General features: G+C 41.5%; 1 protein-coding gene across 1 annotated transcript; it reads left to right on the top strand.

Moving 5' to 3' along the window:
* The first annotated feature begins 64,530 nt into the window (after positions 1 to 64,530).
* LOC113279490 (40S ribosomal protein S26-like) lies at positions 64,531 to 65,482 on the top strand. Its single transcript, XM_026528184.1, has 5 exons — positions 64,531 to 64,650; positions 64,768 to 64,843; positions 64,966 to 65,050; positions 65,161 to 65,291; positions 65,468 to 65,482. Exons 2-5 carry the CDS (start codon positions 64,784 to 64,786, stop codon positions 65,480 to 65,482), a joined length of 291 nt encoding a protein of 96 aa, XP_026383969.1. The 5' UTR covers positions 64,531 to 64,650; positions 64,768 to 64,783.
* Positions 65,483 to 72,089: the final 6,607 nt, after the last annotated feature.

Below are 72,089 nucleotides of genomic sequence, written 5' to 3'. Positions count from 1 at the left end.
CTTGTGAGGTGAATAATAATGTAGGTTGCACTTGGGGTTTCAAAAGTCCGGATTTTGAGGATAGCCAGACTTTTGTCTAAGTTGTTATCGATTTCCATCGCCTGGATATATCGTTTGGCTTATCATTCGTTTAGATCGTAAATCAGGAAATCAATAAATAGGCTTAATATGTGGGAGACAGATTTGGTTTAAAGTGTTCAATATAGTTGAAACAACACTTAGATGGTGTGAGACCGTCTAAGGGAATCAATTGGGCAGAGTCCTGATGGGATTCAAGAGGCGTAAGAAGCGCGACAATTCTAAGCTAGGCCCGGCTAATAATATTGTTTTAAGCTTTTTACAGGAAATACAAACAATTCTGAGTGCCGACAAGATAAATCGCTAAATGAAACTAATTTGCTTTACGACTGACTGGCCTGGTATTTTTATGTACCAGGAGCACTGACTGCTACTCACGGCATAGCATGGAGCAAAGTATTTTCTTGATGTCATCAAGCACTGGAAACCAAGAGATAAGTGGGCCTTATTTTATCAAGGTGGTGAAAGTGGCAAGTGGAATTATGTAATGGCTAAAGAAATTCAAGAGCAAAGGAAACTTGGATAAATCTCCACCACATCTTCTTAATGGTATGTATATTCCTTTCTTAACAAAGTGAAGAAATTTGAGAATCAATGTTGGTTAAAAGCTATATATTTCTGCTGTTGATAACTGAGAGATTGCATCTGGTGGTTCGTTGAATGGGGTTTTCCTAAGAAATGAAATTGCAGCAACGGAAGACAATGTTGGTGTTGGATTTTGTCTTCAAGTCAAGATAAGAAGTCTTATCTACTACTAGCCAATGGTTGTGGATTATGTTATGGAGTCTCCGCAATTGATGATGACAAGTTTGGTCTAAATAGTGACGAGTTTATTAGCTCGGTTTTTGCGATGTGAACGAAGATGAAAACAAGTTTTGCTTCCAATTGTTGGTGCTTAGAAGGGAAAAGAAAAGTGGTGTTGTTGGTTATCCGGTCATGGAGCAGAGGAGTTGATGTGGTTGAAAGAGGATGAGTACGATTGCCATATTTTCTGCTAGCTGTGGCCGAGACTAGAGACAGAAACTATGGAGATGGCGTTGGTTTGTTGTGGGGAGAAGGTTGCAGTCAGTTGTGGTTGCATACAGTTGGTAGACGAGAATGGAGATGGAACTGAGCTTCTACTCGAACTGAAGGTGCTTTGCAACTAGCTAGGGTCATTCTCATTTGTGGTAGATGTGTGTTGTGGCCGGTATTGCTGGGTACGAATTTGGAAGAAGATGGGTAATTGAAATGTGACCGGTGGTGATTGTATTGGGCCCGTTGGGAAGTTTAACTGCTAGGCTAATTTTACTTCTCGCAAGACCTATATATAATTGAGAAGAGAAGCAGACTCGGGATGAAGTAGGAGTGCGGCTACGCAGCCGTTTGACAGGAAATATGGTTTGCAATTGGTGTTTCTGTTTCTATGATTAGCTTGATTTAAATTTGTATATGGCTTTTGAGAAATCCATGGCTAGCTAGAGCCATGTTAGGGTTTAGATAGAAGCCAATTTATGTATATGAACTCTACTACGATATTTCTAATAATGATTTGATTGAATAATAATTTCTATTCATATAGCTTGACGTTTAATCGTTTATGTGATTTTCTTAATTATTTATGCTTTTCAATTGATATTTCGTGCTTTGGTTAAATTCCTTGACGTGATATGCTTTAGGATTGATATGTAATGCTTTAGAATCACTACTCAAGAAGCGAAGGAAGTTACATCGGAGAAACTAAATTTTAGAATTTAATATACCATCTTCCGAGACATGAGATTGATTTCGAAATTTGTCTTGAATAATAAATAGAGATTAGTAGAGTTTTATATGATCGAACTGGTGGAAATTGAAAACCCTAATAACCCACTCGTATGTTGTTTATTGTTAAGAATATTTTACTTTCATTTTATTTCGAATTTCTGGAAAATCGTTAAAACACCATCTTGTCAATTATTTATTTTTGATATTAGTTAGTAGTAGTATTTTCACACTCCTCGTGGGAATGACCTATACTTTCCATTGTATATTAGTGAGACACTGTGCACTTGCAGTATTTTATTGTGGGTTTTTTAGTCCACCAAACTTTTGGCGCCGCTGACGGGGAGTGGTTGCAAAATACCCTCTAGTTGATATCTTTTATTTGTTTTTTATTTTTTACATAACTTATTTTTATTTTTTTTTGTACATAATTTGTTTTTATTTTTCTTTTAAATTTCTTTTAGTTCTTTTTACACAGTTTTTTGATTATTTTTTTTAGGTACCTTAGTCTGAAGTGTTGCGATTGATACCAGTAGCGGGAGAAAAGAAAGTAACTATGCACTCGCAAACCTTTTGTAAGAGCCACTTGGAAGATCCATTGGAGGTTTTCTTAGCTCATTTTGGGTATGGTTTTGATGATGATAGTGTAATTTGTGAAGTCAATGCCTTGTTAGACTCCACACCGTTGCTAGACACTAATAAATGGAAGCCCAAAGTAGAACCTCTAGTTTTGCCCGAGTCTCGACTAGTTTCATCAGTCGAGATGGCTCCGACCTTGACCCATAAACCATTTGATCGCTTTCATCTTGATGATATTAATAATGAGACCATTGTGGATGAAAAATAGGTCTATTAGTCATGATATTATTTCTCTATTGAGCCCTTGTTTCGCGGATGAATTTGAGTCCATATCAGCCGTGGAAGTTATTTCAGCTGATTTAGAACCTGATTTAGAGCGTGTTCCACAAATAGAAACTGTCAAACAATATGAATATGTTGCTTATGGGGGTGATTTACTTATCCCGGCCATGCATTACTATATGATTTTGCTTCATGGGAGTCAACCTATCATATTTTTTTTCCTTAATTCATCTTTTACTTTTGTTTGTTTACTTTTTGCACATCATATCATGAATTTCCCATCTTAATTTCTACTTTTGTTTGTCTATTTGAGCATATGGATTTTTTTTTGTCTATTTGAGCATATAGATTTTTGTAGGTTTTCATCAAAAAAAAAATGCATGTTATGACCAGCTGTTGAGCGGGTCTTAAAAAAAATTGCATGACATGACCAGCTGTTGAACGGGTCTTTCTGATTATATGTCTCGTTGTTTAGCAGATATCTCTTGATCCACTGTTTAGTAGATCTGTCTCGCTGTTTAGCATAATTTCTTTATCCACTGTGTAGTCGATTCATCTCGCTGTTTAGTAGACATATCTCCATATCCAGCTGTAAAGCGGATATATTTTTTTGTTTTGCTCGGGTCTAACAAAATATAAGTGTGGGGGAATTTGATAAGCACGTAAATGTGACAAATTTATACCCATAACTAAATTAGCTAGGCCTCAATTTTCGGCTAATAATATTGTTTTAAGCTTTTTACAAAAAATACAAACAATTATGACTGCCGAAAAGATAAATAGCTAAATGAAGCTAATTTGCTTTACGGCTAACTGGCCTGGTATTTTTATGTATCAGCATCACTTACTGCTACTCGCACCGTCACATGGAGCAAAGTATTTTCTTGATGCCCAATACATAATTGGACCTTATTTTATTAAGGTGGTGAAAGTGGCACGTGGCATATGTAATGGCTAAAGAAATTCAAGAGCAAATGAAAAGTGGATAAATCTCCACCACATCTTCTTTATGGGATGTATATTCCTTTCTTAAAAGAGAGAATAAATTTGAGAATCAACGTTGGTTAAAACTATATATTACTCCAAGCAGTTGCCGCTTACATTTTATATAGCTTTTTTCTACATCTACCGGTGGGGATTGAGATTTGTATTTCATTGGCAAGATGGAGACATCACCTAGAAATTGATGACCAGAGAGATTTGTTATTTCTCCATCCGTATAGTATGGTATGGTGTTTCTGCTATTGATAACTGAGAGCTGTGCAGTTGGTGGTTCGTTGGATGGGTTTTCCTAAGAAATTAAATAGCAGCAACGGAAGACACTGGTGGTGTTAGATTTTGTCTTCCAGTCAAGATAAGAAGGCTTATCTACTACTAGCCAATGGTTGTGGATTATGTTATGGAGTCTCGACAATTGATGATGACAAGTTTGGTCGAAATAGTGACGAGTTTATTAGCTCCGTTCTTGCGATGTGAACGAAGATGGAAATAAGTTTTTCTTCCAACTGTTGGTGCTTAGAAGGAAAAAGGAAAGTGGTGTTGTTGGTTAGCCGGTCAGGGAGTAGAAAGGAGTTGTTGTGGTTGAACGAGAATGAGTTTGATTGCCAGATTTCCTACTAGATGTGGCCGAGACTAGAGACAGAAACTATGGAGATGGTGCTGGTTTGTTATTGGGAGAAAGTTGCAGTCAGTTGTGGTTGCATACAGTTGGTAGACGAGAATGGATATGGAACTGAGCTTCTACTCGCACTAAAGGTGCTTTGCAACTAGATGGGGTCATTCTCATTCGTGGTAGATGTGTGTTGTGGCCGGAATTGCTGGGGTACGAATTTGGAAGAAGATGAGTAATTGAAATGTGGCAGGTAGTGATTGGATTGGGCCCATTGGGTAGTTTAACTACTTGGCTAATTTTACTTCTCGCAAGACCTACATATAATTTAGAAGAGAAGCAAACTCGGGATGAAGGAGGAGTGCGGCTACACAGCCGTTTGACAGGAAATAGGGTGCAATTGGTGTTTCTGTTCCCTTGATTAGCTTGATTTAAATTTGTTTATGGATTTTGAGAAAGTCATGGCTAGCTAGAGCCATGTTAGGGTTTAGATAGAAGACAATTTATTTATATGAACTCTACGACGATATTTCTAATAATGATTTGAATGAATAGTAATTTCTCTTCATATAACATGGTGTTTAATCGTTTATGTGATTTTCTTGATTATTTATGCTTTTCACTTGATATTTTGTGCTTTGGTTAAATCCCTTGACGTGATATGCTTTAGGATTGATATGTTATGCTTTAAAATCACTACCCATGAAGCGAAGGACGTTATAGCGGAGAAACTAAATTTTAGAATATAATATACCATCTTCCGAGACATGAGATTGATTTCAAAATTTGTCCTGAGTAATAAATATAGATTAGTAGAGTTTTATATAATTGAATTGGTGAAAATCGAAAACCCTAATAACCCACTCCTATTTTGTTTATTATTAAGAATATTTTACTTTCATTTTGTTTCGAATTTCTGAAAAATCGTTAAAACATCATCTTGTCAATTATTTATTTTTGATATTAGTTAGTAGTAGTATTTTCACACTCCTCGTGCGAACGACCTGTACTTGCCATTGTCTACTAGTTAGACATTGTGCACTTGCAGTATTTTATTGTAGGTTTTTGAGCCTACCAACTGTACCTCAATCAGTGGGAGACAGAGTTTGTGCTCAACTACATTCCAGACCGAAATTAATTGGTAGTAGGCTAGTGTCTGTAGCGTCTTAATACAGTTTGATGTTCAATTTGGACTAGGTCCCGGGTTTTTCTGCATTTGCGGTTTCCTCGTTAACAAAACTTCTGGTATCATGTGTTTATTTCTTTTTTCGCATTATATTGTGTATCTGTATAATTGAAATATCACAGGTTTTGCGTTGATCAACCACAATAGCTAGGTCCAACCTTGTTAGTTGGAAAAGACTTGTTTGATCCTTGGACATTAGTCTTTGGTACCGTCCAAGAACTTTATTTGTAGTTAGGTTCACAGATTCAATTCTGTAAATGTTCTAACAACAAGAAAGAGAGAGATATAACTCTAGGCGGTTTCCTTGATTGAGTTTTTACTCTCGGAGTTGTGTTGAGTTTGTCAATACATATTTCCCAAGAAAAAGTTGGTCGTGTATTTTGGTACCCCCGGCGTTTTCAGTTGGTATCAGAACAGGAAAACACGTTAATACCTAACAAGTTTGTGTTTGAAAGCAGTCTGACTATATGGACAGAGACGAAATCTCTAAAAACGTAGCACCAGTTCAGAATCGTTCAGACACGTTTCCAGAGATCGTTCACATGAGAAAACTGTCACATCTTGTACATCATCTAAAACTGTGGATAACTGAGTAGCACGCCTAGAAAAACAACTGGATGAGCTTTCTCACGAAAGTATTTCTGACATTGATAAAGATGTTGATAAGGAAGTCTCACAACATTAAGTTTTTTGACCATCTCTTAAAAGGAAAAAGATCGACATTGTGTCTCACTCCATTTTTGACTTCTCTCTGCCTAGAAAACAATAAACTGAGAAAGATCGTTAGAGGTTATGATTGTGATTATCACTCAATACAATCCCTTCTTAAGGATCGCGAGGAAGAAGAACATTCAAGGAACCTAGAATGTGAAAGACTTCGTAATAATCTCATTGTATTGGAAGAAAAACTTGCAAGGAAGGATGCAATGTTTAATTGTAAACAGATTTGTTCTAAAGATAGAGAAAGTGTTTTTCTCGCTCGAGAAAAATAGCTAGAGACTGGTTTAACTGTTGCTAATGATAACATCATGTTATTGGAAGAAAACTTGAAAAAGTTTCTTGCTAGTTCAAAAAAATCATCCACTGTGTTAGGAGAAAGTAAAAATCATCGTTACTCATGAGGATTGGGCTATAAGGGAATAGATGCTCCAAATATTAGCAATCATGTCAAAATTATCAAAACTAGTACTTCCTTTCTACCAAAAGTTTTCACTAAATACGAAATACCTAAGTCAGCAGATGTCTGAAGAGAAAATATCAACCTCCGAAAACAACACACGAGGTTCCAGATATTAACACTATTTATAAGTGCTACTATTGCGCAAAAACGGTCACCTGCCAAAGGAATGTCGTTTTCGCATAAAGGATGAAAACTTCATGATGTACTTGTTTGGCATCTCAAGAAGTGGTCAAACCTAAAACATATCACAAGATTAATAATCTTGACACTAATGGTTTCCAACGTTCAACTTTTAGGAAAGAAAATCAGTGTTGTGAACCGATTTTTGTGTATGAATGTTCTACAGAGCCTTTTCACAATTGTATTGATTTTCAAAAGTTTAACCTGGTAGAGACGAAAACAAGATCTGATGTTCCATGTTGGATAAAGTCTAACGTGAATACTTCCCAAAGAAGTATTGAAAAAATCAATGGGAAGAAGAGAATACCGAAGGAATCCGTCCCAAAAGCTCATAGTAAACCTGTTTTGAACCTTCGCACTAAGGTTGAACATACAATTTCTGAGCTCCGAAAACATATTAGTAAAATCAAGAACTTCAGGAAGGCTAGCTGCAAGCTGAATATCGGTAAGATTCCTACATCCTCTTCCCTTAAAGATGAAAATCATTTATTTACTAAAATAGGTGCAAACCATGGGAATTTCCCAAGGAATCATGCTAATCATGATGGGAATTTTACTAATGCCTACTATAACATACTTTGATTATGGAAAAACGTGCCACCTTCTGAATCATGAAAAAGAGGAGCACAATTTTTTCAAGAGCGAGTCTTCTTGATACATGATGGTTTGGTACTATGTATTGTGTACTCCATTTTAAAAAATTTCTAGTTGTTTTTCATCTTTATTTTTGCCAATTCAACTATCTCTTGTGCTCTGCATTGTTATCCGTGTAGCTAAGAATAAGGTTTATTGAAATTGTCCGATTAAGTGAGTCCGGACACAACACTTGTGCTCGCGGTCCCATGAGCTTTAACTTCCGAAACTTACCCAGTTCTTAAGTCAAAGCCTCTTCAAGAAGATTCTAAAACGAATCTCTCTTCCTCTGGGGTTTTAGACATAGAAACTTTGATATATATATATATATATATATATATATATATATATATATATATATATATATATATATATATATATAAGAGTTTCTCTTCTTGTATTATACTCAAAGGTGCTTGAATAAATCACGAACGTTCACGAAACATGGATGTTTCGAAGGTTGCTAATAGCATAAAGGAAGATAACAAGAGAAAAGAGAATGATGGTTGTTCAGGTATTGTTGAGTTCTGTGATAATCCTGTTAAAATAACGTGTTACTTTGCTCAAGAACACTCAAGATCGAGACCGGTTCAGATGTCTCGAGATTTGGTTGGAAACATTATGAGTGAGTTCAAAGTAGTCTTTGAACAACTGTCTGCTGCCAAAAAGGATCTCGTGCATCTCATTTTTGAACTGGGAAAATCCTTTGAAGACCTCGTCTCTCTCAAAATGAAAGTTGCAGACTCCATATGATTTTATTGTATATCTAGGAAACTTCTTTTGAGAATTTTTATTCTTGAGAAGGATGACTAGGTTTGGTATAGCAAAACTTGTGATTACACATTACTATTTCCAACGTTGTTCATCTTGCATGTTTTCAGATTTATTTATTTAAATTCTAGAGTTGTTGGAAGATGAACTTGCAGTATGTAATCATTATTAGTTTAATTATTGCAAAAATTCTTATGAACTATTTGTGCCTTTACGTTCTCGTGAATCGAGTTAATATTTCATATATGCTCAGAAGTTAAATCTATTATGTTTTTATAAACGGAAAATAGAACAAACTCTTTGATATTTTTCTCGCAGTATTGATCTTTTTGTGATCACACTTTTGTGTTTTGTTGCTTGACATACTCCGTAAGATACTCTTATGTTGAGCAAAATCGAGTAAAATTGTCTCGTTGTTCGTAACCGGCCTTGAGATCAATTTATGTCGATACTATGGATACAAATCCTTGTGATTTGTTAATGTCCAAAATCCTTCTTTTTCACGGAAGTAAGGTCACTCATGTTATTCTCTTGGGATTGACGTTTTATGGGGGAGAGTTCTTAAATGAACTTGTGCTTAATTGTTATATCTTAGTGCAGAGTGTGGCTGTGGAATTATAAAGGGGATGCTTGTATCTTTTTAATCTTATAGGATGAGCGCTAAGTATTTATTACTGTGTGAAATCATCTAAAACAAGTTGATATGAGGAGTTACATTTTAACTATGTTATTATGTAGTATCTCCATCTTCCTTAAAGATTGAGAAATCTTTTGGTTGTATTCATCACGATCACGCGATTTTCGTACCTTTGTTAATTTTATTGACAAAAAGGGGGAGAATTATTTAGTAGTTTCATATTACATACATACGGTTTATGGATCATGATGTAGGGGGGGTGAATCATTTAAGCAATAGGTTTACTTATTAAATAAAAGATGTAAGTATTGATTAAGGGGGAGAAACATATCACCATAGTATTACTTCAGAGTTGAGATACAATTTGAACTTTGGAGAGAAGATAATAATACTATGTTTCTGTTTAACAACGTTTGAGAATATCTCTTTTCAAAAAGTTGTTATCGCTATGGAATCGGTTCTTCAACGACAACGATGCTGAGTTGAACACGGTCAGAATCATTACAACTTGAAATAACGAAGAGTTCAAGGAGAGTTGGAGAAACCAATGAAATCAAGAAGACATGGTGGATCGAGAAGTTTTTTTAAAACTTTATTTTTGTTATCCATATATATTAAATAGTTTTCTCACTAAAATTGACAAAGGGGGAGATTGTTAGAGCATTGCTCGGTCGAACTCACAAGTGTTTCTATATCAAGCTTGTTGTCAAATTTAGAATAGTGGAGTTGACAAACGAACCAGTCATCATTTGCGTTCTACCGTTTGAAGGCGAAGATCAACCGAAGCATTTGGAGAACTTCATCAACAAAAGGTAAGTGAAGACTGAACCACCTATTTATCAAGTTATATTCAGTTTTCTATCATGAGACGATTGTGGCATAACTAATTAGACTAACTTCCATAGACAAGAATTTCGACTCGAGAACTAATTATTTAGTTTACGAATTTCTCGAAATATAATGACTAAGCTTAATGAACATTTGTTCATACTTGATCAAATTCGGTGGAGAACAATTTATTGTTCAGAACCAAATCATGATTCAAGTTTATCATTTGAAAATAACCTGGAACAGTGATATGTGCCATTGATGATATTCAGGAATGTTTCGAATATATTTAGAGAAATATAGAACTACTATATTCAGAATTTGTCTGAAGCCGTATTACATGTATTCGTCCACGTAGCGGAGTAGCTATATATCGACTTTCATATTTGTGTAATATGCATACTCGTATGTACATCATGGGAAAATCTGTTTGTTCCGTGATTCGGATAGGTATGTATGTTCGTATACAAACCATTGTGGAACTTTGGTAAGTGAACCGGATTAAAATAATCAAACCGGTATGTGAGACAAAACAGTTCTATGTTTTAAAACCATTTTAGTACCCAAACCGGTACGTAAACTGAACGTTCTGTGAACTCTGGAACCGGCAAGGGTCCAAAGTTTGCAAACCGGTACGTGAACTAAGAAGTTTTGTAGACTCTGAAACTTTGAATTAGTTCAAAGTTTGCAAACCGGTATGTTAACTGAAAAGTTCTGTAACAGTCTAGAACTCACTAATTGCATAACTGTGCAAACCGGTTTATGAACTGAGTAGTTCTGCTGACTCCGGAACTCGGTCATTGCATGTAAGTTTGGAAACCGGTCCACGTACTATGACTCAGCCGATTCACGACAGTTCAAGTACTTGTACTATGTACATTTACAAGCTATGTCGATTATGATTAAATTGCGATTAAATTATTTCCTTGAAGTAATTTGCATTTAATCAATTCTCTAATCAACATTAGACTCATTTGATCACATAATTGTGACTCAATATTAATGTCTTATGAACATGAAAATGAGTGTTAAGTTTTTAAGTTCAAATAGGCTAGTTTCGTCTTACCATATTGAACATAGTTTTTATACACGGTTCGGTTACGGTTTACCTAACCATAGTGTTATCTTGTATATGTGAATAAAATTCTCATCTAACGTTGAATATTGATTGCTTGGTTCCAAAGCTATCTTAGCTTAAACCTAAAGCAACCCAGGCTTTGAGTCTATATAAGGGTAACTCTTGGAAACTGGAATCTTTGAATACTGACACTACTTTTTGGTGTGTCCTAGTTGTATCTAGAGTTGTCCTCTCCGGAAACCCTTTTAAGGGTTTAACGACTACAAAGACTTCACTGGGATTCGTGAAACCAGGTCATGTTATCTTTTATCTTGATAACTTGAGTATCCTGATCTTGATTGTTTGTAGAACCTTGCTCCATCAATCAAGATAGATAGTAATCAACAAAGTCTCTTCGTCTCATACTCTGTTGATTCCGAAAGTTTTATACTTGTGAGGTGAATAATAATCTAGGCTGCACTTTGGGTTGCATAAGTACGGTTTTTGAGGATAGCCAGACTTTTGTCGAAGTTGCTATCGATTTCCATCACCTGGATCTATCATTTGATCTGATCATCCGTTTAGATCGTAAATATGGAAACCAATAAATAGGCTTAATCTGTGGTAGACAGATTTTGCTTAAAATCTTCAATTGAGTTGAAGCAAGTCTTAGTTAGTGTGAGACCGTCTAAGGGAATCAATTGCGCAGAGTGCTGCTGGGATTCAAGAGGCGTAAGGAACGCGACTGTAACTGAATCAGTGGGAGACTGAGTTCGGTCTTAACTGAAAAAGCGGGCACCCAATATTTTGCTTAGCAATCTGTATGGACTAACTCCAATATATTTCCAAGAGAATCAACTAGACAGTCATACTAAATCTTAAGAAAAATATATCAAAGAGTTATATATCTATTTCTCAATTCAATCCACAATCAAACAAATAGGAATTTGCGAGCCCGATTGAATATAAGAAAGGGGAGAGGATCCCTTAACTTAAGTTTTTGACTTAAGTTTTAACTTAATTTTATAACCGTCGATGAATTTAAATCTAACCGTATAAATTATCAGCCCTACCATCCTAAAATTGTTGATATAGCTCGGCTCAAGCCAAGCCAAGCCGAGGTTTACTTGTTGGTAGCGTTCTAATTGCAGTGGAGAAGGAAAAGATGCAGTAGTGATTCAGTTTAATCTCTTGTCTTAAATTGGCGATTATACGTGCAATTGAGTTGATTAATATATTTCTTAAAATGTTTGGTTTTAACTTTGGAAATTCACGTCTTCGATGCCTTTCGGTAGATGTTAGTTTTAGATTTTATGTTGAATTACCAGTACTAGGTTATGTATGATCTCAACATATAATTTTTATGTACGAAATTGCTTTCGACATCTTTGGTTGTGCGGATTAGTTTGCCGATACAGAAGAGCTGGATAGATTAAGTGCAATATAGAAGGATTAACTTAATCTGGATTATAAAGCCAATGATTTCAGAATGACAACAATTTGCTTTTTGAAATTGAAATTTATTACTTAGGTAATACATAGACACTATGTCATTTGATTTGGTATCGTTTCAAACTAATTTTCAGCCGACTGTAATTTTGTTACTCTTATATTCCCTCCGTTACTTTTTAATAGGCCAGTTTCTATAAATAAATATTTCAAAAAAATAGGCCAGTTTTCTAATTGGGAAAGTCAAATGTTACTTTAATTTTCTGGGACCATTTTTCTTTTAACTTCTTTTGATGACAAGTGTTATGTGGACCATTTCACTTATTTCTTTGGATGACAAGTGTCATGGGGACCATTTCACTTCACTTCTTTTATTGACAAGTGTCTAGAGGACCACTTTCAATAATTAGTTCTCTTAATTTTCTTAATTTTCTCAAAAAAAGAAATTGGCCTATTAAAAAGTAACCGAGGGAGTAGTTTGGAAAAATTTGGTGTCTATATCACTTGATAGATCATGTCTTATAGTTTGAATTCAATTCTAAAAATCTTAACTCCCTGGGTATCTTTAACTCGATAGATCATGGCTTATATTAAGATTTCGTTTCATAGTCCATGTTTGTACTTAACTTTAGATCAACTGATTTTGAATTTTCATCCTGAAATTTTTTCAATGTTCGTTCTAATAAGCATCGAAGATCGAAATACTTTCTGATATTATTTTTACGAGAACCAAAGCTTTTGAAAGATATTGTGGTAATCAATCAAGTATCGTCACGGCTCAATGCCCAGAAATTTAACATATTAGGGCTAAATATTGAACCATTGGATGTAACCAAATAAATGGCCACCAAATTAAGTAAAAATTCAAGTCAAAAACTTAAGTTAGGGGATCCGATCCCTATAAGAAATAACTTGGACGGTATCAAAAACCAATATCCAAGTGTCAATCAATTTAATCAACAACCAAATGTTGGATTCACAATTGATTGAACTTACGCACAACCTGTGATGTTTCAATTATATAAACAAATATAATGCGTAAAAGAAATAACACAGACACCAGAAGTTTTGTTAACGAGGATACCGAAAATGCAGAAAAACCCCGGAACCTAGTCCAGATTTGAACACCACACTGTATTAAGCCGCTACAGACACTAGCCTACTCCAAGTTAACTTCAGACTGGAATGTAGTTGAGCCCTGTTGATGGTGGTTTTTAGCTTAGGGTTAAAATCGTAAAACCTCGGTCTGACATGACGTCACTCTGTAAGGAAACGAAGCTGTGAGTACCAATGTATCCACTAGCACATTTATTGAGCCGTTCAATATGTCTACGTGAAATTTACCCAGGGTACCTTTTTTTATATACATGCTATGTTCCGCGGCAGAACCCATAGTATTGACTGGCATCATCTCCGCACATGCCAGCCACATCACCGTGACAATGGCATGCCATGCCAGCCACGTCTCCGCGCTGAAGGCATGCCAACCATGCCAGCCGCACCACCGTGCCAATGGCATTCCATGCCAGCCACGTCTCCGCTCCAAAGGCATGCCAACCATGCCAGCCGCACTACCGTGCCAATGACATTTCGTGCCAGCCACGTCTCCGCGCCAAAGGCATGCCAACCATGCCAGCCGCACCACCGTGCCAATGGCATGCCATGCCAGCCACGTCTCCGCGCCAAAGGCATGCCAACCATGCCAGCCTCACCACCGTGCCAATGGCATGCCATACCATCCACGTCTCTGCGGCAAAGGCATGCCAACCATGCCAGCTGCAACACCGTGCCAATGGCATGCCATGCCAGCCACGTCTCCGAGCCAAAGGCATGTCAACCATGCCAGCCGCACCACCGTGCCAATGGCATGCCATGCCAGCCACGTCTCCGCGCTAAAGGCATGCCAACCATGCCAGCCGCACAACCGTGCCAATGACATGCCATGTCAGCCACGTCTCGGCGCCAAAGGCATTCCAACCATGCCAGTTGCACCACCGTTCCAATGGCATGCCAGCCATGCCAGCCACGCCAAACCATGCCGGCCATGCCTCCATGCCACTGGTTGCCAAAACGGAGGGTTGCAACAATCAACGGCTACACTTCCTTCTGAGATGCAAATCTCAGCCGTACAAGTTCGCCACCAAACGCGTGGCAACTTCTGGCCCAAGACCAAAATTCCACGGTTTATGCTAAACCCTATTTTGGTCGCGCCTAAACAATGACAAAGCCAGGCCGGCCATGCCACTGGCTGCCAAAACGGAGGGTTGCAACAATCAACGACTACCCCTCCTTCTGAGATGCAAATCTCAGCCGTACAAGATCGCCGCCAAACGCGTGGCGACTTCTGTCCCAATGCCAAATTCCACGGTTTATGCCAAAACCCTAATTTGGCCGCACCTAAAACGCACCAATGGCATGCTAACCATGTCAGCCGTGCCACTGTGCCAGAGCTGTGCCAACCCTGCCACGCCACTTGGACAAAAACACTGCTAACGGCTATGCTCAAGCCGCATCATGCCAACGGCTCCAAGCCGCACCATGCCAACGACTCCATCCAAGCCGCATCACACCAACGGCTCCAAGCCGCATCATGCTAACAACTCTGTCCAAGCATCACCATGCCAGCAACTCCTTTCCAAGCCGCATGATGCCAACTCTTTGGTCACGGTGCCAAACCCTAATTTGTCCACGCCAAGGCTACGATGGCCATGCAGCCATGCCGCTAGCCGCCAACGGAAGGTAGCCATAATCGACGGCTGCCCTTCCTCTTGAGATGCAAATCTCGTCCGCCGAAGGTCGCCACCGAATCGGCAAGCCTCTCAATTTCAACTTGCCACACACAGCAACATGCTACCCGTTTTCCACGAAAACACTCGAGACATCAAAACATGTCACAAACTGGGGGATGCTCATCAGGGTATTGATCTGGCGGCTTACAGCGTGCGGCGTACACTACGCCCGTTTCAAGAAAGTATCATAAGAGTGAAGCGGTTAGTAAATACAAGGAGCAATGGTGAAACATTTCCTTCATTATGGAAACATCAATTCCAGGCGTTACCCGTTACCGCTTTCTTCCATTTACTCAACCGTTTCCAGTTCTTACGAGACCAGGGTACGTTTCGTTGCGACTTGTATAAATAGGTCTCACCTATTTCCACCAAACAACAAGTTTTTGGTCAGGAACATACCACACTCAGAAATCACTTGTTTGCTTCTCAATATGCTAGCGTTTCACTTTCTGATACAAGTCGTCAAACAACTACTCTTCCAGAATCAACTATTCTGGTCTCAACACTCTCTTCGCTTCCCTCCCTAAGACCAACCCTTCTCCTTCACTTTGTGACCAAAGCAAGTATGGAACGGACATTTCTTGGTTTAGGACGGATTTGTACTGATTGATCTCTCGAATCAAATTACTCCCTTGCAGTACATTGTTTAGGGTTTAGACTCGTTTCTCACCCACACACCCGAAATTACCAAAATCAGCAGAAACTATTTTCTCCCACAAACAATTGGCGACCACAGTAGGAGATTAATCTTTCGGTTACAATATCAATTTTCAATCCTCGATCTCATCATTCAACTCAGGTCTCAGGACGATAGCGGCAAACGACCCGCTCAGGGAACGACGACTCGATTATCAGACGACTCAGGAACGACTGGGGACTTTCCACAATCACGACGACGCTTTCCACAAAACTCGGACTTCCACCCAGAAGATCCTTTTTCGTTAAGAGATCCAAAAAAACCAAGGTTTGCACCAAGATGGAAGAACAAGCTAAAGGAGGATTGCTGGAATACATACCTGGAATATGCTCGTTGTGTTGCTACTGCTTTGCCACTAGCTCCAAGACGAGGGAATGAAACTGATGATACGGGATAAAGAAGATGGGTAGCGCCTTTTATGGGCACAATGTTTTTGGAGCTCGAATGGAGGAAGGTTTCCTATTTTTGGTTACACATGGGAAGAGGCAACCGGGACCGCTAGCAACGTTCCATGGCGCCAAAAGGCCGTGTCCAAGCTAGCTCCAAGAGACCGCCAGCGCCATCTCCACGCCCCAGCCGACACCATCTCTGCATCCTTTCCAGCGCTAACAACTTGCATCCTTTCCAGCGCTAACAGCTTGCATCCTTCCAGCGCTAACAGCTTGCATCCTTTCCAACACTAACAACTTGCACCCTTCCAGCGCTAACAACTTGCATCCTTTCCAGCGCTAACATCTTGCATCCTTCCAGCGCTAGCGGCTTGCATCCTTTCCAGCGCTAGCGGCTTGCGTCCTTCCAGGGCCAGCAGCTTGCACCCTTCCAGCGCCATCTTTCCGCTCCACAACCGTCCAAAGTCCAGCGTCATCTCTGCACGTTCCATGACCTAGCTAGCCAGCGCCCATTCCACGGACCAAGTTGCAGTGCCACCGCTACCGATTAGTAGCCAAAGTTGCAGCGCTGACGCCAACACCCAATGGCCAAACCAAATTTATGCAAAGCCGCGAATGCAAGGATCACAGATTCTTCATGCCTCCTAACAAAGTGACATTAATACGTCACCTGTCAACACCAGCGGCGCGAAAAATGTCTCTTCAGGCATTACACCTCCGATCACCAGAGCCAGAGCCGTTGCCGCCATCCCCAACGTTTCTTCAACTGTGACAACTCTAACTGTCACCAGAGCCGCTGCTACCCCACCATCAGGACGAGAGACTGGAGGAGCCAGAAGAAGCCGACCTCCTCTCACCACTGTTGATTTGATGGAAAGAGAAAGGTTCTCCTAAGGCTTAGACAGACATCGCTACAACTCAGAAAGAGATACCTATTTTCCTCAAGACACTCACGGGGCGGCCACCACAAGAGTCACATCAACCCCGGATGGAGATGGCAAGGAATACTTTTGAAATCCGGTGCAGACACTTCACCAGGACGCGCGTTTATAGACAAAGAGGCTCGCGTCGCTCTTGAACGCCCAGTATAAGGGAATCAACAATCCAATTTCATCACACAGGAAGATCAGGAACGACTTCTCCAAAATTGAGGCAAAGAAAATCAACAACCCTCCTGAGTTTACAAAGTCTCTCTTCCTGTCAGGGGCTGCATGATTTCGGGGGACTTCGCCCACAAAATCGTGCAATCTATGACGAAACATTTATGTGGGATTCTATATTTCCCCAAGGCGCAGCGTCAAGACATATTTGCAGCCCTCAACCGCACTGCATCAGGAAAGCAGCTATTTCCAACCAGAGAAGTTGTTCCCAAACCCCAACCTCTCCTGGAAAGCACGATTGATAGATGAAACTGGGGACTCCTAACCGCCGTTCGCTTGAAGGGTGTCCAGTTTGACAGCATGCTGATTGACACAGTCGCTCCGCTTCAACGTCCTCCAGCAGCAGCTCTGCTTCAATATTCGCTCCAGCAGCCGCTCCGCTTCAGTGTTCTCTCCATAAGCTTCTCCAGGATCCGAAGAAGAATCTTCAGCGTTTTTCTCTATAAGTTTCAACAAGTACCGAAGTCGCTTCAATGCCTACTTCCTTCCAAGGTTCGTGCCCACGTCCGCCGCTCCTCCCTGCCAAGGGTCGTTCCACCACACTCCCCATGTCAAAGATAATGATCCCATCCAACCAATCCCTTTACTTCCATGGACGCTCATACAATTCCATCCAACCTACTTTGTTCCCACGACAATGTAGTCTCTTCTGACCACATCTGCTGCCAAGAACTGTTGCCGCCCGTTTGTTGATACCAGCCAGAGCTTCACCACGGCAACTATCACTACAAAGGTAACCCGTACTTCTCCATATTTTCACGTGGAAGAAGTAACAAAATCACAAGTACGAACGCACGATGGTGATATCTTTATTACGGTCAACCCACCGACCCTACAAGATGGAAACCCGTAAACCACACTTGGGGACTGAGGATCTACACAAAATCCCTTCGTTGTCAAAGCTCAGAAGACACGGTCAACCAAAAGGTCATAGCCACAACAAGGCCATCTACTCTTCAAGGGTGTAGTGTAAGAATATCATCGCCTCTCTGCCTAGAAGACGCCTGCAACACTTTACGAGGCTGCGGTGGATCCCAAGCCTGCTCAGAGGAAACAACTTCAGAAACTAAAGAAAAATACGACTGGGGACTGCTCATCGCAGTCCATCCCAACGACCATCAAATATTCATGAGATAACTCCAGAGATGCGACTGAAACATTTTCTTGAAGAAGCATAAGGAGCTACAATAAAAAACATGACTCTCTCATTTCTACCTCTTCGGTATCCAGAATATTTCATCCAAATGATATTCTGAGCATCCCAGCGTCACATCCAGAAGAATACAATCAGCTTGTATCAAATCCCGTGGACGTGGATTCAAGGCGATGCAATGAGAGTACGCTACACATAGGGACTACCAGCATGGGATGCTTTCACTCCCCTCAACCAGGTTATTTCTGATTTCAACATAATCACTATCGAAGTTTTACGAGCCACGGGAATTTCTCAACATGAAGCTGTACATGTGCATCGAAGACTCCAAAAGCACGCCACAAAGATACATTCACATATTCGACCATGTCATCGGATCCAACAGAAGTATAACTGGGGACTGCTCACCGCATCCCATTCCATATGATAGTCTAAGATTCAGAAGATGGTTCGAAGGATTGGATTGGAACAAAGTCCTTGAAGACTTGATAGCATCACATCGGCAACGGAACGTCTCCCAACCCATCTATTTCATCCAGTGGCTCCGAAAGATTTCGACCGTACAAGCATCCACAGCATATCATCATCGCGATCAGAAAGTCCAGGCACTGAACAACCTAAATTCGAGGATAGATCGACAACGCAACCACAATCTCCAAGATTAGCCCTGAAATGATCGTTGTCGAGCATATATTTCATCCATCCGTCCCAAGAATGCGAGGGAGTTTGGTAAATTTTGGGAATCCACTGGAGAGACACTGCAGACGAAAGCACGGATCCGAACGAGCAACCGAAAACAAAAGAGGGTCGATACCTCTTCTCATGCGGATGGAGTTTCTAGAGTTTGCACAGAATAAAGTTTCCTTCTTGCTCCATGAACGGGAATAGATGACTCGACGCGACTATGTTACCCCGGGCCCGCAATATCCCTCCTGAATTCTTCTTGAGTTTTACTGGCGGACTGTTTTCACCTCCTAAACGAGCTCAAAACCTAAATATTCCCTCGTAAGGAGATAGGAAATTCTTTTCCGATCAGAATGGAGGGGCGGACCATCAAAATACGTCTTCGTACGAGAATTCTACAACGATTCTAGTGAGGGGAGCTAATTAGGGTTTCGGCACGCCAAACCCTGATTTAGACAAAGTTCCAGTGCCATCGCCATCGTTTGGTAGCCAAAGTTCCAGCGTCATCACCACCGTTTGATTTCCGAAGTTCCGAAACCAGTTTCCACCATTCCGCGGACTGAAGACAGTTTCCATCATTCCGCGGACCGAAGATAGTTTCCACCATTCCACAGCAAGCCAAGTTAGCAGCACCAGCAGCTCCATTCCAAGCCAAGCTAACGCTAGCGGCTCATTCCAAGCCAAGCCAAAGATAACGGCTCATTCCAAGCCAATCCAACTCCACGCCACGGCTAAGCCAAGCCGAGCCACAATTCCGCATTCCCAAGTCGAGCCAAGATGACGCAAGGCCAAGCCAAGCCGACGCCAACAGTCCGCGTTCTTGCCAACAACGCCATCCGCCTTTCCATAACTAGCCATAGCACCACTCCACGGGACAAATTACAATGCCGCCTTTGTCAACCAGCATCCAAAGACGCAGTGCTGACGCCCACATCCCATGGCCAAGCCAAATTTGCGCAAAGACCGCCAATGCAGGAGCTGTGGATTCTCCTTACCTCCGAAAAAGGTTAGTCGGATCTTCCTGATCATCTCTTCGTGACTTTACGTTTCGATTTTATCCTTGTCTGTCACCATCTCATGCTTACCTCGCAACAAGGCCCCTGTTCCGATCTAATCAGGGGACTTAATGTTGATTGTGGTTTTTAGCTTAGGGTTAAAATCGTAAAACCTCGGTCTGACATGACGCCACTCTGTAAGGAAACGAAGCTGTGAGTACCAATGTCTCCACTAGCACATTTATTGAGCGATTCAATATGTCTACGTGAAATTTACCCAGGGTACCTTTTTTTATATACATGCTATGTTCCACGGCAGAACCCATAGTATTTACTGGCATCATCTCCGCACATGCCAGCCACACCACCGTGCCAATGGCATGCCATGCCAGCCGCGTCTCCGCGCCGAAGGCATGCTAACCATGCCAGCCGCACCACCGTGCCAATGGCATGCCATGCCAGCCACGTCTCCGAGCCAAAGGCATGCCAACCATGCCAGCCGCACCACCGTGCCAATGGCATGCCATGCTAGCCACGTCTCCGCGCTAATGGCATGCTAACCATGCCAGCCGCACCACCGTGCCAATGTCATGCCATGCCATCCACGTCTCGCGCCAAAAGCTTGCCAACCATGCCAGTCGCACCACCGTGCCAATGGCATGCCATGCCAGCCACGTCTCCGCGCCAAAGGCATGCCAACCATGCCAGCCGCACCACCGTGCCAATGGCATGCCATGCCAGCCACGTCTCCGCGCCAAAGGCATTCCACCATGCCAGCCGCACCACCGTGCCAATGGCATGCCATGCCAGCCACGTCTTCGCGCCAAAGGCGTGCCAACTATGCCAGCCGCACCACCGTGCCAATGACATGCCATGCCAGCCACGTCTCCGCGCCAAAGGCATGCCAACCATGCCAGCCGCACCACCGTGCCAATGGCATGCCATCCCAGCCACGTCTCCGCGCCAAAGGCATGCCAACCATGTCAGCCGCAGCACCGTGTCAATGGAATGCCAGCCCTGTCAGCCATGCCGGCCATGCCTCCATGTCGCTGGTTGCCAAAACGGAGGGTTGCAACAATCAACGACTACCCTTTTTTCTGAGATGCGAATCTCAGCCGTACAAGTTCGCCACCAAACGCGTGGGAACTTCTGGCCCAAGGCCAAAATTTCACGGTTTATGCCAAACCCTATTTTGGTCGCGCCTAAACAATGCCAAAACCAGGCAGGCCATGCCACGTTGCCACTGGCTGCCAAAACGGAGGGTTGCAGCAATCAACGGCTACCCCTCCTTCTGAGATGCAAATCTCAGCCGTACAAGATCGCCGCCAAACGCGGGGTGACTTCTGGCCCGATGCCAAATTCCACGGTTCATGCCAAAACCCTAATTTGGCCGCGCCTAAAACGCGCCAATGGCATGCTAACCATGCCAGCCGTGCCACTGTGCCATTGGTGGCCAAAGACACTGCTAACGGCTTCGCCCAAGCCGCATCATGCCAACGGCTCCAAGCCGCACCATGCCAACGACTCCATCCAAGCCGCATCACACCAACGACTCCAAGCCGCATCATGCTAACGGATCCGTCCAAGCCGCATCATGCCAGCATCTCCTTTCCAAGCCGTATGATTCCAACTCTTTGGTCACGGTGCCAAACACTAATTTGGCCACGCTGGCCATGCAGTCATGCCGCTAGCCGCCAACGAAAGGTATCCATAATCGACGGCTGCCCTTCCTCTTGAGATGCAAATCTCGACCGTCGAAGGTCGCCAACGAATCGGCAAGCCTCTCAATTTCAACTTGCCACACGCTGCAACATGCTACCCGTTTTTCACGAAAACACTCAAGACATCAAAACATGTCACAAACTGGGGGATGCTCATCAGGGTATTGGTCTGGCGGTTTACAGCGTGCGGCGTACACTACGCCCGTTACAAGAAAGTGTCATAAGAGTGAAGCGGTTAGTAAATACAAGGAGTAATGGTGAAAGATTTCCTTCATTATGGAAACATCAATTCCAGGCGTTACCCGTTACCGCTTTCTGCCATGTACTCAACCGTTTCCACTTCTTACGAGACCAGCGTACGTTTCGTTGCGACTTGTATAAATAGGTCTCACCTATTTCCACCAAACAACAAGTTTTTGGTCAGGAACATACCACACTCAGAAATCACTTGTTATCTTCCCAATTTGCTAGCGTTTCACTTTCTGATACAAGTCGTCAAACAACTACTCTTCCAGAATCAACTATTCTGGTCTCAACACTCTCTTCGCTTCCCTCCCTAAGACCAACCCTTCTCCTTCACTTTGTGACCGAAGCAAGTATGGAACGGCCATTTCTCAGTTTAGGCCGGATTTGTACAGATTGATCTCTCGAATCAAAGTACTCCCTTGCAGTACATTGTTTAGGGTTTAGACTCGTTTCTCACCCACACACCCTAAATTACCAAAATCAGCTGAAACTATTTTCTCCCACAAACAAGCCCTAACCAATCTCACACTGATCAAGGTACAGTCGCGTTCCTTACGCCTCTAGAACCACGCTGGATTCTGCGCACTTGATTCCCTTAGCTGATCTCACCCACAACTAAGAGTGCTATGACCCAAAGTCGAAGACTTGATAAACAATTCTATCTCACACAGAAAAGTCTATTGAATAGATAAATCTGTCTCCCACAGATAAACCTATGATTTTTGTTCCGTCTTTTGATTAATCAAGGTTGAAAATGCGGGGGTCTAACAACCACACCCAACAATTCGTTTGGAAATCTGAGAGGACTTACTCCAATACACTTTCTAGAGAATCAATTAGACAGTCAGACTCAATTTAGAATAAATTATATCAAAGAGTTTAATATCTCTAACTCTTAATTCAATCCGCAATCAGAAAATAGAAACTAGCGAGCCCGATTGAATATAAGAGGAATTACTTGAACGGTACCAAAGACCAATGTTCAAGTGTCAATCAATGTAAATCAACAACCAAAGGTTGGATATTCTAATTGATTGATCACGCACAACCTGTGATATTTCAATTATATAACAAAATATAATGCGAAAAAGAAATAACATAGACACCATAATTTTTGTTAACGAGGAAACCGCAAATGCAGAAAAACCCAGGGACCTAGTCCAGTTTGAACACCACACTGTATTAAGCCACTACAGACACTAGCCTACTACAAATTAACTTCGGACTGGACTGTAGTTGAACCCTAATCAATCTCACACTGATTCAAGGTACATTTGCGCTCCTTACGTCTCTGATCCTAGCAGGATACTACGCACTTGATTCCCTTAGCTGATCTCACCCACAACTAAGAGTTGCTACGAACCAAAGTCGAAGACTTGATAAACAAATCTGTCTCACACAGAAAATTCTATAGGATTGAATAAATCTGTCTCCCACGGAAATACCCAAGAGTTTTTGTTCCGTCTTTTGATAAATCAAGGTGAACAAGAACCAATTGATAAACCAGACTTATATTCCCGAAGAACAACCTAGTATTATCAATCACCTCACAATAAACTTAATCGACTAGCGAAACAAGTTATTGTGGAATCACAAACGATGATACGAAGGTGTTTGTGACTACTTTTCTATCTTGCATATCGGAGATATAAATCTCAAGCCAATTTTACAATTGCACTCAATCACGATAGAAACAGCAAGATCAGATCACGCAACTACAAAGAGAATAGTTGGGTCTGGCTTCACAATCCCAATGAAGTCTTCAAGTTGTTAACCTACAGGGTCTCGAGAAGAAACCTAAGGTTAAAGGAGAACCGACTCTAGTTATTCAACTAGTAACACACAAGAGGTGTGGGGATTAGGTTTCCCAGTTGCTAGAGTTCTCCTTTATATAGTTTTCAAATCGGGGTTTGCAATCCAAGTTACCTTGGCAACAAAGCATTCAATATTCACCGTTAGATGAAAAACCTGATTCAACCAAGCTAATATCTTTCAACCGTTAGATCTAACTTAGCTTGTTACACACAAATGAAATGTACCCTCATTTAGGTTTATGTAACCGTACCCAAACGTGTACATCATGTTGGTTCACAAATAGTTAACCGAGGTTAGCCATATGATTACTCTCATATCAACCTTATTCATCTTAACAATAACTAGTTCAAATGACTCAAATGAAACTAGTTAAAGAGTTGTTCAATTGCTCTATTCTCATTGAATTATACAAGAACACAATTGAAGTAAAATCGGTTTGATTCACTCGAATCAATACATGAACATTATAGCCACGGTTTACAAAGATTGCATTCCTTATTGATAAATGTTTAGGTTCATGTACAACCGATTTTAGAAAGTAACCTACTTAAGCATGCGTACGGGTATGCGTACTTAAGTGACCGAATTTGAGTTTGTTTTAGTTTTCAAACTCAGCAGAAATTCACGTATGCGTACAAGTACGCGTACTTTAGGTAACCGGATGAGTTTGGTTTTGTTTTTCAAACTCAGAAGAAATTCACGGACGTGAACTTCCGCCAGCATGCGTACGAGTACGCATAATTACCCACTATCGTACAACCTTTTTGTATACACACAAGTATGCATACTTTAGGTTCCCGGTTTTCGACTTATACACTAATGTGCGAACACACTATGCTTATATCCAAATATGGTTACAAGATTCTAAACTCTTTATTTCAATCATTGAAACATTCTTCTATAATGACAATAGCCGTTTTCACACACTATTAGCATCAAAGCAATTTTCAAGGTATTGAAATAATCATTATCGAAACATTCCAAGTCTTACACCAAATGATTGTACCACAAAAACCATGTAAGATGTTACTCGACAATTTTCTCATGATATAAGATGAACTTGGTCGAAGCGAAAGCTTACCAACACATATTTAGAGAAATATGTGAGCGAGATATACTCAGCTCGAAATCTCAAATGTGTATATAGAAAACTATATCGTAATACGACTTATGTCTCAATATAGGAGATAGAGTATAAATATACTTTCCAACTGATGGATGAGTTTAAGTCTCCATGTACCTTTTGTCGATGAAGTTCCACAAGATCTCCTTAGTAGTTCTTCGTCTTCAAGTGATAAACGCCGTGAAGTCTAAGCTCAACTACACAAACTATGTCATAGTCCGAGACATCTATAAATAGGCTAGAAATCAAGACTTATAGTTTTGATCACTAACATTGAAAAACATGCTTGAGATAGCAACGGATGCGAGTTCGACCAAGCAGTGCTCTAACAAAGGTGAACATGAACCAATTGATATACCAGACTTATATTCCCAAAGAACAACCTAGAAATATCAATCACCTCACAGTAATCTTAATCGTATGGTAGCGAAACAAGATATTGTGGAATCACAAACGATGAGAAGAAGATGTTTGTGATTACTTTTTATCTTGCCTATCGGAGATTAAATCTCGAGCAAATCTTAGAGAAGATAGTACTCAATCACGATAGAAAACAACAAGATCAGAACGTGCAACTACAGAGAAAATAGTTGGGTCTGGCTTCACAATCCCAATGAAGTCTTCAAGTCGTTAACCTATAGGGTTTCATGAAAAACCTAAGGTTAAAGGAGAATCGACTCTAGTCGTAACTAGTATCACACAGGAGGTGTGGGGATTAGGTTTATCAGTTGCTAGAGTTCTCCTTTATATAGTATTCAAATCAGGGTTTGCCATCAATGCTACTTTGGTAACAAAGCATTCAATATTCACCGTTAGATGAAAACCTGATTAGACTCAAGCTAATATCTTTCAACCATTAGATCGAACTTAGCTTATTACACACAAATGAAAAGTGACCTCATTTAGATATGGGTAATCGTGCCTAAACGTGTACACCTTTGTTGGCTCAACAATAGTTAACCGAAGTTAGCCATATGAAAAGTCTCATATCAACCTCATTCATCTTAACCATAACTAGTTCAAATGACTCAAATGAAACTAGTTACAAGGTTGTTCAATTGTTTATATTCTCACAGAAGTGTACAAGACACAATTGAAGCAAAATCGATTTTGAAAAAGCGAGGGTCTGACAACCTCACCCAATATTTCGATTAGCAATCTGTATGGACTAACTCCAATATACTTTCAAGAGAATCAACTAGACAGTTACACTCAAACTTAAGAAATATATATCAAAGAGTTAATATCTCAATTTCTCGATTCAATCCTTATCAAGCAGACAGAAATCTGCGAGTCTAATTGAATACACGAGAAATAACTTGGATGGTACCAAAGACCAATATCCAAGGATCAATCAATTTCAATCAACAACCAAAGGTTGGATTTCACAATTGATCGATACAACGCACAACCTGTGATATTTCTATTATATAACAAAATAAAATGCGAAAAAGAAATAACACAGATACCAGAAGTTTTGTTAACGAGGAAACTGCAAATGCAGAAAAACCCCGTACCTAGTCCAGATTGAACACACACTGTATTAAGCCGCTAGAGACACTAGCCTACTACAAACTAATTTCGGTCTGGACTGTAGTTGAACCCCAATCAATCTCACACTGATCCAAGGTACATTTGCGCTCCTTACGTCTCTGATCCCAGCAGGATACTACGCACTTGATTCCCTTAGCTGATCTTACCCACAACTAAGAGTTGCTACGACCCAAAGTCGAAGACTTTAATAAAAAAATCTGTATCACACAGAAAAGTCTACGATAATAGATAAATCTGTCTCCCACAGAAATACCTACGAGTTTTGTTCCGTCTTTTGATAAATCAAGGTGAACAAGAACCAATCGATAACCCGGACTTATATTCCCGAAGAACAACCTAGAATTATAGATCACCTCACAATAATCTTAATCGAATAGCAAAACAAGATATTTCGGAATCACAAACGATGATACGAAGATGTTTGTGACTTCTTTTCAATCTTGCCTATCGGAGATATCAATCTCAAGCCAATCTTACGATTGTACTCGTACGATTGATAAAACAATATCAGATCACACAACTACAAGAAAAGTAGTTCGGTCTGGCTTCACAATCCCAATGAAGTCTTTCAGTCGTTAACCTACAGGGCCTCAAGAAGAAACCTAAGGTTAAAGGAGAACCGACTCTAGCTAACACAACTAGTATCGCACAGTAGGTGTGAGGGTTAGGTTTCCCAATTGCTAGAGTTCTCCTTTATATAGTTTTCAAATCAGGGTTTGCAATCAATGTTAGCTTAGTAACAAAGCATTCAATATCCACCGTTATATGAAAACCTGATTAGATTCAAGCTAATATCTTTCAACCGTTAGATCGAATCTTAACTTGTTATACACAAAATGAAGTGTATTTCATTTAGGTTTGATTAACCGTACCTAAACGTGTACACTTAGTTGGTTCATAACAGTTAACCAAATGGTTAGCCATATGAGCACTTTCATATCAACCATATTCTTCTTTGCCACAACTAGTTCAAATGACTCAAATGAACTAGTTAAAGAGTTTTTCAATTGCTTAGATCTTTTGGAAGACACAATTGAAAAAAAATCGGTTTGATTCACTTGAATCGATTCATGAACATTATAGCCACGGTTTGCAAAGATTGCATTCCTTATAATTTAAATGTTTAAATTCATGAAATGGCCGATTTGATAAAGTAACCAGCTTAATTATACGTACGGGTATGCGTACCTAAGCAACCGGATTTGAGTTGGTTTAGGTTTCCAACCTCAGCAGAAATTCTCGGGTAGAAAACTACCGTCAGTATCGTACGGGTACGCATACTTAAGGTGACTGGTTAAGAGTTTGTCAATTCCCAAACTCAGCAGATATTCACGAACGTGAACTTCCGCCAGTATGCGTACGGGTACGCATACTTAACCTGTCTCCATCACCAATTTTGTACACACACATATGCATACACTTGGTTCCCGGTTCATGGATTTATACAGTAATGTGCGAACACACTATTATTGATGGTGGTTTTTAGCTTAGGGTTAAAATCTAAAACCATACATCTGACATGACCACTAGCGCATTCATTGAATCAATCAGCATGCCTACGTAAGAATTACCAGGGTACCTTTTTTTATACATGTGTCATGTTCCACGGCAGAACCCTTAGTATTGACCGACATCATCTTCGTACATACCAAACCCTAATTCTCACGCCACCGTGCCAATGGAAAACCATGTGAGCCACGTCTCCGCGCCAAGGCATGCCAACCATGCCAGCCGCACCACCGTGCCAATGGAAAACCATGCCAGCCACGTCTTCGCGCCAAACCACGCCAAGGCATGCCATGCCACATGTGCCACTGGCATGCCAACCACCTTGACGCGCCATACCATGTCGGCCTTCCCTATGCGGCTACCAAAACGAAGGCGTGCGACGATCAACGGCCACCCTTCCATCTTAGATGCAAATCTTAGCCGTCCAAGGTCGCCAAACAACGCATGGTAGCCTTTGGCCCAAAACCCTAGTTTTGGCCAAGCCAAACCGCGCAAAGGCATGCCATGCCACATGTGCCAATGGCATGCCAACCACCTTGCTGCGCCATACTATGCCAGCCTTCCCTTCACGGATGCTAAAACGAAGGCGTGCAACAATCAACGACCACCCTTCCATCTTAGATGCAAATATTAGCCGTCGAAGGTCGCCAAACAACGCATGTTAACCTTTGGATCAAACCATAATTTTGGCCACGCCAAACCACGCCAAGGCATGCCGGCCATGCCACATGTTCCAATGGCATGCCAGCCACCTTGTCGCGCCATACCATGTCGGCCTTCCCCATGCGGCTACCAAAACGAAGGCCTGCAACAATCAACGACCACTTTTTCATCTAAGATGCAGATCTTAGTCGTCCAAGGTTACCAGCTAACGCATGGCAACCTTTGGCCCTAGTTTGGTCGCGCCTAAACAAAGCCAAAACCCTAACTTTTGGACGCACCTAAACTAGGCCATATTAAAGCCATATTGATCATGCTTTCATGCCACTGGCTACCAAACGAAGGGTTGCAATAATCAACGGCTACCTTTCCTCTTAAGATGCAAAATCTCGACCGTCGAAGGTCACCATCGAGCCGGCAAGTCTCCCAAGCTCAACTTTCCATACAACAACAACATGCTACATGTTTTCCACGGAAACACTCGAGACATCAACACATGTCACAAACTGGGGGATGCTCATTGGGTATTGGTTTGGCGGTTTACAGCGTGCGGCGTACACTACTCCCGTTATAAGACAGTGTCATAAGGATGAGGCGGTTAGTAAATACAGGGAGTAATGGTGAAACGCTTTCTTTTATGGAACATCAATTCCAGGCATTACCGGTTACCACCTCCTCCCATTTACTCACCCGTTTTTCATTTCTTAATGAGACCAGAGTACGTTTCACTTCGACTTGTATAAATAGGCATTACCTATTTCCACCGAACAACAAGTTCAGGTCAGGAGCATACAACATTCAGAAAATATTTGCTAGATTTCCATATGTTAGCTTCCCACTTTCTGATACAAGTCGTGAAACAACTACTCTTCCAGAATCAACTATTCTGGTCTCAACACTCTCTTCGCATCCCTCCCCAAAACCAGCCCTTCTCCTTCACTTTGTGACCGAAGCAAGTTTGGAACGGCCATTTCTTGGTTTGGGCGCGGATTTGTACAAATTGATCTCTCAAATCTAAAGTACTCCCTTGTAGTACATTGTTTAGGGTTTAAACTCGTTTCTCACCCACACACCCGAAATTACCAAAATCAACAGAAATGTTTTCACCCTCAAACAATTGGCGACCACATTGGGAGATTGATCTTTCGGTTACAATGTCAATTTTCAATCCTCGATCTCATACTTCGTCCCAGACGTCAGGACGGTAGAGGCAAACGATCCGCTCAGGGATCGACGACTCATCTACCAGATGGCCCGATACGATCTGCTCAGGGATCGACGACTCAGTTACCATACGACCCGATTACCAGTCATGACACTGCAAGGGGCGACTGGGGACTTCCCAGAGGTTAAAAGCAAACGATCCGCCCAAGGATCGACGACTCGATTATCAAGTGACTCAGGGATGACTGGGGAATTTACACAATCACGGTGCTTCCCACAAAACTCGGACTTTCACCTAACTCATTTTTCGTTAGCAGATCCAAAAAACCGAGTAAGTCTTGCCTAGACAAAATACATGGTTTACTATTTCAAGTTTTCACGGGAATGATAAAACCGATAGCCATGTTATGTTTCATCCCATGTCATCTACCGACACGCAACGTTCACGGTTCCATATCTTCCCTGGGATGTTTGTGTCAGTTACAATCATAACCAAAAATGGCATCATCCTAAAACAGTTCATCCCGAATAATAATCCAAAACCCTCATAGGTGACACTTGTCTATCCAAAAATCCAGAAAATCAAACCATAAACCAGGCGCTTTGTTTGACTTACAAAAAAAAAGAAGAGGAAAACCCTAACGCCCGGTTCGTCGTGGAATCAGTCACCTACCCGTACGTACCCACTTTGCATAATAATGATTACCCGTCACTATTCATGAGGTAGACGACGCTACTACGGTGATATTCGAAGAGGAATTGTTTACGATGAATTATTTCTACAAGTTTATGAAAGGCATCCATACGGCTAGGGTTTACATCAGTTCAGAAGAACAATATTTTTACAGATTTATGGAAGGCATACCTATGGCTAAGGTTTGCACCAACACAAGAAAAACAAGAAAAAAAATTGAAAGAGAAACGTTGGAGTACATACCTGGAATATGCTTTCCCACTTTATTGCTACCGCGCCATGCCAAGTTAGCACCTTGCCAAGCCAGCGTCCACGCCAAGCCAGAGCCCACGCCAATCCAGCGCCCATTCCAAGCCCATCTAGCGCTAACAACTTTCATCTTTCCAGCGCCAACAGGTTTCATCTCTTCCAGCGCCGACAGCTTGCATCCTTCCAACGCTAACAACTTGCATCTTCCCAGCGCCAGCAGCTTGCATCCTTCCAGCGTTGCTCTTGAACGCTCAGTAGAAGGGAATTAACAATCCAATTTCATCACACGTAGAGATCAGGAACGAATTTTCCAAAATCTAGGCAAGGAGATCAGCAACCCCCCTGAGTTCACAAAGACTCTCTTCCCGTCAGGAGATGCATGATTTCGGGGGAGTTAGCCCACAAAATTGTGCAGTCTATGGTGGAACATTTATGAGAGATTTTATATTTTACCAAGGCGCAACGTCAAGACATATTTGCAGCCCTCAACCGCACTGTGTCAGGAAAACATCTATTTCCAGCCAAGAAGTCATTCCCAAAAACATCTATTTCCAGCCAAGAAGCCGTTCCCAAACCCTTACCTCTCTTGGAAAGCACGATAGATGAAACTGGGGACTCCTAACCACTGTTCGCTTGAAGGGTGTCCAGTTTGACAGCACACTGATTGACGCAGCCTCTCCGCTTCAACGTCCTCCAGCAACGGCTCTGCTTCAACGTTCACTTCAGCAGCCGCTCCGCTTCAGCATTCTCTCCATAAGATGCTCCAGGATCGAAGCTTCAGCGTTTGTCTTCTTAAGTTTCAACATCCTCTCCAAGAGCCGAAGCCACCTCAATGCCACTTCCTCCTGCCAAGGATCGTACCGGGGCCGCCACTCCTTCCTGCAAAGGGTCGTACATCCACGCTCCCCATGTCAAGGATCATGATCGCAGCCAACCAATCTTCATAGTCATGACCACCTTTTGATCCATCCCGCCAAAACTCATGATCATGGACAGTTTGCTCGCTTACGCATCTAACCAATCCTTTTACTTCCATGGATTCCCATACAATTCCAGCCAACCTACTTTGTTACCACGACAATGTAGTCTCTTCTGATTACATCTGCTACCAAGAACTGTTACCACTCATTTGTTGATACCAGCCAGAGCTTCACCACAACAACAATCGCTACAAAGATGAAAACATGTAAACCATACTTGGGGACTGAGGATATACACGGAATCCCTTCACTGTCAAAGCTCAGAAGACACAGTCAACCAAAAGGACATAGCCACAACAAGGTCATCTACTCTTCAAGGGTGCAGCGCAAGAATATCATCACCTCTCTGTTTAGAAGACGCCTTCAACACTTTGCGAGGCCTCGGAGGATCCCAAGCCTGCTTAGAGGAAAACAACTTCAGAAATTAAAGAAAAATGCGACTGGGGACTGCTCATCGCACTCGACGACCATCAAAAACTCATGAGATAACTCCAGAGACGCGGCTGAAACATTTTCTTGAAGAAATAGAGGAAGCCCCGATAAACAACATAACTCTCTCATTTCTACCTCTTCGCTATCCATAATATTTCGTCAATGTGATATTCTGATCATCCCAGTGTCGCTTCCAAAAGAATACAATAAGCTTGTATCAAACCCCGTGGACGTGGAGTCAAGACCATGCAATGAAAGTAGGCTACACATGGGGACTACCAGCATGGGACGCTTTCACTCCCCTCAACCAGGTTATTTCTGATTTCAACATCATCACTGTCGAAGTTTTACGAGCCACGGGAATTTCTCAACACAAAGCCGTACATGTGCATCGAAGACTCCAAAATCACGCCACAGAGATACATTCACATGTTCGGTCGTGCCATCAGATCTAACAGAAATATAACTTGGGACTGCTCACTACATCTCATTCCATACGATAGTCCAAGATTCAGAAGATGGTTCGAAGGATGTCTCTTGGAACAAAGTCCTTGAAAACTTGATAGCAGCACGTCGGTAACGAAACGTCTCCCAACTCATCTATTTTATCCAGTGGCTTCGGAATATATCGACCATACAAGCATCAACAACATACTGTCATCGCGATCAGAAGGTCCAGGACTGAACAACCTAAAATCAAGGATGGACCGACAACGCAACCACATCCATCCGTCACAATAATGCAATGGAGTTTGGTAAATTTTGGAATCCACTGGAGAGACACTGCAGACGAAAGCACGGATCTGGACGAGCGACAGAAAAAAGAAGAAGGTCAATACCTCTTTTCATATGGACGGAGTTTCTAGAGTTTGCACAAAATAAAGTTTCCTTCTTTCTCCATGAACGGGAATAGACGACTCAACGCGACTATGTTACCCCGGGCCCGCAACATCCCTCCTGAATTCTTCTTGAGTTTCACTGTCGGGACGTTTTAACCTCCTAACCGAACTCAAAACCTAAATATTCTTGCGTGAGGAGATAGGAAATTCTTTTCCGGTCATATGGATGGGCGGACTGTCAAAATCCGAGTTCGTACGAGAATTCTACAACGATTTTAGTAAGGAGCGCTAATTAGGGTTTCAGCATCCCAAACCCTGATTTCGACAAAGTTGCCAGGCGTCATCACCGCCGTTTGGTGGCCGAAGTTCCAGCGCCATCACCACCGTTTGGTATCCAAAGTTCCAAAACCAGTTCCCATCCTTCGACGGAACTGAAGCCAGTCGTCATCCTTCCACGGAACTGAAGCCAGTCGACATCATTCTACGGGCCCGCAACATCCCTCCTGAATTCTTCCTGAGTTTCACTGTGGTGTCGTTTTCACCTCCTAAACGAGCTCAAAACCTAAATATTCCCTCGTAGAGAGATAGGAAATTCTTTTCCGGTCATATGAAGGGGCGGACCGTCAAAATTCGAGTTTGTATGAGAATTCTACAACGATTCTAGTAAGGGGCGCTAATTAGGGTTTTGGCATGCCAAACCCTAAGTTAGACAAAGTTTCCAGGAGCCGTCACTACCATTTGATAACCGAAGTTCCAGCGTCATCACCATCGTTTGGTAGCCGAAGTTCTGAAACTAGTTTACACCATTCTGTGGACTGAAGACAGTTTCCACCATTCCGCGGACCGAAGCCAGTTTCCTCCCATTCCAAGCCGACCGACGCCTGCGGCTCCCATTCCAAGCCGACCAACGCGTGCGGCTCCCATTCCAAGCCGACCGACGCCTGCGGCTCCCACTCCAAGCCGACCGACGCGTGCGGCTCCCATTCCAAGCCGACCAACGCGTGCAGATCTCATTCCAAGCCGACCAACGCGTGCGGCTCCCATTCCAAGGCGACCGACCAAGCCGAACGACGCCTGCGGCTCCCATTCCAAGCCAACCAACGCATGCGGCTCCCATTCCAAGCCGACCAACGCCTGCGGCTCCCATTCCAAGCTGAAAATCTACATCTCACCACTTCACGGTCTATCCAGAAACACCACAAGTAGAATCTATGCAATGCCTCCAACACGAGAATCACGAACTCTCCTTACCTCTCGAAAAAGGTTAGCCGAGTCTTCTTGACCATCTTTTCACGACTTGTCATTTCGATTTTGTCCTCGCCTGTCACCATCTTATGCTTACCTCGCAACAATGCTCATGTTCCGATCTAAGCAGGGGACTTAATGTTGATGGTGGTTTTTAGCTTAGGGTTAAAATCGTAAAATCATACATCTGACATGACGTCACTATGACCACTAGCGCATTTATTGAATCAATCAGCATGCCTACGTAAGAATTACCAGGGTACCTTTTTTTTATACATGTCTCATGTTCCACGGCATAACCCTTAGTATTGACCGACATCATCTTCGTACATACCAAACCCGAATTCTCACGCCACCGTTCCAAAGGCAAACCATGCCAGCCACGTCTCCGCGCCAAGGCATGCCAACCATGCCAGCCGCACCACCGTGGTAATGGCAAACCATGCCAGCCACGTCTCCGCGCCAAGGCATTCCAATCATGCCAGCCGCACCACCATGCCATCCACGTCTCCACGCCAAGGCATGCCAACCATGCCAGCCGCACCACTGTGCCAATGGCATGCCATGCCAGCCACGTCTCCGCTCCAAGGCATGCCAACCATGCCAACCGCACCACTGTGCCAATGACATGCCATGCCATGCCAGCCACGTCTCTGCGCCAAGGAATGCCAACCATGCTAGCCGCACCACTGTGCCAATGGCAAGCCATGCCAGCCACATCTTCGCGCCAAGGCATGCCAACCATGCCAGCCGCACCACTGTACAAATGGCATGCCATGCCAGCCACATCTTCGCGCCAAGGCATGCCAACCATGCCATCCGCACCAATGTGCCAATGGTTTTCCATGCCAGCCACGTCTCTGCGCCAAGGCATGCCAACCATGCCAGCCGCACCACTATGCCAATGGCATGCCATGCCAGCCACGTCTCCGCGCCAAGGCATCCCAACCAAGCTAGCCGCACCACTATGCCAATGGCATGCTGGCCATGTCACATGTGCCAATGGCGTGCCAGCCATCTTGCCACGCCATAACATGTCGGCCTTCCCTTCACGACTGCTAAAAAAGAAGGCGTGGGATGATCAACGACCACCTTTTCATCTTAGATGTAAATATTTGCCGTCCAAGGTCACCAACCAACGCATGGTAACCTTTGGCCCAAAACCCTAGTTTGGCCGCGCCAAGGCATGCCATGCCACATGTGTCAATGGAATGCCAACCACCTTTCTGCGCCATACCATGTCGGCCTTCCCTATGCGGCTACCAAAACGAAGGCGTGCGACGATCAACGACCACCCTTCCATCTTAGATGCAAATCTTAGCTGTCCAAGGTCGCCAAACAACGCATGGTAACCTTTGTCCCAAAACCCTAGTTTTGGCCATGCCAAACCGCGCCAAGGCATGCCATGCCACATGTGCCAATGGCATGCCAACCACCATGCCGTCCTTCCTTTCACGGCTGCTAAAACGAAGGCGTGCAACAATCAACGTCCACCGTTCCATCTTAGATGCAAATCTTAGCCGTCCAAGGTCGCCAAACAATGCATGGTAATCTTTGTCCCAAACCCTAATTTTGGCCACGCCAAGGCATGTCGGCCATGCCACATGTGCCAATGGCATGCCAGCCACCTTGTCGCGCCATACCATGCCGGCCTTCCCTATGCGGCTACCAAAACGAAGGCCTGCAACAATCAACGACCACTTTTTCATCTAAGATGCAGATCTTAGCCATCCAAGGTTACCAGCTAACGCATGGCAACCTTTGGCCCTAGTTTGGTCGCGCCTAAACAAAGCCAAAACCCTAACTTTTGGCCGCACCTAAACTAGGCCTTAAAGCCATAATGATCATGCTTTCATGCCACTGGCTACCAAACGAAGGGTTGAAATAATAAACGGCTACCTTTCCTCTTAAGATGCAAAATCTCGACCGTCGAAGGTCACCATCGAGCCGGCAAGTCTCCCAAGCTCAACTTTCCATACAACAACAACATGCTACATGTTTTCCATGAAAACACTCGAGACATCAACACATGTCACAAACTGGGGGATGCTCATTGGGTATTGGTTTGGCGGTTTACAGCGTGCGGCGTACACTACGCCTGTTATAAGACAGTGTCATAAGGATGAGGCGGTTAGTAAATACAGGAAGTAATGGTGAAACGCTTTCTTTTATGGAACATCAATTACAGGCGTTACCGGTTACCACCTCCTCCCATTTACTCACCCTTTTTCCATTTCTTAATGAGACCAGAGTACGTTTCACTTCGACTTGTATAAATAGGCATTACCTATTTCCACCAAACAACAAGTTCAGGTCAGGAGTATACAACACTCAGAAAATATTTGCTATCTTTCCATCTGTTAGCTTCCCACTTTCTGATACAAGTCGTGAAACAACTACTCTTCCAGAATCAACTATTCTGGTCTCAACACTCTCTTCGCTTCCCTCCCCAAAACTAACCCTTCTCCTTCACTTTGTGACCGAAGCAAGTCTGGAACGGCCATTTCTTGGTTTAGGCCGGATTTGTACAGATTGATCTTTCGAATCTAAAGTACTCCCTTGCAGTACGTTGTTTAGGGTTTAAACTCGTTTCTCACCCACACACCCGAAATTACCAAAATCAATAGAAATCATTTTCACCCTCAAAAAACTATATATGCTTATATCCAAAGATGGTTACATAATCTCAACTCTACAGTTCAATCATTGAAACATTCTTAGAGGATGTTATATAGTTGTTATTAACAAACTACTTTTCATTAAAGCGATTTTCAAGATATTGAAATGTCAACATTACTTTTGTCACGAGTAAAGATGAACTTGGCTAAAGCGAAAGCTTAACAACACATATTTTTAGAAATAGATAGGCGAGTTAAACTCGGCTCGAAACAGCAAATGTGTATAATTGAAATCTATATACTTATACGACTTTTGTCTCAAGAGTAGGATATAGAGTAGATAGACTTTTGAGTGATAGATAAGTTCAAGTCTCCACATACCTTTTAGTTGATGAAGTTCCACTGGTTCCTTGCGTGGTTCTTCGTCTTCATATGATGATCGCGGTGGATTCTGGAGCTCAACTACACTTAACTATCCTAGTCCGAGACTTTAGCTATAAGCAGACTAGAAATCAAGACATATAGTTTTGACAACTAAATTTGACAAACAAGCTAGAGATATCAACGCTTGCGAGTTCGACCGAGCAATGCTCTAACAATCTCCCCCTTTGTCAATTTTAGTGACGAAACTATCAATACATATGGATTACAAAATAAGTAAAACTTTGTAGCTTCCCGTCCACATGCATGATCTCCTTGGTTCTTCAACATTACTCGAAATCTTCGTCACTTCCAAGTACTCCAATGATTCCAAAGGTTGTAAGTTCAGCATCTTCATTGTTGAAAATTTGTATCCATAACAATGAGAAATCACAAGCTCTCAATCATTGTTACACAGTGTCATAGTATTATTACACATCATCAAAGTTCAATTGTATCACAACTTTGACAGCAATACTATGGTGATATGTATTACTCCCCCTTAGTCAATACTTTCATCTCAACATGAAAACCACCCCCCCTTACATAATGATCCGAAAACCATATATATTTGTAGTGTGAACTACACATTTATTCTCCCCCTTTTTGTCAATAAAATTGGCAAAGGTACGAAAACTAGTGGGATCCTAATGAAATTTCCATGGAGATGCTACAAGACCAAATAAAAGTACATATCAACTTGTTTAGATGCAATCATAAAGCCGAAGCTAAATGCATTCATCAAGGAGTTTATAAATATACAAGATAACCCCTATCATATTCCACAGTCGCACTCCCCACAAAGATATGGAAATTAAGCGCAAGTTCAAAAAGAACTCTCCCCTATAAAATGTCATTCCCAAAAGAACAACAAGAGCGACCTTATTTTTTCGAGAAAAGAAGGATTTCTTTGGACACCAAAAATCACAAAGGAAATGATTTTGTATCCAAAAATCTCAACTAAACTAACCACAAGAAACCCATGATTAATTTAATCGGAATACTCAACCAAATTAACCACAAAAGAATTCATGATTAATCTAGTTGGAAATACTCACATAAGAGAACTTACGGAGCCACACAATATTTACATAAAATATGGATCAGGGAAGATCAATACTGCGGAATAGACAAAGATTCATTCTATTTCTCATCACCATTTGCATAATAACATATAATAAATATAATTTTTGTAAATAAAAGCTCATCCTATCTTCCATCAATATTTGCATAATGACATACAATAGGCTTAACTTTTGTAGTCAAAAGTTCATTCTATCTTTTATCAATCCTTTCATACTGACATATAATAGAGTTAACTTTTGAACAAATATGGGACAGTCAAGGTTCACGAGCGTAAACAACATATCCCATAACAAATTGCAATATATGAAACCATAAAGATTAATACTGCAAAAATCATCTTTAAAAAACTACAAATTAGCTTAGAAGAGAAGTACTCCAAGAATCAAGTGCCCAAGTCCAAGAGAAGTGGAACAAGTGCGACGAAACGGAGCAAAACACTCAAAAACAAGAGTCGGGACAAATACCAATCTTAACTCATCCAAATCCAAGAATTCTCACCACTATTTTCAAGAGAATTCAAAGAGGAAGAGAATAAAAAAATAATGAGGTCATTCCGAGTTCGAACGAAGAAGTTTCGGCCAAAACGAGTTTACCGAATATCGACGTCTACAGGCCAGTATGCATACGGGTTTGCAAACGAATTTCCGTGACCTGGAGCAGTATGCAAACGGGTATGCGTACTAAATTCCCTGGATTTTGATTTTAAATGATGGTATGCATACATGGTATGTGTACCATGAAGTCCAAACAACCCGAACTATTATTTTCAAACCTAAACATATAAGAACCTTAAACACAGATCAAGTTAGGTAGAAATGAACGATAAGCAAGGTACATGGATCATTATAAGTACTCTAAGCAAATAAAAACACAAACATTTCTCAAGTTTATAGACATACCTTTTTAGAAGAATCCAATCGAATTCTACATCCTTAGCGAACATAATCCGTGTGCCCCAATTCTCGTGCTTCCCTCACCGTATACATAGCAGGGCATTCCTTGGTGAGGATGCACTTACAACACACTCAAGTTGTGTTGAGGTGAACAATGTCTTTCTCACCACAAGTGACTTTTGGATTATCATGAAAGAGATCACTTTTAGAACCTTTCACATCCAAATCCATCTTTCCAAAGAACTTATTAAGTTCCAACATCATGAATATTGCTTTCTCCATAGTCATGGAATTTTCTGGGAGATCATTCCTTTTCACACTCAAAACATCATTGACTTTCTTTGGTATCCACTTCTGAGTGCGTTTAGGAACAACTGGAACCTTCTTCCCATTATTCTCTTCTAGAATTCTCGGAAGAGAATTGGATTGACTATTCTTTTGCAAGTTAGTCTTTCTCCAATTGGGAGCATGATATTGTCTTTATCTTTACGAAGTTATCCTTTTGATAACCATTACGATTGTGAAAAGGATTTGTATGACGTTTATAGTCAAATCTAGGTTTATCACAGCACTGATTCCTTTGCCTAAAGGTTGGACAGTTACAACCTGTAACGTTAAGGGGATTAGTCTCAATATATGATCTTGGTTTCACAACTTCTTGTGATTCCCAAACGATAACATCATGAAGTTTCTCATTCCTTATATGGAAACGACATCTTCTTTCCAGGTGACCTTTATTTCTGCAATAGTGGCAAACATAAGGAATGTTCTTACCTCGATCCGTGTGTGCTGACTTTGGAGGTTCATATACTTTGCTCTTTTGAACCTTAACTGCCGGTGAAGGTATTTCACTTTTTCCATCAGTGGAAACCATTTGTTGAGAAGAATCACTAGCCTTTACAAATTTTACCTCTTTGCTAATACTTGGAACATTTATTACCTTATAGCCCAATCCTCATGTATCACGATGATTTTTACTTGCTCCTAGCATAGTGGTTAACTTGCTTGAACTAGTATTGAAATTTTTCAAGTCATCTTCCAACATCTTGATTTATCAAGAGCAGCATCTAAATCATCCTCAAGACGTTTTTCTCGAGCGAGAAAAGCGCTTTCTCTGTCATCAAAACTAACTTGTTGAGAGTTAATCCTTGCTTCAGATTCTGCAAGTTTCTCTTCCAACGAAAAGTATTTTTCATAAAGATTATCACATTCAAGTGAATTCATACGTAAGTTTTCCTCAGAATCCTTGAGGATCGATTCGTTAGAACGATTCGAAGCATAAACACCTGCATAACATCTTCTCAATTGCTTGTTTTTTCGACAGAGAGGAGTCAGAAAAGGTGTGACATGAGAAATTGTCATCTTCTTCTTTTCCAACGAATTCAAAACCTTAACATACTCTGAGACTTCCTCATCAACCTCTCTATCAATATCTGAATCACCTTCATCTGAAAGTTCATCCAACTGTTCTTCTAGGAGTGTTTCCTAGTTATCAACAGTTTCTACATTAAGAGAATGTTTAGATATTGACATAGATGTGACAGTTCTCTCAGGTGAATCCAAGCTTTGAAAAACCTCTGGTAATTTCTGACCTGATACGTTATTAGAGATAGACTCGTCCATAATCAGATAGCTACAAACACAGACTTATGAGGTATTTAACGTGTTCGCCTGCTCTGATACCAATTGAAAAAGCGGGGGTCTAACAACCTCACCAAATATTTCGATTAGCAATCTGTATGGACTAAGTCCAATATACTTTCAAGAGAATCAACTAGACAGTTAGACTCAAACTTAAAAAATATATATCAAAGAGTTAATATCTCAATTTCTCGATTCAATCCTTACTCAAGCAAACAGAAATCCGTGAGTCTAATTGCATACACGAGAAATAACTTGGATGGTACCAAAGACCAATATCCAAGGATCAATCAATTTCAATCAACAACCAAAGGTTGGATTGCACAATTGATCGATACAACGCACAACTTGTGATATTTCTATTATATAACAAAATATAATGCGGAAAAGAAATAACACAGACACCAGAAGTTTTGTTAACGAGAAAACCGCAAATGCAGAAAAACCCCGGGACCTAGTCCAGATTGAACACACATTGTATTAAGCCGCTACAGACACTAGCCTACTACAAACTAACTTCGGTCTGGACTGTAGTTGAACCCCAATCAATCTCACACTGATCCAGGGTACAGTTGCGCTCCTTATGTCTCTGATCCCAGTAGAATACTACGCACTTGATTCCCTTAGATGATCTCACCCACAACTAAGAATTGCTATGACCCAAAGTCGAAGACTTTAATAAACAAATATGTATCACACAGAAAAGTCTACGATAATAGATAAATCTATCTCCAACAAAAATATCTACGAGTTTTGTTCCGTTTTTTTATAAACTAAGGCGAACAAGAACCAATCGATAGCCCAGACTTATATTCCCGAAGAACAGCCTAGAATTATTGATCACCTCAAAATAATCTTTATCGACTAGTGAAACAAGATATTGCGGAATCACAAACGATGAGACGAAGATGTTTGTGACTTCTTTTCTATCTTGCCTATCGGAGATATCAATCTCAAGAAAATCTTACGATTGTACTTGTACGATAGATACAACAAGATCAGATCACACAACTACAAGGAAAGTAGTTTGGTCTGGCTTCACAATCCCAACGAAGTCTTTCAGTCGTAACACAACTAGTATCACACATGAGGTGTGAGGATTAGGTTTCCCAGTTGCTAGAGTTCTCCTTTATATAGTTTTCAAATCAGGGTTTCCAATCAATGTTAGCTTAGTAACAAAGCATTCAATATCCACCGCTAGATGAAAACCTGATTTCAAGCTAATATCTTTCAACTGTTAGATCGAATCTTAGCTTGTTATACACAAATAAGTGTATTTCATTTAGGTTTGAGTAACTGTACCTAAACGTTGTTGATGGTGGTTTTTAGCTTAGGGTTAAAATCGAAAAACCTTACATCAGATGTGACGTCACTCTGCAAGGAAATGGTGCTGCGAGTACTAACCTCTCCACCGACACATTTATTGAGCCGCTCAATACATTTTTATCCATAACACTCTGTAAATTCTGGCACCTCGCCGATACTAGACTCACTGAGTACTTTCCTGTGCTATGTTCAACAGCAGAACCCTTAAATTGGTATGGCATGACGGATTTATGTTCACTCGCAGCGGAGTAGCATGAACCTCCAAGTACCAAAGTTAAGGCTATTGCACGAAATGCTCAGACAAAAAGCACACCGCATTCTGTAGATAAAGATTTTGTGCGGTAGCATACAAAATCCAGCCAATTACTGTGATAACTCACAAAGAACTCATAAACCCGACTAATTTGCAAAATTAGGGTTTCGCGCCCCGCGCAGTATACTAGACCCCGTTGGTCGAAACCATGCTTAGCCAAGATAGGCAACCGAATCCGCCACAGCGCACCAAAAGTACGGTCGCGCCCTAGCACGTCGGCCCTCTTTCCATCGACCAATCAGGTCGCTTCAAATCCGCCACCGCGCATCAAAAGTGTGGCCGTGCCCTAAGTTTGCCGGCCCCCTACTTTCATTGACCAATAAGGTTGCTCCAAACCTGCCACGGTCTCAAAAGAGGTCGTGTGAATGGGGATAAACAATTTGTTGGTTTTTACGGAATTGAAGAGTCGACCGTGTGGAGACTCCTTGAACCGAGCGAAATGTTGAACCTCACACAGATGTACTGCAAGAAGGGAGTGCTTTAAGTTAGAGAGATAAATATGTAAGACCCCGGCCTAAACCAAGAACAATGGTCGTTCCAGAGTCAATTCGGTCACAAGAGAGGATGGGTTGATCTGTAGGAGGGAAGCTGAGAAATGCGTGAGATCAATGGTGATCTGAGATTGTAGGTGTGTTGTGAATTCAGCGTGAAAATGCTCTGAATGATTGAATTTTGCTCAATTGAGAGTAATTTCTGTGAGTTCGTGTAGACGAAAGATTGTCTGTATGAACTTTGATGAGAAATTGCTCGTTTTGGCGAATGTTGTTCGATTGTTCGAAAAACCTCTCTTCTTCAATCAAGATTCAGAGACATTTTATAATGCCGGAGTTGAAAACACCATGATCCCATGAAGTGTGACAGTTGCTGGAATCAGAGAGTGGAAAATGGGGAAATCGTGTTAAAACCAATTACTCATCGTGCATAGACTTGGTTAACTTTCCACCCACTACTTTGCTGACTCTTCCAACTGATTGCACGACTTGCTCACATTCTCGTTGTGGGTGAACACACGTGCCGTAGACCGCCAGACCAAAACCCTAGTTAATATCCCCCCATGTGACACGATTGAAATCTCGTGATTGTGGAGTAAGTTGCTGACTTTATGGGACGATGAGTCCATGTAGCGCTGAATTGAACATGATTAGAAAATGTTTCGAAACTCATGAATTTAATGTGTCTGCTGAGACGAGGTATCATTATAACCTAAGACGAGCAAAACAGTATTTCTAAATTTTTGAATATTGGTAGTTGAACCAATATTCTTTGATTTGAGCAAATATTGCTAGTCTGAGCGAATATTGCTAATTGAATAAATATTGCCGGTTCGAGCGAATATTGCTAGTTCGAGCAAATATTGTTCTTTTAATGAATTGTTGGTAGCTGGACCAAATAAAATATTAATTTAAGTTACTGACTGCTGGTCGAGCAAAATAAATATGAATATCAATCATGGAATCAACATAAAATTATCAGAGTGTTCGAATCTGCACAGAATCACGTTTCTGCAGAGCCCTGGATTCAAAACCCTAATTTTACCGAAATGATGATTTATTGCAAATCAACACGGGACCGGCTACATGGGATGACGGGTTCACCATATAACACTCAGATGCTCGAATGAGCAAAAAATACCAAAGTCTCTTGAGGACCAGTTGGTGAAAGAATGATTAAATGCTGGTTTAATCATTTACTGAAATAATGCTCGTGTGAGCAACAAATCATAAAACCTGATGTAGAAAATATGAGGGGCCGACCAAGAGGTCATGAGACCGTCTCTTGATGGTCGTGGGACCAGTAGATGGTCGTTTGAGCGAACTTCCAATTTTTTGGAAAGAGTTCGAACCTAATATGAGCAACTGAGCAAATTAGGTTAAAATCATTAAAACATGCGGGACCAGCTGTTTGCAAGCCTCAGGGTCACCCTTGGTCGGTCAAGGGGATGTGCCAGCATCACCATAGTGTCCGTTCTTCAGTCCTGAGAATTTTGATATTTTCTGATGCACGTTTGAGCAACATTTGGAGAAAATATGCAAAATCCATGGTTTTGCTGAAACCGGAAAAAATACATGAGATGATGAAAATAATAAATAAACAAGGAATCACAAGGTGTGGGACCGGCCACGGCTAGGGAATGGCCGGCAGGATGACACGCGGTCCCACATGCTTTTCCCAGTTTTATGTGATTTTATGTATTTTTCTCTGATTTAAGGGAAATTCCATGAAACTGGAGAGTTTGGCGAAATTAGGGAACTTCCATGAGATGAGAGACATAAATTAAAATATAAAATAGGGAATGGGAGTGTGGGACCGGCAATGGCCGTGGCATGGCCGGCAAGCCAATGGGCGCGGGCCCCAAGGCACTCTTCCCAATTTTATGTAATTTTGATGATTTTAGATAATTTTTCATAAAATCAAAGGGATTTGTTGAAAACCAAGATATTTTGTTGTAATCAGGGAGTTTTCATGAAATCAGGAAACCAAACACCAAATAATAATAAACTAATGGGCGTGTGGGACCGGCTAGGGCATGGCCGGCCGGCTAGAGCCTGGTCCCACAAGTTTTCCTAATTTTTTTTAATATTTTCCATGATTTTAGAGAAAATACATGAAATTAGGTAATTTTAGGGAAAATTCATAAAATCAAGGAATTTTCATAATTTGAGAAGGAATAATAAAATAATGGGACGTGAGGTGTGGGACCGGCCACGGCCAAGGCATGACCGGCCGGCCGGCGGTCCCGCGACACCTTTCCCTAATTTTTTATTAATTTTTGATAAAATCATGTGATTTAGATAAAAATACATGAAATTAGGTAATTTTCATGATTTTAGGAAAATTCATAAAATCAAGGAATTTTCATAATTTGAGAGAAATAATAAAATAATGGAGACGTAAGGTGTGGGACCGGCCACGTCCAAGACATGGCCGGCTGGTGCTCGGTCCCGCGACACCTTTCCCTAATTTTATTATTTTTGATAAAATCATGTGATTTAAATAATTTCTTTGAAATAAAGGAAATTTGCTCGAACGAGAGGATTTTCATGCGATCGCGAAAATAGTAAAGATATGGTAAAATATAAAATTGGGCGCGGGACTAGTCACGGCATGACTGGCCGGCTGGTGAGCCTAGTCCCCTGGCGCTTTTGTTTAATATTTTATTATTATTATTTTCCCTTCCTATTTTGCATAGGTTCCTCATTTGTTCGTATTTTAAAATGCTCGTTCGTGCATTCAAAATGCTGGTTTGTGTATTATATGCTAATTACACTTGCTCCATTTTGTCAAGGCTTATTCGATGCCCAGATTCCTGTTTCGTTAAATATTTATTACTAACCTGTGGAATTCTGCTGGGAAGAACCACAGATTGAAGTAACGAAATATAACGAGGAATCGTAGAATATTGCTGAATATTCAGGAGATTAATTGACGACTCGTAGAATATTGCTGGATATTCAGACAATGGCTCGTAGAATATTGATGGATATTCAGACGATTTAAGATAATTAATTGCTGGCTCTGTACTAGAAGGGCTTCATGTCTAGGAGCATTAATTATTTGAGGGTTGAGCAATATGAACTTGCTGGAGTGTCATATTCCTCTTGCATAGTCGGGGAAAATCTGGTTACATCCCGAAGATGTTGTCGCTCTATACTAGCAGACATGCTGTCTAGGAGCGGCCCAATCTTTTGATTCTATACAATATGATATGTGTCGTGGCCTCAGCTGAGAGACTGCACATCTTCATCTTCTCTGAGAGACTTTCTCCATCAGAGGTGGCATGAGCTTTCATGCACAGAGACATAAGTCTCGATACTCATCTGATTGCCGGATCCGGAGTAATTACTGAAATTGCTCAGTATTCATGAGATGTGCCGTGGCCTCAGCTGAGAGACTACACATTTACATGTACTCTGAGAGACAGCCTTCTCAGTCAGAGATTTATGACATGAGCTTTCATGCTTTAATGAGAGACATGAGTCTCAATACTCATCCGGTTACCGAATCTGGAGTATAGTTTTACAATTGTACCCTTTGTCGAAAATCCACCATCTACATTAAGTCCCCTGCTTAGTGAGGAACAATCATGTTCCTCAGTCAACATTTAATGGTGATTTTCCAGGTATAAATAAAAATAAGTAATTGAACTTAGTCATAAGATAGGATATTACCGGATTTTGACTGAATGAGCAAACCATGGTTTGAGCGGAAACCTCTGTGGCATAATAGAGCATCATCCAGTGAACATAAAACCGTGTAGAACCGCTGGTTCGATGGTGGAACCTTGGTTGGTTTAGGATTCACGGGTCGGGCCCAAAAGGGAAATCCTTATGGAATTAGGTTTTGGAAATAAAATTAGGTATAAAAGGGATTAATTCTTTTTTTTTTATTCTCCTTCCCACGACCACCATCCTCTTCATCACCTTCACGTCCGAGCTTGACAGGAGCAGGAAGGATTTTTGCCGGAGCGTCACCGTACGTCCGACCAGAGCTAGCACCGTCCTACCAACTTCCGGCCGGCGCCGACCAGGTGCGTCCAATTTTTTTTAGATGTTTGATGATTCCATGAGTGTTTCATGCTTTCACCATATCAAAATCCTATACATGTGTATATGTTGATCTGGGTTTTGTAGAAAACCCTTGTTTTATCAAACGTCGTTCGATCGTTAGTTTTGAAAACTAATAAAAATCCCTGATTTATGAGAGATTTTTTTTTATATATGTGGACTTAGGTCCAGTGATAAACTTAGTGTATGAGCTTTCATGTGAACCAAGATTTTACCTTAATAGATGTGAGCTTTCATAAAACCGAAATAAACTCCGTTTTAAAGGATAATGTTTATTCGAGGAAAATATACATATATATTTTTATGTATGTAGACTTATGTCCAGTGATAAAACTTTATTTATGAGCTTTCATGAGAGTTAGTATTTTATCACAATAGATGTGAGCTTTCACAAAACTAGCATAAACCTTCGTTTTTAATAAAACACTAATACGAAGGAAAATAGATTTTTTTTTACATGTAGCCGTGACATATTTTATGTGAAACATGATGACGTATTTTATTCACATGGATTTGTTCTTATTAGATAAATTCTGAAAATTTATATGAACAAATTGCATTAATTATTGTTTTGTAAAATCAAGACATGGGTTTTGAGTAACCTTCAAACTATACAACTTATTTGTGATGAAGTCATGTCTTATTGTAAATATCATAGTTCAGTTGTGTGAGTGTTCACATTATGAAAATTACGTACATGATTTTATGAGAAAATCATTTCCCATGAACTAATGAAGTATTGTTCTTTATTGCAGGTTTCAAGGAACGAATTGATTTCGTGTGTTAACTCTTGTATTGCAACCACTATTGTTAGTGAAATTGAAAGAGGTAAGAGTTAAATATTTACCGTTTGTAGACACCGGCGTTTTAATTTGCATGATTCCATCATCTTATTGAAATCGCGGATGACTGAAACATTGTGTGGATTTCACAGCAGCTTTGCGAGCATGTCTGATTCTCCAGCCAATGACGCTTCCAGAGATGAAAGGTGTGCAGATGATGATATCTCCATAGAGGAAACATGCACGGATGAGACTTCCGTTGGTGAGGAAGACGAAACACCTGGAGTCAAGAATGTCCCAAATATAGATGACGCTTTCTTTGAGGTTCAGCAGTCCGAAAATCGTCTCAAGTCCCCGGTATATCGCCTTCTGATCAATCCTAGGACGGTCACTCAAAATAAATTGGTGACTCCTCGTGCTGTTATTCGGTTCTGTCTTGAACGAGGATTATTCCAAGCTTCAATGATTGAATTCAAGCTTTCTCGACGCCCTTTAGAGAAGTTCTCTGGATGGTCTAGACACATGCTGGGATTTTCTCGTGTTAGAGCTATGCTGGATAGAACACAAATTACCAGGGCCGTTCAAACATCTGGAGATTTGTATATCTTTCATGACACACGAGGTATTGTAGCTCTTCTTTCTCGCTGGTGCATCCCAACTCATACGTTTATAAGCAGCTAGGGAGAGTTCACTATTACCTTGGAAGATGTAGTTGCTTTGTTGCATCTTCCAATTACAGGTAACTTTCCTGAAGAACTTTGGACGGCGGAAGAGAAAGCAGTTTTCAAAACTTTAACAGCTGATATGGAGAGAATCCACAAGGTTTTTGGTAAAGGTTGTTACACTCATTGGTTGACACATTGGTGGCCACGAGACGCCCCTCTTGATGAACCTGACGGTATATTGTCTATTGCTGCTTTCTTGTGCTTATGGCTGTCCAGAGATGTGTTTGAAGATGCTGGTACCTTGTTGAAGCCGTTTGTAATTTCTTTCACTATTAAATTGGCTCAAGGTGAACAACTTCCGCTCGGTAGCTTATTCTTGGGTTCTTTATATTCTAACCTGGACTCTTTAGTCGTAGACTCCAGTGTTTCGAACGGTTTCATGAAGATTGAATCCTACGCCAATACGATGTTCCTCCAAGATCTGATGTGGGAGCGTTTCAGAAACTATGCACCCATTCCCCGTAGTATCTTACAAAGTCTGAACTCTGCTGATGCTCGACGTATCTTCCATGAGAAAGACAACGCTAGGATTATACGCTGGTCTACGAAGCAAATTCAGTCCAAGACACGCTTCATCGACGTATTAGATGACGAGTCTGAGTTCAACTTCCGTCCTTGGGTGATGGTTCCTCCTCACGTTTCTCAATTGAAGACTTTTAATACTGGAGAAAGTAAGTATTTGAAATTCGGTGCTGATTTGAGTGATGGCGAAAGATCTTTCATGATGAGTTGTACTCCCGGTCACATAATATCAGCAGCGTATGGAGATTTTTCGGTGGAGGAGTATAATATTGACCGAACCGCCCGTCAGATGCGTATGGACCAATGTGTTCCAACCTTCAGAAGGAGAAGACCGTCAGTGGAACAACTTAAGACTTGTTTAGATCACACACATGATGAAGGGAGCTCCTATTGGTTCCCTTGTATTGATCGAACCACGTACGTGACTCCAGGTTACATGGAATTCTGGGATCAGCAGCTTGAGCGTCTTAATGATTATGTGACGGCCTCCCAACCTTTAGTGAAGGATCCCCCTTCTTCTGATATGAGTGCCTCTCGTCCCAGACTAAGGAATATTTCTGGTGGTGACAAACGAAAGACATCTCCAGGAGGTTCACCGGTATGTATTCTTTTGCATATTCCTCATACAACTCGTATAATCATCTTTAATTACTACATCAATTTCTTTTGCAGGAGGGTCGTGCTGTGAGACCTCGAATTGAAGTGAATTTCTCAGAGGCGGAGGCAATTGCCCACGGTGGAGAAGGCAAGAGCAAGAATTGCAAGTTGTTGCCCAACACCATAAAGTCCCCAGTCGCCTTTTTGGTGAGTTGTTGATATTTTTCCGCTGTGACTTCTTCCATCCGCATTATCAGGATATCAAAACCAATATTTTTTATTTGGCTACAGGACTCTGCTCCGTCTAGTATTGACGGTCTTCGATTCTCTGTTGCTGGGCAGACGACTTCTGATTTGAGCGTTGAAGAAGAAGTCGCCGTGAGTAATTTCCTTTACCATCGGATATAAAAGTTTCATGTGAAGATGCTAATTACTTGATAATATGTCCAGGAGGATGTCATCATGGAGGCGGAAAGTGCTGATGTTCTACCTTCCTCTGAGAATATAGATGAAGGCGCTTCAAAAGATTCGGAGCCAAATAGAAGTAATGAACCCCTTGTCGTTAATACGGACGATCATAATTCCTCGAGTACTTCGGAGACCTCCAAAGTAAGTATATACCCTGTACCCTCTTCATAGAAGTATGAAAGTGCTGATTTGTGAATGAATGAATGAGAATCTATGTGTATATATGAAAAAACTTGGTCGAACTTCGTCGTCAGAAAATTCAGAACCAGTTCTTTACCAAAAACGCCGTAAAATCTTCATATGGAGCCGGATTTTCAATATCTTCATATGTATCCTCAATCCCAGGAAATTTCCAAGCTTTATCAACGAAGCTTTTTAAGTTTTGAGCACGTTTAGGGCCTGAAAAAGACTAAATAGTAAACTTCCAGGAGACTTTCAGAACTTTTTTCAGATTGCATGTTGCCCGATGTTTTAACCACATCTCCTAGCTCGTTCTCCCAATAGCCATGAAATTTTGACATGTTGTATAGGACTTCCATACGAAGAGAATGGTATATGACCCAACTCTATACTCCATACCAATTGCTCCCAGTTCGTCATTGAACACAGGGTAGTGTAAAATTTCTTCAGTTGAGTTTCTTTGAAAACGTGTTTCATGACTTTGATGCTACTTGTACACGTCTTAGATGCATGATAAGGAACTTAGATGATGTTAGTTCACTTACTTTATTAATTTTATAATCGTATTGGATTTCCATCCTTGAATCCAGTAATGATGGTTTGGGCAATCCAGGAGTTGTCGGTGATAAGACTTCCATATCTGTGCCTCAAGATGATGAAGCGCTGGTCATTGATGCCGTGGAGGTAGAAGAAACTATAATTGTGCCTCATACGGTGGAACCCGAACCCGAAATAGTGGAAGCTACTTCTTCTGAAATTGTCTCTATGATCACCGATGTTGCTCCAGTAGTTGAGAACCAGATGATAGTGCATGAGTATCCGACTGCAGGGATTCCTTTGATCCTCAATTTGGTGAGTTACTCCCGTATCACCAGATTGTTGGAGGATTTAGCGTTCCTATCGGATATGCTGCTATGTACAAGGAACTGTGGGAAATGTATGGACACATTGTTGTCACTCGGGATCCAGAACGCAGATATTTTCTGACGAAACAAGTGGAGGCTATCTTGCGTGTCATAGATGATATCCGGATTACTGCCAGAAATGATGTTACTCAAGATGTACTCTTTGATTGGGAATACAACTTGAATAATGCTGAAGATCTTGGCTTCAATCTGAAGTGGCTCCGTCAAAGACTTGAAGTTATCAGGAAAGCAGTAAAGGGTGATGTTTCCTTCCCTACCAGTGATGCCGTGTTGAAGAAGATGAATGAAGTTGCTGATCTAACCAGGAAGCTGGAGGTGGAAAAGGCGGCTCTGAAAGTCTTGGAGGAGGCAGAGGAGCAGAAATCTTTCTTCGATGGTTTTCTTTAGTGTCCTTTCCATAATCCCATGAATTTCTGAACTTCTGAGAGATGTGAGGTTTTCATTTGGGTTTTGATATTAGCTGGTTTTGGATTGCTAGATGGTTAAGGATTTTTTTTTGGATTTGATTGAGATTTTCCTTTAAGTAAAGTGAACTGAATTTTTGATAAATTGCTGAATTCAAATACTGATTGCAAGTATTGCAAACGTTTTGGAGGAATTGAAATACAATGAAAGAAAATCCTAAATGCCAAATCCAGACATCATGAGTGCTTAAACGCTCAGAACCTCAAATACCCAATAATTTCAGACAAATGCCTTAAGCCAATTCTCTTGAATTACTGGCAGGGTTCTGCCATCTGTGTTGACCAATTTTTAGTATCCTCCAGTTATGGACTTAGCAACCATAAATGGTCCTTCCCAATTGGAGCTCCTTGCGGAGTGGAGATCTCGTTTAGCCGCCTTGAGAACCAAATTCCCTTCCTCGAATTTGTTCGGCTTAGTAGTTCGCGCCTTGAATATCTTTTGTTGATTCCATGGTAGTGGCACATATGGGCACTCATTTAGAGGAGAGTACCCAGCATACTGTCTGTCGTGCTTAGCCAGGTCTTCAGCAATAAACCTCTTGATAGAATGACCGACTTGGAGAAGCTCTGAACCCAACCATTAGGTATAATATTGGAGGGGTGAAGTTGTCCATTCATAACTTTTGGTAATTGCTAAATCGTTTGTAGGGAGAATTCCTTGAATCAAAGCATCATATTTGAACATTGGTAATATTGGAGCACGAAAAGGAATAAAACTTTCCTGAGCTCGAAACCTTTTGACAAAGGTATGTGGATTTTCCCCAGGTTCTTGCGTAAGTCCGATAAAGGTTTTTACTTCCTCCAGATGCTCGAACGGTGGGGTGTCCTCTGTTTTCTCTTCCAACTTGGAGTCTTTGTCAACGACAGAGCGTGTTGAAAGCTTTGAAATTACCCTTCCAGCATGAATCCAAGTTATTCCAAGGATCATGTCATATCCAGGATCTTCTAGAATTATGTAAAACTTGGTCTCAGTGCAGACCAAATTCTCTGTGACTTTGAGAATGATGAATCCGTATGCATCTCTGGAGATTCCTTCGTGGTCCCTGATTGCTATGGGAGCATGAGTAGCCTCTTGTCGAGTAATGCCAGCAGCTCGGAGAGTTTTCAAAGGGATGATGTTGACGGCGGTGCCGACATCAACGAATGCTCTTTTGAACTCATTTCCTTTAATATGCACGGTGGTGAGCAGTCCCCAGTCATACATTTCTTTGTCGGTGGCTAAAGGTTCAGGAGGTACTCCTGGAATCAATAGGAGTTTCCCAGTCACTATGTGGTTCAAAGCTGTGAACATGTCTTCCCTTTGTGCTTTTGACAGATAGAGCAATTCACAGACATGCTCTATCAATGACTAAACCGCTTCCTTGACTGGTGCTTCAGAAATGGAGAAAGTCCTGACAGGAAGAGGATCTCTGTGTACTCCTTCGGCTCCAAGGTTAAGTTCTCCTGACTCAACTTTTTCTCTGATTATGCGTTTCAAAACTTTGCAGATACTTGTGGGGTGATTGACGAACCTGTGGAATCGTCATTAAAGAGGATTTTCCATGTCTTCTTCAGTTGGTCTCTCCTGACATATGGCAATTTGATTGCACCATCTTGGATCCAGGTGTCTAATAGTTCGAGCACTTCTCCAATGGGGAGAGGAAAATCAGGTGCATCATCAGGAGCTTCTGTCCGGTGGCCAGGAGCCTGTGTCTCTGGCTTGTCCTTCTTTTGCGTCTTTGGAGGAGCTGCAGTATGCTTGTTCGGGGATTCTGCCTTACGCTTGCTCCCTTCAGTAGCGTTTGCAGAGGGCTGCAGTTTGTACTCCTTGTTGATCAGGCGTCTGCTTCCTCGAGTGTCACGTGATTCCTCAGTCTTTGTGGACTTTGCTCTTTCTAACAGGGAAGGTGCAGTGGTTACTGATCTCTTCGCGGCTTCGTGAAGCTCTGAGAAAGTCTGGAATCGAAGATTCTCCAATAGAGATCTGTAAACCGGGAGCATGTCGTTGATACACAAATCTACCAGTTGTTGCTCTGTGGCATTTGGGTCATGACAGTCCAGGGCCTGGACTCTGAATCTTTTCACGTAATCATTGGGATTTTCACTGACCCTCTGGAACATTCTTCCAAGATCATAGAGAGTGACTTGCTCTGACACGAAAAAGTACTTCATGTAGAAGGCGTTGATCATTTCTCCCCAATTGTTGATAGTCCCCGGTGCGATGTTGTTGTACCAGGTGTATGCTCTGCCTTTCAAGGATTTTGAAAACTCCTTGAGGCGAACAACATGGTTATGTTCATGCTCTCCCAAGGCTTCTAGGAAACGAGAGACATGTTCTCAAGCATTGCCAGTGCCGTCATACAGAGTAAAAGTTGGAGAAATGTAACCTTTTGGAAGGGGAATCCTCTGCGTAGCGGCAGGATAAGAAGGTTGGTGACGATGGACATGTGATGTCTTGTCTTTTCCACGGTTCTCCAGAAGGCGCTCCACGTCTTCCCGAGTAATGAAATTTGATGGTTCCTTTGCTGACGAATCTGCAACTTTGCCAGTTTCATCATCATCCACGGTATGGATTGGGATTACTTCAGGATCAGCAGCATCTGAGTATTTCTCCTTCTCTTTTCCCTTTTCTTGAGTCTTCTCTGTCATCTTATCAGTAAGAGTTTTGAGATAATTACATAGCTCCTTCTGTGTAGCAGCCATGTCAGTCTGATTCTTTGCGAGAGTCTCCTGCACTTTGATAAGATCAGCAATGGTAGGTGGTGGATTTCCTCTGACTTCTTCAGGGTGTCGACCGAACAGGGGATGGCCTTCAGCGTGAGGAGGAGTAATGTCACCACCATCAGTGTTGGAGGCCGGAATCGTTTCCGAGATGTTCTGATTGTCATTGTTGTTGTTGTTAGTACTAGCGTCGTTTGTGTTGGAACCTGTAACTAACCCAGACCTAAGACCAGCCATCTTGTGAAATCGTGAGATTGCAATCGAGAGATTAACCTCCCACTGTGGTCGCCAATCTGTGAACGGGGAAAAACGATTTGCTGGTTTTTACGGAATTGAAGAGTCGACCATGTGGAGACTCCTTGAACCGAGCGAAATGTTGAACCTCACACATATGCACTGCAAGAAGGGAGTGTCTTATGTTCGAGAGATCAATCTGTAAGACCCCGGCCTAAACCAAGAACAATGGTCGTTCCAGAGTCAATTCGGTCACAAGAGAGGATGGGTTGATCTGTAGGAGGGAAGCTGAGAAATGCGTGAGATCAATGGTGATCTGAGATTGTAGGTGTGTTGTGAATTCAGCGTGAAAATGCTTTGAATGATTGAATTTTTCTCAATTGAGATTAATTTTTGTGAGTTCGTGTAGATGAAATATTGTCTGTATGAACTTTGATGAGAAATTGCTCGTTTTGGCGAATGTTGTTCGATTGCTCGAAAAACCTCTCTTCTTCAATCAAGATTCAGAGACATTTTATAATGCCGGAGTTGAAAATACCATTATCCCATGAAGTGTGACAGTTGCTGGAATCAGAGAGTGGGAAATGGGGAAATCGTGTTAAAACCAATTACTCATCATGCGGAGACTTGGTTAACTTTCCACCCACTACTTTGCTGACTCTTCCAACTGATTGCACGAATTTCTCACATTCTCGTCGTGGGTGAACACACGTGTCGTAGACCGCCAGACCAAAATCCTAGTTAATATCCCCCCATGTGACACGATTGAAATCTGGTGATTGTGGAGTCAGTTGCTGACTTTATGGGACGATGAGTCCATGTAGCACTGAGTTGAACATGATTAGCAAATGTTTCGAAACTCATGAATTTAATGTGTCTGCTGAGACGAGGTATCATTATAACCTAAGACGAGCAAAACTGTGTTGCTAAATTGTTGAATATTGGTAGTTGAACCAATATTCTTTGATTTGAGCAAATATTGCTAGTCTGAGCGAATACTGCTAATTGAATAAATATTGTCGGTTCGAGCGAATATTGCTAGTTCGAGCAAATATTGTTCTTTTGATGAATTGTTGGTAGCTGGACCAAATAAAATATTAATTTAAGTTACTGACTGCTGGTCGAGCAAAATAAATATGAATATCAATCATGGAATCAACATAAAATTATCAGAGTGTTCGAATCTGCACAGAATCACGTTTCTGCAGAGCTCTGGATTCAAAACCCTAATTTTACCGAAATGATGATTTATTGCAAATCAACACGGGACCGGCTACATGGGATGACGGGTTCACCATATAACACTCAGATGCTCGAATGAGCAAAAAATACCAAAGTCTCTTGAGGACCAGTTGGTGAAAGAATGATTAAATGCTGGTTTAATCATTTACTGAAATAATGCTCGTGTGAGCAACAAATCATAAAACCTGATGTAGAAAATATGAGGGGCCGACCAAGAGGTCATGAGACCGTCTCTTGATGGTCGTGGGACCAGTAGATGGTCGTTTGAACGAACTTCCAATTTTTTGGAAAGAGTTCGAACCTAATATGAGCAACTGAGCAAATTAGGTTAAAATCATTAAAACATGCGGGACCAGCTGTTTGCAAGCCTCAGGGTCACCCTTGGTCGGTCAAGGGGATGTGCCCGTGTCACCATATTGTTTGTGCTTCAGTCCTGAGAATTTTGATATTTTCTGATGCATGTTTGAGCAACATTTGGAGAAAATATGCAAAATCCATGGTTTTGCTGAAACCGGCAAAAATACATGAGATGATGAAAATAATAAATAAACAAGGAATCACAAGGCGTGGGACCGGCCACGGCTAGGGCATGGCCGGCCGACTGACATGCGGTCCCACATGCTTTTCCCAGTTTTATGTGATTTTATGTATTTTCTCTGATTTAAGGGAAATTCCATGAAACTGGAGAGTTTGGCGAAATTAGGGAACTTTCATGAGATGAGAAACATAAATTAAAATATAAAATAGGGAATGGGAGTGTGGGACCGGCAATGGCCGTGGCATGGCCGGCCGAACAATGGGCGCGGGCCCCAAGGCACTTTTCCCAATTTTATGTAATTTTTTTGATTTTAGATAATTTTTCATAAAATCAAAGGGATTTGTTGAAAACCAAGATATTTTGTTGTAATCAGAGAGTTTTCATGAAATCAGGAAACCAAACACCAAATAATAATAAACTAATGGGCGTGTGGGACCGGCTAGGGCATGGCCAGCCGGCTAGAGCCCGGTCCCACAAGTTTTCCTAATTTTTTTAATATTTTCCATGATTTTAGAGAAAATACATGAAATTAGGTAATTTTAGGGAAAATTCATAAAATCAAGGAATTTTCATAATTTGAGAACGAATAATAAAATAATGGGACGTGAGGTGTGGGATCGGCCACGGCCAAGGCATGACCGGTCGGTCGGCGGTCCCGCGACACTTTTCCCTAATTTTATTATTTTTTGATAAAATCATGTGATTTAGATAAAAATACATGAAATTAGGTAATTTTCATGATTTTAGGAAAATTCATAAAATCAAGGAATTTTCATAATTTGAGAGAAATAATAAAATAATGGAGACGTGAGGTGTGGGACCGGCCACGTCCAAGACATGGCCGGCTGGTGCTCGGTCCCGCGACACCTTTCCCTAATTTTATTATTTTTGATAAAATCATGTGATTTAAATAATTTCTTTGAAATAAAGAAAATTTGCTCGAACGAGAGGATTTTCATGCGATCGCGAAAATAGTAAAGATATGGTAAAATATAAAATTGGGCGCGGGACTAGTCACGGCATGACTGGCCGGCTGGTGAGCCTAGTCCCCTGGCGCTTTTGTTTAATATTTTATTATTATTATTTTCCCTTCCTATTTTGCATAGGTTCCTCGTTTGTTCGTATTTTAAAATGCTCGTTCGTGCATTCAAAATGCTGGTTTTTGTATTATATGTTAATTACACTTGCACCGTTTTGTCAGGGCTTATTCGATGCCCAGATTCCTGTTTCGTTAAATATTTATTACTAACCTGTGGAATTCTGCTGGGAAGAACCACAGATTGAAGTAACGAAATATAACGAGGAATCGTAGAATATTGCTGAATATTCAGGCGATTAATTGACGACTCGTAGAATATTGCTGGATATTCAGACGATGGCTCGTAGAATATTGCTGGATATTCAGACGATTTAAGATAATTAATTGCTGGCTCTGTACTAGAAGGGCTTCATGTCTAGGAGCATTAATTATCTGAGGGTTGAGCAATATGAACTTGCTGGAGTGTCATATTCCTATTGCATAGTCGGGGAAAATCTGGTTACATCCCGAAGATGTTGTCGCTCTATACTAGCAGACATGCTGTCTAGGAGCCGCCCAATCTTTCGATTTTATACAATATGAGATGTGTTGTGGCCTCAGCTGAGAGACTGCACATCTTCATCTTTTCTGAGAGACTTTCTCCATCAGAGGTGGCATGAGCTTTCATGCACAGAGACATAAGTCTCGATACTCATCCGATTGCCGGATCCGGAGTAATTACTGAAATTGCTCAGTATTCATGAGATGTGTCGTGGCCTCGGCTGAGAGACTACACATCTACACGTACTCTGAGAGACAGCCTTCTCAGTCAAAGATTTATGACATAAGCTTTCATGCTTTAATGAGAGTGTAGATGGTGGATTTTCGACAAATGCTAAAATCGTAAACTCATAATTATACGAAGGTATGATTCATACGTGAGTATCGAGACACGGGTCTCTCATCGAATTCTCAACGGAGAGTACTTTCTCTCAGAGTACATGTAGATACGTAGTCTCACGACTGGAAAACGGCATATCTCATGAATACTGAATACTTTCAGTGATTATTTCTATATAGTATCACAAGATGGACGGCTCCTAGACAGCTTGCTCTGCTAGTATAGAGTGATAACGTCTTCAGGAACAAACAACGAGTTTACCCTGACTATATAAAGGATATGACTTATCGACAAGCTCATATCGGGATAATTAATGCTCCTAGACAGCTCGCTCTGCTAGTATAGATCCACAAAGTTAATTATTCCTAATTATAATTGCTCCTATTCCATTGTCGAATCCACGACTGGTCCCATGGAATGGCAATAACGATTGTTTTGATTTTATGATCGAATCCACGGCTTGATCTCATAGAATAGCAATAACTATATTATCCCATTACTCCGATTTCATGATCGAATCCACAACTGGTCTCATAAATGGTAATAGATAAATCTTAATTACTCCGATTCTACGGTCGAATCTACGATCCCATGGAATGGTAATGCTCACTTTATTATTATGAATTCGTAGTCGAATCCTCAGCTGATCCTATGAATTAATAATAAACATCTTATTACTCAGTTTTGTGAATTATTCTCCACTGAATTCCACAATTAGTAATAAATAATCAACAACCGGGCGTCTGAGCTACCTCTAAGTAAGCCCCGATTCAAATAGTGAAGGTGTATTCAACGATGATACACTAACAGTCACCGCACGAACGAGTATTTCAAAAATACAACGAAACGATGAACCTATGCAAAATAGAGAAGAAAATAATAAATAATTAAAAATATGGACCAGGGTGCTGGGAGCACGGACACACGACCGACCGACCGTGTCGTGGTCAATCCCACGCCAGTTTTATATTTTTAATGCATTTTTATTATTTTCCATGATTTGATGAAAATTCTCTCATTTTATCAAATCTTCTTCGTCTCGAGGAAACTCCTCGGTTTATGGTACTTCCATAAATCCATAAAAAATAATATAAAATTAAGGAAAGGAGAGTGGGGCGTGACCATTGGCCAACCGGCCATGCCTTGGTCCCAACCGGCCCCACACCCCACGGTTCCTTGTTATTTTATTATTATTATTTCTCTAATTTCATGAAAAAACTCATTGATTTCATGGTATTTTTGCACAAATCATCAAATAATAATAAAATAAAATAAATTATGAAAACTTGTGGGACGGGACTTGGCCGGCCGGCCATGCCCTAGACGGTCCCACACGCCCCTTTATTTTATTATCTTATTATTAGTTTTCCTTGAATTCATCAAATTCCTTGATTTCATGGTATTTATCTCAAATTAGGAAAAATTCCCTCAAATCATCAAAAATACATAAAAAAATACACAAAAATTAGGGAAACTCGTGGGACCGGGCCCAAGCCGGCCGGCCATGCCTCCCACGGTCCCATACGCCCTTGTTTTTATTATTTTAATATTTTTTGCTTCCCTGAACTCATGAAAACTCCTTCAATTCATGGAAACTCCCTAAATTCATCAAATTTCTAAAAATTCATGAATTTTTCATAAAATCATCAAAATATTATAAAAATAAGGAAAAGGCACCACGGGACAGTGGTCACGACCGTCCGACCATGCCTTGACCACGGTGGTCCCACGCCTCCTCATCTCTTATTTTATAATTATTTTTCATCATCTCATGGTGTTTTCCTCAGTTTCGTCGAAACCCTAATTTTGGCATATTTTCTCGAATGGATGCTCAATTGCACGCCAGAAAATATCAAAATTCTCAGGACTGAGACGCGGACGCCTTGGGAACAAGAGCATGCTATCTTGACCGACCAAGATTGACTCTTTGGCACACGGAAGCCGGTCTCATCAATTTTCACAGTTTTGACCTAATTTGCACAATTGCTCGTATTAGGTCCAAAACTCTTCCAAACACTTTGGATTTTCATGAAGTGATCGTCGGGTAGTCACGTGACAACCCAGGGACGGTTTCATGACTTCATGGTCGGTCCCTCGCCTCGTCATAATTAATTAGGTTTTCTCACCTAAGGCTCAGACGAGCATTTTCGAATAAATGATTAAATCAGCATTTGATCATTCTTTCACCAAAAAATCGTCAACTCTTCATGAGTTCTTTGTATTTGCTCACGTGAGCATATGGACACTACATGGTTGACCCACGGTCCATGTAGTCGCTCCCTCCTTCGTCCCATGGTTGAAATTCTGACGAACCATGAATTGATCATCAATTGATCAAATTAGGGTTTCTAAATCCAAGGATCATCATTCTCGATTCCAACCTTAATAATTTTATGACGGACTCATGGTCATTAATTTTATTAATTATGCTTGGTTCAACGACCAATATTCTAATTAATATTTTTGGTACGCTGCCAGTAATCCATCAGATGAGCAACACATGCTCAGACGATCAAATATTCAACAATTCACCACATGAGCAGCACTTGCTCAGATGAGGAATATTTGCTCAATGTTGGTTCAACAATCAATATTCAACGATCCATCGAATGAGCAATACTTGCTCACTTCATCGTAAGAACTATACCTCTGTCTCATGACATGTTCAATTCATGAGTTTCAGAACATCATGTTCAACTCAACGACTACATGGAATCATCGTCCCATCAAACCACGAAGTCATCAATTGACTAACAAACCACGAGACGTCTATCGTGTCACTTGGGGGGATATCACTTAGGGTTTTAGTCTGGCGGTCTACAGCACGTGTGTTCAAACACACGATGGAATATGAGCAAGTCGTGCAATCAGTTGAAGGAATTCACGAGGTAGTGGGTGGAAAATCGACCAAGTCTCCACACGTTGAGCAACTGGCTTCAAACACGATCTCCACTTCCCCACTCCTTGATTCCATCAACTGTCACACTTCATAGAATCATGGTGTCTACAATTCCAGCAATATAAATAAGTCTCTGAATCATGATTGAATCATCAGCATCATCAGTATCATCAATCTCACGTCTCATCGACAACACGAGATCATCAACTCATCAATTGAGCAACTACTCTCAATTGAGCAATTTCAATCACTCAGAGCTTATCGTATTCGGAATTCACACACCCACAATCTTTGATTACCATTGATTCCACACATTTCTCAGCTTCCCTCCTACTGATCAACCCATCCTCTCTTGTGACCGAATTTACTCTGGAACGGTCATTGTCTTGATTTAGGCCAGAGTACTACAGATTGATCTCTCGAATCTAAAGCACCCCCTTTGCAGCGGTGCATCTGTATGAGGTTTAACATTTCGCTCGGTTCGAGGAGTCTCCTCCGTACGGTCGTCTCCTCAATTCCTTAAAAACCAGCAAATCGTTTTTCCCCATCTACAGATTGGCGACCACAGTGGGATATCATTCTCTCGGTTGCAATCTAACAATCTCACAAGATGTTTGGTCTTAGGACTAATTCAACTAATTCAGATCAGAATATTTCAAACGGCAACATTCCTCATGTTACACCTGGCGGCATGGAGGGCAGAGGGATCCCGACTTTGGCAGAGTTGGCTCAAATCCTAGAGGTCCATACTAGGAACATTAACCTGATGAAGGAGACGATAAACCACATCCTCGACTTTCTCATCAGATTGACATCCGAGTTAAGCAGTATCTCCGTTCCAGAAGCCTCAACACCGGGGACTGAGACGTCATCTGACCCTCAAATCAACAGCTTCACCACATACGAGAAGCCGGTGGAACAAGAGGTCACACATTTGGTTGAAAATCTATGCGAACTCCTGCACTTCTCCAGGGATCAGTGCACAGACACATTTTCAGCACTCAACCAGATATCATCCAGCGTGCACATAACGCCACCAACACCATCAATTGAAGAAGTATCCCTAGTGCATGGGAATTCGATCGACAACATCTCTTTTGGAGAAGAAGATCGCATGACGGATGAAGGACACAACCGAGCATTGTATGTCACTGGTTTCATCAAAGGCACCGAATTTAGAAGAGCTCTTGTTGACACTGGTGCTTCCACCAACATTGTCACTATGAAGACTCTCAGGATGGCCAGATTCCCACAAGGTAAAATCGTTCGCTATCCCATCCTAATGACATGGTTTTAAGGAAGTCAAAGCCATACATATGGATATGCATACATAGATTTGAGGATGGGGCCGATTCGATCGAAAGCAAAGTTTCATGTGATCGAGCAAGAACCTGACTACCACATAATACTGGGACGCCCATGGCTCCATGATAACAAGGTGGTTCCTTCAACATACCATCAATGCATGAAGGCCCTGCTCGACAACAAGATCGTTCGCATTCCGGCTTCATCATCTCCTTATGCTCCCGTCTATGATACTGAGTTCCTTGAATCTCAAAAAGGCGTCCCGGAACCTCCAAGCAGGATTCGCAGTACTCCACTTCCAAGCTGGAAGACTATCGAGAAGGCTGAGAACGATCCGTCATCCTCAGCTGCTAAAATGATCAAGTCACCTACTACACCGACAAACGCCATAATGATCAAGTCTCAACTCCAGGGACAAACTTCACGACCGATCGAGATGTAAAAGGGAGAGTCATTTATCGCCGACGGAAATATTAGCAATTAATCGGGGAGAACGATGAAAATTCTCCCCACCATGAAGAATCGTGTCAGAGTGAGCTACCACTTGAAGAAGAAGTCCAAGATGCCCCACGACAACTACAGGACGGCACTGACTCTACCACTGACGATCTTGAAACAATCAACATTGGGACTGAAGACGATCCAAGGCCAATCCTGATCAATTCAGCGCTATCACCAGAGGAGCGGACCGAGCTGGTAAAATTATTGAAATCATATCAAGATGTCTTCGCCTGGACGTACGAAGAAATGCCGGGTCTGGATGACAAACTCGTCACCCATCACCTGCACATCGTCCCTGGTTCCAAAGCTGTCAAACAACCGCCCAGACAATTTAGACACGAAGTCGAGGAGCAAATCAAGGTCGAAATCCAGAAACTGTTGGCAGCAGGGTTCATCAAGCCTATTCTTCATCCAACGTGGCTAGAAAGTGTGGTACTTGTTAAGAAGAAAAATGGTCAAATCAGATGTTGTGTCGACTTCAGGAACTTGAATAAATGTTGTCCAAAGGATGATTTTCCTCTACCCAACATTGACATGCTCGTCGATGCAACCAGTGGTCACGCTATGTTCTCATTCATGGATGGCTATAGTGGGTACAACCAGATCAAGATGTATGAACATGACGCCAACAAGACTGCGTTCCGTACTCCCATTGGGAATTTTCACTACACTGTGATGCCCTTTGGATTAAAAAATGCTGGTGCCACCTATCAACGATCCATGACTGCCATATTCCACGACATGATGCACAAGCAAGTGGAAGACTATGTTGATGATGTGGTGGTAAAATCGAAGACCCGGGCATCTCATCTCGAAGTTCTAAGGCAGTTGTTTGAAAGATGCGGGGAATACAAATTAAAAATGAATCCTTTGAAGTGCGCATTCGGAGTTTCTTCCGGAAAATTCTTAGGATTCCTGGTCACGGCTGAAGGGATCAAAGTCGACCCAGACAAGGCAAAAGCTATTACCACCATGCCTCCTCCACGAACCGTGAAGGAACTACAGAGCTTTATGGGCAAGGTAAATTATATTCGACGCTTCATTCCTGGATTAGCTCAGCTTATTGCTTCGTTCACACCTCTGCTGAAAAAAGGAGCAAGCTTCACCTGGACAGCTGTTCAACAAGAAGCTTTCCATATAGAGCTGGCAAACCAAGCCAAAACCCGCGGGTTGGCCCGTCCCGTCCCGTGAAAACCCGCACCCGTCCCGGATGGTAACTAAACAAGACGGGCGCGGGTTGTACAATTAGTGGCTTGTGAAGAAACGGGTTAACCCGGCCCGTACCGTGAAACCCGCGGGTTGGCCCGTAACCCGTAATTTCATGCCCTGCTGAAACTGAAACACGTAGCTTGTAACGTGTCATCCAAATTTCCATCGTATAAAACGGAAAAACCCTATCTTTCTTCTTCGGTTCGGAGAGATTTCTCAAGTTGAGCTTCAGAGGAAGAAGAAGAAGCGGCTGCAAATCACAACATGGTAAGTCCCTCTTTCAATCAAATGAACCCTAAATCATGTTTCAATCTTCATGATAGATGTTGATTTATACAAGTTTATGATTTTGAATTTCTGGTGATTTTGTTTTGATTTCTGTAGACGTTTAAGCGAAGGAATGGTGGTCGTAACAAACATGGCCGTGGTCATGTTAACTTCATCCGTTGTTCAAACTGTGGTAACTAATTGATTTCATTTTCACAGATTTGATTTGATTTTTTCTTGGGATCTGATATGAATGGATGTAGATTTTCTGATTCAGTAGTTTTTTTTTGTGGTGGTGGTGGTGATTTGGAATAGGATAAGGCAATCAAGAGATTTTTGGTGAGGAACATCGTTGAACAAGCTGCTGTTAGAGATGTTCAGGAAGCTTGTGTCTATGATGGTATGTGTTTTTTGGAAATGATTTTTTTTTTTTTGGATTGATTTTGGGTGTTTACTGTGATTTATAGATTGATTTTGATTTTGGGTGGGTGATTGATTCTTTATGTGTAGGATACACTTTGCCTAAATTGTACGCCAAGATGCTTTACTGTGTGTCCTGTGCTATTCATTCTCATGTGGTGAGAGTTCGTTCTAGAGAGAAGAGGAGGAACCGTGACCCACCTCAACGTTTCAAGCGTCAGGTATGTGCCCTGCACTTTTGTTTCTCATTATGTACATTAAACTTAAACTGCTTCCATTGATCATGCATACTATTAGGATCTCTATGCTTTGTGTATTAGTGGTTTAACCAGTTAGTAGCCACAGTTGTGGACTATTGTGAATTTTTTTTATGTGAAGTGTCCAATTTTGTTTTTAGCATTATGCAATGTGACAATGGATTTGTTGTGATGGAAATGTAATTCCAACTTTTATAATTGGTTTAGTGTAAGTATTGACTGCCGAAGAGGTATATTACAGGCATTCTTGTAACCATTCCTCTGTTTTGTTCTTTTACGCTGCTTCTGTTTATCATACACATCATAGTGCTCTATAGTTAGGTTCATTTATGGTAGTGTGTACCTTCCCTTCACCCTGTTCTTTTGAATGACTTGCAACTTAAACAACTGTTAATTATCATGAAATTGTATGTGGTTGTAGTTTTCAATGACTTGCAACTTACCAGTATCTCCAAATATTGCATAGAAAAGAGATTGGAGATGTTTTTTTGATAGTTAACACTTTTTTGATTAACCACACAATATATTTTGTGCAGGAAGTGGTTATTACTTATTAATATTGTCGCACTTGGTGATACAAATTAGAAACAATGGTATCTACAGTCTCGGTCTCGGAAGTTTATTTTCATTATTTATCATTATCATCATGAACTGATGAAGTACTGTGTAACTGTAACTAAAGTACTTAAGTACTAAAGTAAACTACTAATGACTAGTATGATAGTATCTGTGTCTGTGTTCTTTAAATGCAAATTAGTTTATTTTGCAATTTTGAGTTTTTGAATTGATATACCAAATGAATTGGATGAATGTTAGATACTTAGGTTGTAGCTTGTAGGAAAGGAACTTTAGATGGCCTGAATGTGGAAGAAAATAGCCCAGAAATCGATTTCTGGCGAGTTGACTCAACAAAAACCAGGTAACCCGTGAGCACCCGTGAACCCGCGAGCTTTACCCGGGACGGGCACGGGTTGGATAAATGACCACCCGTGAAGAATTTCAACCCGCAAGCTTAGGCTTGTATTAACCCGTAACCCGCGGGTTGGTCACAAGCCAGCCCCGTCCCGCCCGTTTGACAGCTCTATTTCCATAAAATACAACAGATATTATTGTCACCGGCCGTCATGAGGTCTCCAGTACAGGGACGACCTCTAATTCTTTACACAGCCTCCAGTGACGTCGCCATCGGCGCACTCCTCGCTCAGGAAGACGACGAAGGCGTCGAACGACCGATTTACTACTTCAGTCGCACAATGAGAGACGCCCAACTCCGATATCCAAAGGCCGAAAGGGCATGTCTGGCATTGGTACATGCAATCCAGAAGTTCAGACATTACTTACTATCTAACAGGGTCGTACTCATCTCCAAAGCTGATCCCATAAAGTTCTTGCTATCAAAGCCAGCCTTGATAGGGAGACCAGCGAAGTGGCTACTCCAGATGTCAGAATTTGACATAGCTTGCACGCCACCTAAAGCCATCAAAGGTCAAGCGGTCGCAGACTTGCTCGCTGCTTTTCCAGGGGAAGACACAACAACACTACATGAAGAAGTGCCCGGCGAATTCCCAGACATCTTGGTCATCAAGGAAGAAACATGGCTTCTATACTTTGATGGATCTGCCACCCCTAGTAGTGACACCGGAGGAGCGGGCATAGTGCTAGTGTCTCCATCTGGTGAAGTTTTCTCACATTCGTTCAAGTTGGATTTCCACTGCACCAACAACTCAGCGGAATATGAAGCCTTCCTATTAGGATTATCCTTGGCCAAGCAAGCAGGAGCAACACACCTCGAGATAAGGGGAGATTCAAAATTATTGGTCAACCAGATGAATGGAACGTATTCTCTCAAAGAAATCACACTTGCTCCATTCAGAACCGAAGCTCAGCGACTGTTGACCTATTTTGCTGACGCAACGATCGTCCATACTGGACGGACTAACAATAGGCATGCTGATTGCCTAGCAACTCTCGCCTCCAAGCTGCAATTCGAAGGAGCACAAAAACGATCACTGTACAGGCGTACGTATCTTCAACTTGGCTCACTCAGATCGAAGACATTCCAGCGAACGATTGGCGAGCACCCATCATTCATGAATTGAGCAGCTCTATTTCAGAAGGCCAAGTCAGCCTCAAGGAATTGAAGAACTACTTCTTGCTTCATGGAGGGCTATACTATCGAAACCCTGATGGATCTCTATCACGATGTCTTGGGAGCGACGAAGCGGAAGAACAGCTCAAGCGCATACATGAGGAAGTCTGGGCAAACGTTAGTGGTAACACTTTACAGAAAGCTTCAAAGAATGGGGTACTACTGGCCATCCATGGAGACTCAGTCAAGAGCTTTACAAGGATCTTGTCCTGATTGCCAAACACCTCCTCATCACTTGGAGGTTTTGAGTCCACCACACTGGGGACTGGAGGGAGCCTTACATCAAATACCTCCGGGACAACGAACTACCACTGGAAAAGAAGCAAGCAGTCAAACTCATTCAGAAAGCTAAGAGATTCGTCTATCTCGATGGGATCTTATACCGCAAAAGCTTTGGTGGAAATTTACTGAGGTGCTTAGCCGAACATGAAATCCCTACAATCCTGAAGGAAGTACATGATGGAGAACATCAAGGAAAGAGGAAACTATTTCTTCAAATTCATGAGAAATATTATTGGCCAACCATGGAAGATGATGCAGCCGCACACGTTCAGAGGTGTCACCAATGCCAAACCATGGTAATCTCATCCACACTCCTTGTCTCCCATTGAATTCTGTGAATAGTCGTGGCCTTTCTACAGCTGGGGACTAGATATCATTGGGAAGATCAATCCAGCATCTTCAAAACAACATGAATACATCATCACTGCGACAGAGTACTTCACCAAGTGGGTCGAAGCTATTCCTCTTCGAAGCACCACTGGAGTTACGATTGCCGCCTTCATCAAAGAGCACATAATATGCAGATTCGGAGTTCCTAAGCATATCATCACAGATAACGGAACTCCTTTTGCCAATCAAGATTGAGAAGCTGCTCAATAAATATGGGATCAAACAAATCTTCTCCACGCCTTACTATCCACAAGGAAATGGTCAAGCAGAAAGTACCAACAAGACTTTGGTCAGGATTATCAGTCGGACGATTCATGACAATCCTCGATCATGGCATGAGCAATTACCCATGGCTCTATGGGCTTACAGAACTGCACCAAGGAGCTCGATCGGTACTTCGCCATATTCCCTTGTCTATGGAGCCGACGCCATACTTCCAGCAGAAATCAAAGTTCCCTCAGCCAGGATTGCAGCATCCAGTGGTGTACAATGGGATGAGGCCGAAATCTCCAGATCAAGAATCGCTGAGCTAGATATGCTGGAATCAAGGAGAACCAAGGTGGAAAAATATGTGGAAGCTTACAAACAGAGGATCTCCAGAGCCTACAACAAAATGGTAAGACCTCGAACATTTCAAGTAGGAGATTTGGTATTAAAGACGGCAAAGCACATTCAACAAGACATGTCCGCTCCTAAGTTCTCTCCTAAATGGGAAGGGCCATATGTTGTTATCAAAGCAGTGTCTAGCGGATACTACAAAATTTTATCAATCAATGGAGGAAAGGAAGGAAACATCATCAATGGCAAATGGCTCAAAGCTTATTATGCCTGATCCATGAAACAAACTACCTCTTCATCATTTCAAGCATTTTCAAAAATGTAATTTCATTCCTCCAAAGAGCATGCGAATGCTCCTTTGTTCATTAAACATTTCATAAATGAGCAAAATTCGTTCATACCATGATCAACTGTTTCACCTAACTAGAAACTCAGATTTACTCAAAAAACAACAACCACAAATGCTCACTCAGAGCAAACCATCCAGCAACGGATAATCCCTGTAAGAAGCCTCGTCAAGCTTCTTCTGAAAAATCTTGGTCTTTGCCTTCAAGTCTTCGACCGCTTTCTCAACCCTTGCTGACTCCAGAGCCAGTATCCTCTCTCATCCAGTAAAGCTGCATTCATGGAAATTGCATCAGCAGCCTCTGCCGCCTTATGAACCTTGATTATCTCAAGACGACGACGGAGCCAGCTTACATTGAATCGCAATATCTCACAATTCGAGATCATTTCATCCCATTGGTGCAGTTCATGGTTTTTGACGTCTCGCAAGTGCATCTGATTCATTTCCTCGATGATCGGCAATAGCCCCGCTACCGTGGTTAAAAGGGTTGGAAAAAAGAAGAAAACCTTTCCACACTTCTGTGGTAGCAATGTGACCATACTTCTTCCAGATCTTGGTGTACAGAGACGCATGACATTTGGGAATCACGAATCCGCCGACCATTTCATTGTCTGGGAAGGTATTAATCAATGGGGCTTCGAATAAAAGTCCAGCGGTTGGGTATTCACGAGCATGGACACCGTCTCCGGTCTCCACGGATCCTACAGAATCTTCACATGCCTGGTTACTGCTTTCCTCAACCTCAACCACGGTCACGGACTTTCCACTCTTTCTTCGTCTAGCATCGACGACGACACGGACATCCGCCTACGATGAAACGAAGGAGTGTTAATCCCCTCGACTCAGTACAATCTCAAGAGTCATAGGTTTACTTACAGACGATCCAGCTTCAGCACGAGCCGATCCATACCGGGCAGGAGCTCTAACAGTCCGCTTAGGCCTTGCATTATGAGGAGTAGCATTCTTCTTACAGTCCTACGACAAATCATTCTCTTGTGATCAACAATCTCGATTGAACAGAGACAAGAAAGGAGAAGAAGAAGAAGTGTACAACTTACTGAGATAGACGTTGCTATTTCACGCTTCGACTGAAGATCATCTTGAGAAGAAATTATTGCTCGACATGACGGCAAGAGGGTAGGATCAAAACTTCTCTGCACGATGAAACTGACTCAGGAATGGAAGAAATATTTGCGTGGATCATAGATTTGGAGTCTTGAAGATATATATATCAGGCGATAGTCATATAGTCAACTCAGTTACGAGTTTCACTGAAACCCTAGGCTTCAAAGATCGATACCGAAGACGCGGAGGAAAATAACACACTGGGGACTGAACATCACGGGTCAAAGGATAGGCCACGCGGCCTTGTACACGTCATGAATTCTCAGCCGTGTTATGTTACTTCTCATGAAAATCGACAAGTCATGATGAATTTGGATATATGGACATTGGTCCATGTCATGGATTAGAAGAAATCGACGTTAACAAAATGTTCATCATTCAGAAGAAAAGTCTAATTGAAGTAAAGTCGTTTAAACAGTCAAAAGAAAGATATCCACTATGAAGACTAAAAAGGGAATGCTCTAACGTCTAAAGAAGATGGAAGTAAAACTACTCGTCGGACTCATCCGAATTGTCAGCTTCATCGTCACTGTCCTTCTCGGAATCATCTTCTTCAGAGTCACTGTCAGGATCATTGGTGAAGTCCGGTGGACGGAAGATAACATCATCATCTGAATCCGAGTTATCTTCTGCTGCAGCTTCAGCTTCAATTTTCTTCATCGTCCTTGATGCTCTCTTTCATATCGATCAGGCTTAATGTAACGCTCGGATGGTTCCCATGTGATCTCTCCTTCAGAAGCATCACATCAGAATCAGAAGGCACCCCATCCAAGAATTGACGCTTCTCCTCAACCCTCTGTCTCTTACGCCGGGTGCGATCTTTTTCACGTTGACGGGCATCCTCCTTTTTGTCTTCAGCTCTTTCTTTTCGAGTTCAGCAAAAGAGACTCTTCGCTCACCCAAAGGAACATTAGGCTTCGCCCCTTCCTGGGTAACCCTAGCCTTTGATTTCGCTACAGGAGCGTCGGAATCCTCATCAGAAGAGCCAGAGGAAGAAGAGGAATACCAGTAATCGTAATTGTTGTTATTGTTGGTCGACATTTTCTGGAACCGGAAGATCAAAGATTACTACTATGTAAACAAACCAACATCAGCAAAAATGGTAACTCTTAACTCTTACCTTTTATACTTCCACTAACAATAGTGATAGTAATGCTAGAGTTAACACCTCAAAATCGTTCGTCTCTTCGAAAACTGCAAAAAACGAACGAAACTTTATTAATTTCGAAACTGATTTTTCATAAAATCACGGACACAATTTTCATAATGTGAACATTCACACAACTGACCTATGAAGTTTCATAACAATAAAATATTTCATCATAAATATATTGTCTATCTTCGAAGGTTCCTCAAAACCCACGTTTTGATTTTTCGAAAAAACAGCAATTAATGCAACTTGCATACATAAATTCTCAAGATTTTATCTAATGAAAACAAATTCATGCAAATAAAATATATCATCATATTTTACACAATATATGTCACGGCTGATATATATATATATAAAAAAAAATATTTTTCCTTCGTATCGTCGTTATTTGTCTTTAAAACGAAGGTTTATTTCAAAAATATTGTGAAAGCTCACATCTCATACATATGATAAAGTTTTGTATTTACATGAAAGCTCATAAGCAAAATTTTATAACTGGACACAATTTCATCATACATATTTTCCTTCGTGTCATCGTTATTTGTCTTTAAAACGAAGGATTATTCCGATTTCATGAAAATTCACTTCTTTTATGATAAAACCTTGGTACCATGAAAACTCATAAACTAAGTTTTATCACTGGACCTAGGTTCATATAAAAAAAATCTCTCTCCTAAATCAGGGATTATAGTAAGTTTTCAAAACTAATGATTGAACGAACATACGTTTTCAAAAACGAGGGTTTTTCATAAAACTCAC

This window comes from Papaver somniferum, chromosome 5 (genome assembly GCF_003573695.1).
Source record: "Papaver somniferum cultivar HN1 chromosome 5, ASM357369v1, whole genome shotgun sequence".
NCBI classification, from domain to species: Eukaryota; Viridiplantae; Streptophyta; class Magnoliopsida; order Ranunculales; family Papaveraceae; genus Papaver; species Papaver somniferum.
The sequence above is the reverse complement of the archived record's forward strand: the minus strand, read 5'-3'. Positions and strand labels throughout refer to the sequence as shown.

Bases quoted from the DNA above. Each gene is read 5' to 3' on its own strand.
- LOC113279490 (XM_026528184.1), top strand. From the start codon at position 64,784: ATGGTGGTCGTAACAAACATGGCCGTGGTCATGTTAACTTCATCCGTT. The intron at 64,844-64,965 runs GTAACTAATTGA...GATTTGGAATAG, and splicing joins CATCCGTTGTTCAAACTGTG to GATAAGGCAATCAAGAGATT. The intron at 65,051-65,160 runs GTATGTGTTTTT...CTTTATGTGTAG, and splicing joins GGAAGCTTGTGTCTATGATG to GATACACTTTGCCTAAATTG.